Raw genomic sequence first — 72089 nt, forward strand, 5'->3', positions numbered from 1 at the left:
AACTCGTTACTTTTACCGAGTACTGCCGAGCTCTGTTTTAAAACGATAAATATGATGTACACCAGAATTTTGTACTTTAACCACCAAAATTATAACTACAGCTCGTGCGTCGTTGAGAAAAATGCTACACTTTTTGACTTCTAGACAATTTTTCACATACTTTTATAAGTTATATTTCATCAAGCCATAAAAACCTTGTAAATCTCTAATAACTTTTTTTGTAAAGATTTAGAAAGTCTAGTGATTAATCTTGAGTTAATATACGTTATAAACTATTGCAAAATGTAAGTTGCATAAGTTGATATATTACAAATATTTTTATATATCATATCTGTATATTCGGTTTTATGACCCTTTACTGTTTAACAAAGATCATTTGACAATAAATCAAAAACTAATTATTTTAACGAATAACAACATAAATTTTTTTCTCTACATAACAAAACCATAGTTAAAGTAACTATTCAAGACAACAATTTAAAATTATAAAAAGTAATTGAGACAACTAAAACTTAACATGAAGATAAATTAATATAAAAATTTATTTAGTTTTAAAAAAATAATTGGTTAAAAATTTATGTATAGACTAAGCTTATCACACATCGTTATCAATTTATAGTCAGACAAATAAAAAACACCCAATATCTATAAAATGTTTCACAAATGACTCTTAACTGACAAAACGTTTGTTTTGTTAAGTCTTATGTACTACATCAATGTTTTAATTCCTAGTTACAAGCAAGATATAAATTTTCTCTGCACAACTTGATGGTATTTTGAAGCATATCGTTATGAATTAGCATCGGCTGTTCAACTGGATAAAAATCTTCAATTGCATCTTCGTATGCCTGTTGAAACAAAATATTTTTTTACAAATGTATTAGGCTCTTTAGGACAATTACAAACTTTGTTTTAATCAGGAAAGTTTCACACAAGGAAAAGACATCACTCTCGAACAATATTGAAAACTATAAAACTGTTTTGATTCTAAATGAAAATATATAAGCCTTGAATATTTAGATACTATCTTTTTTAACCGAGATTTGTCTTTTATAATAATTTATTACCATGTGACTTTAAAAACAGTTAATATTGATATTTTTATATATATACAAAAGTTGTAAAATAGATTTTGATAAACATTTATCACACTACATTATTATTTTTTTATGTACTTTAACTAATTTATTCATTCATTAAATGACACCTTGATTTATGAACACTTTTTAAAATAAACTTTGAAGCTGTCTATAACTATGCACTTTTGAACCGGGCTAAACGTAGGGTGAATACGTGGCACACTACTGCATACAAAGTTTTAAACATAAAATATTGGTATTTCTACTGTAAAAAAGAGTTGTAAAAAATCATTTAGATAAATTAGCTTACCTAAACCACTAAAAATTTCTGATCAACTGCTAGTTATTAATTATTAATTTAAAATAAGTACTTATAAACACTGGCTATACTCAATGGCATAGCCACTCTGAATCTTTTTTAAATTTGTGCATTAAAAAGTTTAAAATTTCGACTTATATAAAAAAACATCAAAACTTTTGTACACTACATTTTAAGTTTACACTTCATGCCATTTAGCTAATTTTCAATAACTTCAAATATTGAAATAAAATAAAACATTATTTCCTATCTGATCAAATAAGACTCATAAGTTCTGGACACTAGACAAATTAAAACGGTTAACTAACTTTAAAAAGAAAATTATATGTTTTTAAGATTTATAAATAAAATCTTTAATTACAAAAGATTAAAAAATTTGCAGCATAGTGAAGCTCTTATTTTGTAAAGCTATTTTTTACAGAGTCTTGAAAACAAAAACACTTTTTGATTTGTAAAAAGTCTAACTTCAGAGGTAAAGTAACAATAAAAAGTTTTTACAAACAAAAAATTGTTAATGTCGAGAAAAGGATGCATTAAAACTTAAAATTACCTACTTAAGTAGGTTAAATTTAATTTTTAGCAAAATTTGGACAAGATGAATTCTACAAAGAATGTAACAATCGTCTTTCAAGTCCTTCATTTTTAACATAATACGACTGATGATGCTTTGCAAACTCAAACGAAACTAACATAGTCAAAGTTGGTGATTCTGTTTCTCATGTGAAGTTCGGCGATGGAATTCAAGCGATCTGATTGGCTTATTTCGAACTGGCTGTCGCACCGTTCCGTGTTGAAGCAGTTGACTGCGCCCGATTCATCGTACAACATCGTGTCTGGCTTACCTGCAAATTATTTGTTATTAAAATTAAAACATCATCAGCATACAATTTAGTGATAAAATCAAATCAACCACTTTTTTTTAATTTTATAGATAAAAAAAGCTTTTATTCATACTTAAAAAAAAAATCAAGCATTATTAATTTTATATATAATTCTTTTAACCAATATTTTTTTAAATGATCGCATGCAAATTAAACTAATAAAACTAAATTTGCAAACTTAATCAATTTTAACTTCTACGTGTAATAACTAACAATTTTTATAAATATATTTTCGAAGGGGAAGTTAACAAGTTTCATTTATTACTGATGAAACAGTTATTTTTATTTTGTACTTCAAAGAGTTTTTTTCAGTACATTTAATATGAGTGAAAAATTAAAAATTTACGTATGAAATATATGTAAACAACCGTTATCATCGAATCAAAAAACCAATCAACAGAAACATAAACTTACTGAAAATTAAATGGCTTGAATTACTGTTATATGAAAATTACTTGAAAATTTTCCTGAATTTTCAAAATAACTCTTAATTTAAATTTATTGTAAAATACATAATCAAACACTTGAAACTATATAAAGCTTTCAGTCTTATTTTTATACAGCTTAAAACAACATATATTTTGCTGAATTCAATCATTTAATTCCATTACATCACTTGAACCATCTATGTATGATTGATGTATTTTCAATAAGCAGCTCTACCAGCAAAATACTTGTATTTAAGTTATAACAACTTGTCTGGAAAAAGATACAATATTTCCTAACACAAATGTATCTAAATAAACTAAAAGACATATAAGGAACTTTTGAAATTAAAACCTTTAAACAATAACGAAAGTTTACAACTAAAACCTTAAAACAATAACGAACTTTTACAATTAAATCCTTAAAACAATAAAGAACTTTATCAAACACGGTTGTTTTTTTTTTACTATATGTACTATAATTTATTTTCTCCGTTTCTTTATTAGCACTTCAATCTCCTCATCTAATAAAGATATGATTTTCTTCATCTGGTCTGCATACCGCTTAATTTTATTGGCAGTTTAGACCATTTGCCTCGTTTTATTTAAATCGTTCTCATCTGCTACCCCTACACTTGTCGAAGAGAATCTTTTCTCTAAATCTAGCCACAGTTTGTGGGCTTCATTCCTTTTCTTTTTGCACTCATTTTTTTATGTTTTATGTCAATTTTTACTAGATGAAGGCATTAGAAATTAAGTAATTTTGTTAATTTCTAGGAAAACTTTGCAATTTTAGTCTGATTTTAAAGGATTTTGAATTACATTTACTTTTTTACCATTTGAAGGCTTTGGAAAATAAGAAATTTTGTAAATTTGAACTAACAAAATCTGACTTTTTTCAAATTTTGTCAAATTTACTGACTTTTTTTTTTTAAACACAATTTTTTCCTGACTTTTGTTTTTTTTTCCTGACTTTCCTGACCTTGTGGCAACCCTGCAAGTACTTTTTAATAACTACAAACATGCCTATAAATATATGTTTTATTTATTTAAATCTGCACTCAATTTTATGACATTAAAGTAAAGCTAGTCACAATGCAAAAAAAAACCTAATAACTTAAATCAACTGTATAAAGTTACTAAAAATTTAAGTAATCGTAACAAGTTCGCTAAAAAATAACAAAAAAAAAGAACTGAATCGACTAAACCTCATTTAAGCTCTAACCAAAAAAAAAACTGAGCTGAATAGTTTTTAGTATTTAAACTACCTGAATCAGCTAAGTTTGTTAAAATCCTAAAATATTTCAAAAGTAACCAAAATTATCTTGAGTGGCTTGATTGTGTGGCAACTCTGCCTTACTGTTATTTTTAGGTAATAAGAACGTTGTAACAACACCATTTTAAAATGTATACCATATTCTAATATTTTTATCTGCTATTTGTTTGAGATGAACTTGTCTAAACACATTTAAAAAAATGTTTTATTTTAAATACAAAGTACTTGATATAAAATGTTCAACCACAACTACAAGTTGTTTTCAAACAGAAAACAAACCTGTTTCACTTGTTATGCTTTTAATTTTTTCAATCAGTTCGTCTGGCAAAATTCTTGTGGATACTGACATGCTTCTTAAAAGATTGCCTGTTGGAATTCTTTAAATTTTCGACTAATACTTGTTAAACGAAATAAGGTAAAAGACAAAAATCAGTACCTAAAAGCTTTTAAATAGCTTTGTAAAGTAGTTAAAAAATGCTACCTGATATAATTAACATATCATATAAATTTCAGATAAACGTATTAACTTATGACTTTTTCAACTTTGCAGAGAATTAGATTTTCTCCAGGTTTTCAAAATTTCTTTCAGGATAGTTGGTTTTGGGTCTATTTTTAGTTTAAACTTAAGTTTAAGGTAAAAAAAACTGTCTTGATAAGTATAACACATTAAAAAGATACTGTAGAGCTACTTCAAATGTGTTTTTAAATAAAATATTTTGATGATATAAAAAATGTATATTTATATGGTTGATTTTTTGTACCAAATCAACATTTTTCTGCTTAACATGTAAAAAAAATTTAATTCCAGATATTTCTTTTTTTTTTTCAAAATTTCTCAAATTCTAGGTTTTTCCAGGTAAAGTGGCAACCATGTGTATTACATTTCAAAAATTCTATATTTAAAACATTGGAACAATTAAAAAAAAATTTAACAAAAATAAACCAACAGCAAAATTACCGTAAGTATTTTAATGAGTAATACTATAATAAGACAGGTTAAAAATAATTACAAGTTGTACCAATTTGTAAAAAACATAAAAATAAGTTAAAATATCATTATCAATAAACACTTTAATAAAATATACAGAAAGTCTAAAAATAAAATGAAAAACTTTTTATATAGTTTTTTTCAAAGCACTCTTTAAAAAAAATTATTAAAAATAAAAAAAATTAAAACTTTATAACATTGTAAAAGAACACATACAAACAAAAGTTAACTAAAAAATTGTCATTTATATAGAAACATTTCAGATAAATGTAAATACAGCAAAATAAATAATATATTCCGGAATACACAGAAATGACCTATTTATTAATGAACAGTATTAAAAACATAAACTCAATAAAACTTTATAAAATCTAGCTTAATTTACAATCAAAGTTTTAAAAATAAAGGGTTTTTTAATCTAATGTCATATTTTATAGTGAGAAAAACAATACTAAACAAGTAAACTTACATGGTTTGAACTTGTCAAATACTGTCTTTTTCTCTTCAGATTTTTTTATGTCATCTATGTGCTTGGGTTTTTCAGTTTTAATCGTAGACCAATCAGGCTTGCTTGCTGTACAAAAATCAAAAAAATAAAATAAAACAGTTTATGATTTTGCGAATAAAAACTTATATTACTAGTAGTTTTTTAAATGTATTCTGACAAATATCAACTATTTTTTATCAATATTTACACTTTGATTTCCGTCCCACAGAAGTTTTCATAAACGCTTTACATTGAAAAAATCTAAAATTTTTTTTTGCATCTTTAGACTATAAATTTGGACTAACTAAAATATTTGGCATTCTAAAATAATTTTTTTTGTATTAACATTGAATATTATCAAAAATTCTATGAGTACTTTTTATTAAAATTTAACTTTTAAGGTTTTGGTCAGACTCTATTATAAAACTACTACTTATATTATAAGTCACATAGGTTCTACAAAAGAATTATAAAAAAGTTTCCTAAAGTTAAAAACTACTTAAATTTCATACAATTATGTATTTCTGATCAAATTGATGCAATTGATTTAAATTAAATTTAATAGTAAATTAAATAATAGAATTTATTCTTACTTAAGATTTCTCTCGCTGTCTAAACATGCATTTAGGCTACATAAGACTTTTTAGTTTTTTATTTATATAATATTGTACAAATAATTCAGCTTGTGTTCTAAAAATTAGCAAAAGCTTGGACTACCAATTTAATAAATTGAAACTAAACAATTTTTATTTTCTAAATCATCCAAGGCTCAGAAAAAAAATTTGGATTTAATTGCACAATCTTCAATGGATAACATTTGTAATTTATTAAAAGTATAGGTTTACTTTTAACTATTCAAAAATACATAACTCTTAAACAAACTTACAAAAAAATTATCTGTTTAATAAGTATTTCAACGACTAAATCAAAAACTTTATAATATAATAATAGTAAAACTTGTTGATTGGGTTTGTTTAAAAAATTATATACTTGAAATAAATATTATTATACGTTCGAAGATTATATTAAAAAGCGGCTTGTTTAAAGTTTAAAAAAAAAATTTCGAAATACAATCTAGAACTTACAGTTACTGATTGACAAAAATTAAATTGATCTATATAAAATAATAAAACATTCTATAACAATTAAAAAATAAAAAATAATATCTTAGTAAATTAACTAGTCCATTTTACTCTAAAATATTTTTTTGATTAGTTGAGAAAACTTAAAACATTTTAAAGTTAAACAAAAACATAAAACAAAATTACACAATAAAGCAAAAAATATATATCTTAGTGGAATAATTTATATTTAGTTTCTCCATAATAATTACATTTGCATTTTTCACCAAAAAACATATTTTAGAACAAGATTTTCGAAAAATCTTTATATGTGACGCTGACTGTGCTTACTGAAGTTTGATTAGTAATTATAAACATCTGCCAATATGATTTATAAAATCAAAGACTGTGCAACAAAATTTATTGATACAAAACATGTTTATAATAATGAGACTAGCAAAACAATTGAATAAATTGTGTGAGCATAAACTTGATAAAGATATCAAGAATTACTTTCTATAAATAAGTTTGAAAATGCTAAATGATTTTGAGGTAAAAGTTTGATAAAAGCGTACAGAAAACATTAAATAAAAAATAAAAATGAGATAGTTGTTGAAATTTTAAAACTAAAGTACAATAAAAGTCAAATAGTAACAAGTTGAATAAAAATGATCTCAGAATTAAGCAAAAAGTTGCAAGTCGTGTATTAAACGGGGCAGTAATCAATTATTTTTTAACAAATTAAATAGGTCTAAGGCATTCTTCAGTATCTAAATAAACACAATCTACAGCTTCATAATCAAAAGTCCTATTAAAAAATAAATTATTGTTTTCTACACAACAGTTACCTTCTTTCCCAGAATTTCCGTTTTCTTTCTTCAACGAAGCGACTTTCCCGCTAGATGACTTCACCACTTCGTCACGCTTGATCGCTTTTGATGATTTTCCCGCCGAATTTTCTACAATTTGTTTTTCGCGATTACTCCTCGTGCTTTTCTCATCTTTGGGGCGTTTTTCTTGGTGACGTTTCGATGACGTGGTCTCGTTGCCACGCGATGACGAAATTTTCTTGCGACGCATCTGATTGGATGAGGAAGCGTTAGACCTTGCGTCGGAGCCTGCAGATGATTTTTTTTATAAATCACTATAGTTATATACAACTGGTTTTAAAGTATCCATAAGCACTTTTATCAGGAGTTAAAAAAAAAAAAAATTTAAGTATACCTATTTGGCACAAGATCTTAGTTTCAATAGAAAGTCTTTTAAAAATGCACATAAAGTTATTGAGTCTTGTTTTAAATCTAATGAAGTTAATTTTTCTGAAAAATATAAACAAAAATTTCATAGCTAAAAAATTTCACTTTTTTGTTTTTAATTTAAATATATATATATGGCAACTATATATACAATAAACTAATGATACACTAAAAATTACATTATCAGTAATACTTATAACAATGAAGTAATTTTATGGGGTTTTAAATACAAGAACAATGTATGTAAAAATTGTAACTGTCGTAAGTCGAATAAAATAAACTGTCCGTTACATGGTAACTGCTTAATTAAAAATGTTATGTATAAGGTGCATGTTAAATGTAAGCTTAGTGAAGATAATAACAAAAGTAATAATAATGTTAATGATAATAATATGGATAAAGTGTATATTCGTTCGACAGGAGGTCACTTTAAAGATAGGTACACCGGGCATAAGTATACTTTTAAGCATGTAAATAAAAAGAATAGCACAAGATTGTTAGATTTCGTTTGGCAGTATTTTGATAGGTATGGAACCAAGCCAGAAATGGAATGGAGCATCCTTCACCACGCCAACAATAACATTAGTAGCGCGAGCAAAATCTGCCAAATATGCAACCTTGAACGAATGGCAATTTTAGCAGAAGATAGTAAACAATTACTAAATAAAAGACGTGATATTTCAAACAACTGTGTACACAACCGACGGTTCTTCTTCAAATAACACCTTATCGCTTTCTCACCTTTCATATTTTTCATCCACCTTTCACATACAAACACACATTCACTTAACATATATAAATATAATTATATATCCGAAGTTATATATAGTTTTAATCAATTATTATTTATATATCTATTTCGCACAAGTCACTTTCTATTCTCCGACATTTCATATATTCATTTTACCCTCGGTCTATAATTCTTCACACCTTTATGTGTTAAGTTCCAAGTTTAATTAGAAGCCTGTATTCAAATCACAGAAAAACCGTGCTTTTTTACCTACTACGCCCAAGAGAGATAGTAGGTTTTTTACTGCAGGTTTATACTTAGCATATGACCAACTCGTTGTTTTACATTTTAACTTTGATATATAACACAGTTTACTTATATAAATATTTAAAATATATGTATGGGATATTTAATTTAAACACCCGACTGCAACTTTATCAATCGATTATTTTAATAATTATTAAATGCAATATATATGTAATTTAAGTCATTGTGATTTTATGTATGTCGCTGCAACTTAATTATCGGTCAGTATTTTGTAAGATCAATAACAAGTTAGGTTTTTTTTGTGTTTTGTTTTCTAAAATTTTAATTTTTTCAATTTTGACTTTTACATTTGAACTAAAATATTTGTTTTATTTTGTTCAAAATAGATTACAAAAATAAAAACTAAATTAACATACTTTACAATTTTAATTAAATAGTTGAAATAACCTTATTTATATTGTGACGTAATTATTAGATGTAATGAATGTATTTTGTTCATTTATTAACAACAGTAAAACTTGAATCAGTTTTTCTTTCCATTAACGTGAGTTGTTTGTTTATATTATTATTTGTTGTTTTGTTTTGTATTTTAGTTTACTTTACTTATTTTAGACTTAATTATCACAAATATTATATAGTTTTATAACAGTCGGATTTAATATTAAGTATTTTACCTAAAATTAACTATTATCTGTAGAAAATATTTTATTTTAATGAAAACATGTATACACCTACTTTACTCTATGCTTCTATTCATTCATTACAGTAATTATTTTTACAGAACCCAGTTGAAGTGTGTTGATTCGTTAACACACAGAAACGTATGTTGGTACAATAAATGAAGATTACGGTACAATTTGTTTTTATTTATATTCCAGTGAAGTTACTTCACTAGGATCTTTAGTTAGCAAACGATTTAACCTATATTTTTGAACAGTTATATGGCAACTACTTAGTATTAACGAACTACTTGAAAGAAAAACCAACGTTGAGCAGAAGAATTTCTAGATGACAAGTTAGAATCGTATTTTGCAGATTTTCTTGCAGGAGAACTATTTATTTTTGCCGATGAACCACCACTCAAGTCTGGATAACTTCTCTTTGCATCTCTTGTTCTATAAATTAAAATAATAAAGACAATCGTATAAAATTCATAAAAGAGGTTTGTACTTCATAACCATTTTACTTAAAATAATATTTACTTAAACTTTTTCATTTTCTATTAAAGTTTACTACGCTGAAAATATTCTTTTATAAAAACTATTATATAAAAATTAAATAAAAGTAAGTAAACTAGTTAGTTATATTATTATGGTATGACATGTCATGTGGTTATTTAAGAAGTAAATAGATGTCTTCCAGTTTTAAATCAAAAAAGCAACTGACCTGTTTTCGTTGATACTTTTTCTGACAGGCATTCTACCGTCCGCGCGCTTAGCACCAAACCTCAACAGACTCCTTTCTCCCTGTCGAGCGCGGTTTCTTGACTCCTGAAAAACTCCTTTGCGATCTCTGACATTCTGACGTATTCCCGATCGAACTCTGGCTTCTGGACGATTTCCCGACCGCTCCCTGATGTTCTGGCACGTCTGAGTCGAGCCTCTAAAACTTGAGTCTTTTGGCCTCAAATCGCCGCGACCATCTCTCACGTTTCTGCCGGAATCATAATAATCAGAAGTCCTTCTCGCGTTCGAGGACCTTTCGGGGCTGCGTGGCATCCTGCTTCTGACGCCTGAGCTGTTCCTGGCGCTTTCCTGGTATCGCTGCTGCTGCTCCATTTGTTTTTTGAGTCGAAGTGAAGAATTGTTGAGGTTCTTCTTGACCCTCAACGAGGAGTTGTTCAAATTTCTCTTCGGTCTCACTGTTCCTTCCCCGAGTCTAAAGTTTCAATTATGATTTTTTAACACAAAAGTACTTCTTATTATACGGTTCTGGTTTTAAAGTCTTACGCCAACGAACAGAATGCAATATTTTTTATAAATTTAAAACATGTGTCAGAATTTCAAAAAATCTACATTTTAGTAAAAACTTTTTAGCGTCACGTTAAAACTAGCCTGGAGTGTATGGAAGGCTTGTTTGAATTTTGAAGGCGGTTAGAAGTCGATATTGTTCGCACAAGTGGGCTCCTTCTAACTCTATATAATGATGAAACAAATTAATATAGTTAAAACTAACTTAGCTTTACGCTTAGGTTAAAATTATCTAAAAAGCTATAGTTTTGATTTTTTTTTTGTCACCGAAACCTGGAAGTAAAAAAAATATTTAACTTGCACATCTTTATTTAAAATCAAAATTTAATAAATGAATTAAAAATTTCAAAACTAAAATTACATTTTAATAAAACGGACCAAGCAAACTAATAAAAAGTAATGCATATACATACACTTAAGTGTACTATTTTAGAAACGAACTTTAAAATAAATGTAGTAAAAAATAGTGATGTACCGGACCCGGACTTTTTTTTTCAAGTTAGAATCCGGCCGGAACCGGACCCGGACTTTTTTTTTAAATTAGAATCCGGCCGGAACCGGATCCGAACTTTTTTTTCAAATTAGAATCCGGCCGGATCCGGATATCAGACAAAAATGGCAATATCCGGCCGGACCCTGACCCGGATAGTGAGTCCGGTACATCACTAGTATAAACTAGCCTGAGTCAGAATGAGGTTTTTAAAAACTGAAAAAAAAAGAATTTTAATCTAATAATAAGTAAAACAGCTAGCCACAAGGTTTACAAATTTAGGTTTTATTTACAATTGAAAATCTGAAATCAAGTTCTTGAACCAAATACACTAGAAAATTACCAAATATTGAAAACTGGATCAGCTCAAACTCATTCAAAATTTAAAAGAAAACTAGCCTGAGCTTTTATAAAAAACTAAACTAGCCTGAGGCAGTCCAAGATTTTCAAACTAGCAGGGTTGCCACTGTTTAAGTCAATAAAACTAGCTAGAGTGAGTATAAACAAGCCTGAGTCAGAATGAGGTTTTTAAAAACTGAAAAATTACGTTAATCTAATAATCAGTAGAACAACTAGCAAAGGTTGACAATTTGGTAGTAGAGTTGTGGACTGATTGTGGTACACTTAACTTACTAGTACTACCCACCATAATTAAATCCTACCTTGTTTAATTAATATCTAACAAATACTAAATTCTAACTGAGACTACTTTCTATAATCAGACACACAGTTTTGAGTGATGAATCTTTTATATAAAACACAACAAGAAATACTAGCATATACAAAAATTTTAATTACTTTGGTAACACTTTAAAAACTGGAAGCTATTTAAATCTATATCAAAAGACTTAAAACAATAAACTAAAATTAAATAAAACTTTTAGTAAACAAGAAACTGTGAAATTTTTAATAAACTACTAAACTATAAACCTGGCTTAAATATTAAAACAATTAAACACCAGTTGAAATATTCACTTATCACAAAATTTCACAAAAAAGTTCAAGATATTTTGTTGCTTCAAGCTGCACACCAAACTAACTAACTGCTTACATATAAACTGCCTGTCATGTTCTGATGTTTTGTTGCATCAGTATTTAGTTTGAAACACATGTCATATGATTCTCATTGGCTCGTACATTCAACCGTATTAACTCTAAATATTATTATTAACTCCAACGAAGCAGCACAAATCCTAAGTAAACAAATGAGCTTAAAGAACAAAAAAGTTCCAAAATATGAAGTCAATGAAGCATTCCTTTCTATCAAAGACCATAAAGCGAACTTTCCACACGATATCAACTGTAGAATAATTAATTCATCTAAAACCCACTTAGGCAAACTGTCAAGAACCATCCTACAAAAACACATAACAACCATAAGAAAAAAATCCATGCTTAGCCAATGGAAAAACTCTGGAGAAGTGATAGATTGGTTCGAAAAAATCAACAACAAAAACCACAAATGCTTCGTTAATTTTGACATTAAGAACTTCTACCCAACTATTAAAAGAAAGCACTTAATAGATGCAATCAACTTTTCCAACTCTTATTCAAGGTTCACAGAGTTTGAGATAGAGACTATTTTACACACATGCAAATCAGTAATGTTTTACGATAATAATATGTGGAAAAAAACCAACTCCAATGACAACTTCGACGTACCTATGGGATCATTTCACGGCGCCGAAATATGTGACCTTGTAGGTTTATACCTATTACACCATCTGTCTACGATTATAAACATTGAGTCAATTGGACTCTACAGAGATGATGGACTTGCCGTTATCAATCAAACAAATAAGAGTAATATTTGCAAAATAAAAAACAAAATTACAAAAAAACTAGCAGACATAGGATTCGACATTACAATTAGTGCAGGTGAAACCTCCACCAACTTCTTAGACATACATTTAAACCTCCTAACTGATGATTATTGCCCATATGTAAAGCCAAACGCAAAGACCATCTATATTGACAAAGATTCTAACCATCCTAGAACAATTAAGAAAAATATACCAAAAATGATCGAAAATAGAATTTCAAAACTAACAAAAAGCAAAGAATCATTTGATAACGCGAAACAAATCTACCAAAACGCTTTAAGCAAAAGCAACTTCCATCATAAGCTCGAATATAACCCAACAACTAATAACAACAAAGCAAAAAACAGAAAAAGAAAATGTATATTTTACAACCCACCTTTCTGTGAATCAGTGAAAACCAAATTCGGAAACCTCTTTTTAAAACTGCTTGACAAGCACTTCCCACAATCAACAGAATTACACAAAATCTTCAATAGAAGTTCCACCAAGATATCATACTGCTGTTCCCCAAACATTAAAGCACTAATAAGTGGACATAATAAGAAACTGCTAGAAAAACCACAAATAGAACCGAAGCTATGCAACTGCAGAAACAGAGAGCAATGTCCAGTAATGAATAAATGTAAATTAGAAAATGTAATATACGAAGCAATCGTCTCATCTGAGAAAAATAAGAGAATGTCATATATTGGATCCACCCGAAGAGCATTCAAAAACAGATTGTACGAACATAGAGTATCATTTCCAAAACCAAACAAGAAGAAACCCGCCAACTGTACACAACTCGCCAACTACATGTGGAAATTATATGAAAAAGGCGAGAAACCCACTATTGAATGGAAAATTCTCCGACAAACAAAAAGCAGATTTAAACCAAACTTCATGTGCTCGATATGTAACCTTGAAAGACTGTTTATAGCAAATGCTAACCAGAGAAAAATACTTAATAAAAGAAATGAACTAGTCACGCAATGCCCTCATTACCCTAAGGAATACTTTTAGTTTATTTTTTATCGCATTAACTTAGTTTATTTAGTTTATTTCATTCTATTTAATTATATTGTTACTTTGTATTTATGTTTGTATTGTGTAAAGATTTTGTTTTAAAGTTACAACATTCCCGTAAAAAGACCATTTCTGTTTTCTAAAAATCCCCTACAAATCTTAGTATTTACATTTTTTCAAAATCCTAATATATTAAATGCTTAGTAAATAAATAAATTTTCTAAATATATAAAATCTATAGTTAATAAATTATTTAAACTAAACTTACCTATATTTCATTTTAATTTAACTTAACTTTAAAATTTAACTTTTGTAAACCACATATTATTTAAAACTCATATTTCAAATGTAAATATTATTTTCATTTATATATTATGTGTGTATTTTTATTTTCCAATTCATCGCCCTGTATACTTTTGTTTTCAGCTTTTTTTAGCGTCTGATGAACTGCTCTGCAGGGAAACGGCGTAACGCAATAAAAGTTTAACAATAAGTTTATATAACTCTAAATATTCTCTGAGCTCAACTTTAAACAATAAATAATGCAAGTATTCATTTTAAAGTTTTCAATTTTACAACAAATGTAAAAAGTTGCATTTCTGAAATGTTTATTTCATAGTTTAAATTTAAACAAATGTAAATTATTCACATGTACAAAATGAGCCAATCACGGTAGGTGTTTAATTTTAACTGACGAAAATGACTCTTATTAATTTACACAGGGTTTGTTTTTGAAAAAATATTTTTTAGTATGCTCTTTTCTACTAACTAGATCCGGGTCCGGACTTTTTTTCAAATTAGAATCCGGCCGGAACCGGACCCGGACTTTTTTTTCAAATTAGAATCCGGTCGGAACCGGATCCGGACTTTTTTTTTCAAATTAGTGTCCGGCCGGATCCGGATATCAGACAAAAATGGCAATATCCGGCCGGACCCGGACCCGGATAGTGAGTCGGTACATCACTAGTAAAAAATATACGCAACCTTATTGCCGGAAATTCGAGGAAACATACAACTTGAGATAAGTATGTCTTTTGTAAATATATTATTTATATTATTTAGCATATTGCATTATCATTTATCATTTAAAAACATGAAATAACTGTTTAAATAATTTTTCGAAATACCATTTTTTCTATCGAAAACTAAAAATTTGTACCTGTTTCTCTGCATATTATCTTCTCTTCTCAAGGCCCGACTGGAAGTTGCTGAAACATCTGAGATGTCGCTTCTTTTCACTGTTATCTTGAAATTTTCTATCTTTCGCATATTCAGATTGTTTCGCAGGTCACCATCGTCACGCCTGTTTCTATCAGACAAAATACGCGTCAACTTTTACTTATAGCGTTTTTTATATAAGGAAAGTTAAAAACAAGTTAATGTAGTTATTTTCAGCTCTGTAATAAATTTTTATGGATTTTTTTTCAATAGCTATTAAATATGCTCTTACAGTATGTATAATTTTTAAATAACAATTTTTTAGCAATTTTATATTTTATTATCAAAAAAACCTAAAGTTGAATTTACAACGAGTCTCTTATGAATACTTTGTTGCTTTATATAAAAAAGGTCTTCTTGCAGCCTATGCAAATTTTCTACTATTTTATTTTTATCAACTTTACAAGTTCGTCACTAATATAATGTTAAGATATTTAATAATTATTATTCTCCTAAAATCGTTCAAAACCTATTTCAATTATAATGTATCAGTGCTTAAATATACTAAACTAAACTTGACAAATTGCTTTTTGACAACCCTTATTCAAACTAAGCTTGCTGAAAACTTATCTAAAATAGTAAATACAAAACACTAAAACTTGAAAACATAAACAACCATTAGTTAGCATTCATTTCAGGTCATAAACCATTTATACTTAAACTTATGTGGTCAAAAATGTTTTGTCGTAACACATTTAGTGTTAAAACATTTTTTTTTGTAACAGTCAACGTACCTTGTGAAAATTGTAGTAAGAAGTACAAAAAGAGTATCGGTTCAAGTTATACTATCATAACTACAAACCTGCTGTCATCTCTTTTGTTAGCGCTATTTTCTCTTCTCTGATGCGAAAAACTTTCACCACTTTTTCTCTGTTTTATGCTTCTGTTTTCATGACGATCAGGATATCCTGCTTCTCTTTGCTGATCCTGGGGATAACCAACTTGATGTCTCCGAGAATCTCCGTTGCCATGACTTCGCCTCAACTCCTCTTTGAACTCGCTTCTCTGCTTGTCTCCATGGTAACCAGCTTGTTGCCGGGACGGGTCACCATCTGCAGAGTATTTTGATCGTGCTGATGTCATCGCGTCTCTTTTGTACTTTTCTGAGTTTCTAGATGAAGGGTTGCGGTTGAACATGTCTTCTTGGTAAGCTGGAAACAAATAAAGTTTAGTTCAAAAGTCGTTACAATTAAAAAATTTTGCTCACTATTCATTAACAATTACTGTTTTTACATGAAAACTTTTAGAGAAACTTAATTTATTGTTAGTATGAAAAAAACAAAACTTAAACTTGGTTTATCCCTTCTGGCAGTGGTGTAACTGCCGTTTTCTTTTGCTCTTTTTTCCCTGTCTTCTCGGTAACTTCTCTGGTCTCTGTGGTAAGCAGCACCCCTTCTAGCGATGTCATCTTCTCTTTTGTAGTTGTCTCTGTTAGCTGGTGACATCATATTTCGCGAATACTTCGTCTTTGAAGTCGTAGTTCTGTGTGTCGTCATTGTTTGAAAAATATTTGTTGTTAAATTAATAGAATTTTGAAAAAAATCCAAATTAATTTTTATTTAGTTTCAAAACAACAACAAAAAAAAGTTCTGTTGTATTTTTCATGTGAAGTACAAATATATCAAAAAATAGTAAAAATGTTTATTCTTACTTCTCAAGAAATACAATGTAAAAATACAAAGGACATACTTATTATAAAATTTAAAAACTAAAAAGTTTTATTTAAATTTAAAGATAATTTATTGTAAACATTTCATACTCACAGTATAAGTTTGCTATAGCTTAGTTAAACAGTCATTATATACAATGTACGTTTATAAATTGTTATAGATTTTTTACTGAAAAATATAAATGTTACAACAGGATTAAAACTTTTGGAGCAAATTAAAAATCTAAATGACAAAAAACTAGCCTGAGTTAAACAAAAAAATCGTAGTTGAGCTTATAATAAAATTGTTTAATAAGTAGTATAGAAAGAGCCAAAGACTGAAATAACTGTTAGTAAAGCTTGAACAACTAATAATATCATAATAATAACAAAACGACTAATGACTAGAATACAAATTAAGTCATAAAGTCTACCCTGATATTGTGTGAAATTAATCTAAAGTAATCTGGGTTTTACAAAAATTTAAAAGATTTTAAAAGAGATTTTAAGAAAAACTACACACATTCAACTTATATCCCAAACTAAAATTTTATAAATTTTTATTCTTTAAGTTTTTGAAATTAAATCAAAAATTCAAATGGTAAAATTAGTGATTATAACTAAAGATGTCAATAATTTTTTTTATATGACTCTGTTTATTTTATTTCTAACGAGTGGTTTATATAGAAAAATTTAAATAGCAAAGCAATAATGTAATTAGAAAAATGATAATAAAAATAGAATTTATAACAGGGTTGCCAATCGTTTTTTCAAAAATTTTTCCAGGTTTTTTAAAAGTACACGTTTTTGGGTCTATTTTTAGTTTAAAGTTAAGTTTAAGGTAAGAAACTCTTTTAAATAGTGTAAAAACGAAAAGATACTGTAAAGCTACTTAAAATGAGTTTTTCAATAAAAAAAAATTATGATAACAAAATTTTTATCTATATGATAGATTTTTTGGGTCAAATCTAAATTTTACTACTGAACATGTTAAAATTATTAAAAATTTCAGGTTTTTTCAGGTTTCCAGGTAAAATGGCAACCCTGTCATAAATATTAGTACCGTTCGCTAAACTCATCTCAACAAAATATTCAAATTCATTAGAACTGCGTATTTAGAAAATTTAACTATGTTTTATTTTATTCTAAATCAGTTTTACAGTCTAATATATCTATCTTTTAAAGCTAAAACATACCCTATTTTTACCATCTTCTAAAATACAGTTTCCAAAATATACTTTATCAAAATTCATATTTACTTCCAATTAATGATAAATTAAAACTTTTATAACTTGACAATGCTATTTATCATATTTCATTGAGTTGCCACTCTTTAAAGAATAAAAAAAAGTTTACCAGTTTAGAAGGAATCAAGTATAATGAATATTTTCAATTAAAATATGTTTTTTTTTTTTAATTATTTTCAACTTAAATATCCCAATAAACGTTTATGTATTTAAATTCAAAAAGAAAATTGTATACGTATTGGCTTAGCTATGTATGTAACAGGATTACCACTGTTCGAAGCAAAAAGCCAGCCTGAGCTACCAAAAGCTATCTTGAGGTGCATCAAACTTATAGTTAAACCCCTTTACAGGCATTCTTTGAGGCTTGAATGAAAAAACATTTGTTTCAAAATATGAACTCATTTAGTATAACTAAATTGGGGAAAAAGTATTGCTTTCAATGTTGTGATTAAACTTGAAAATTAAAAACAAAAGCTTCTTTAACTAACTTATTAAACTATAATTAAATTCACCAACAAATACTAATTACTTAAAAGAGTGGTTACCTTTCATCTTGATATCTGTTTGAAGCATGTAGTTCTTGTTGCATTCTCTTGTTATGCTGTTCAGATAAGCTTCTTCTCAGATCTTCCTTGTCCTGATTCCTCCTGCCCTCATCATGCCGATTCTTTTTTTGTGTGAAGTCACTGTGAGTTTTGTCGTGATGTTCTTGATTGGCGTTCATCGACTGGATTTTAGTAGAAGATTTTTTCTTGCTAAATAAATTGGTGTTATTTTTTGAAAAGTAACTTAAAAAAAACTTAAGATGTTTTTAATCGCAAGAAAAACAATGATGATATAATGCTTAAGTAAATCAACAAATGCCCAAAAAATTTTCTTCCATTTGCTCACATTTCCATTCCATTTACTGAAATTTATAAACATCGTTGTAGACTAACACAGGCGACAAAAGTTTCTTATGAGGTTTGGGAGGTCTGTCGTCATAATTTGAAGAATTTCCAGTGGAAGTAGCAAGAGGTGATGGCTGACGTTTGTTTTTCTTCTTTTTGTGTTTTACTTCGGCAGATTCAGACTAAAAATCAGTAATATGGTCGAAACATAGTTAAAAAATAATTAAAGCAGCTTATTTAGTATTACACATTATCTTTTCAATTTAATTTTTTACTTTACAATTATTTTTTGTTTTCATATAATTTAAAATCTGTTTAATTATAACATAAAATTATTTTCTATTGCATCTGTTCTTTTTAATTAATTAACATACAAAAAAAGTTAGATATATTTATATGGTTAGAATTAATTAATTTATAGCCTTTTGATCGTGCATTATCGTACTTAAAAAACATTAATTGTGTTTTTTTACTATGTTATAACATAAATAAGTCAGTGAGATATTAAAGCATTTGTATGACAACCTATATAACCAAAATGGTTAGTACAAACTTTTCAACCTAAAACAGAGGTTTAACGTAAAATCTTGAAACCTTAGAACACAAAGCAAAAAACAACTTTAATAAATATTAGTTATTGTAACAAAAAGCAATTCAACTCGTTAAATTGTTGGAATTAACACGTTTCGCTGCACCAACTTATTAATACATTTCTATATGGATTTTGAAACTAGTACCCACTTAAACAACATTTTGATTATTTATTGACACAGAAAAAACGAATTTGTATCGTTCATAGTTACATACATATAAATACCTTTTACAACCAACATTTTAAATTTAAATTATTATTTTTAGTATAAAAACATTTTTTATATAAAAAATATACCTTTACTACAGTTTTTTTGCTTTTTTTAGAGGACTTAACTATTTTCTCATCAGAGAGATCCAATTTTTTTCTATTTTTCTTTTTGCTCTTTTTCTTTTTCAACTCAACACTTGAGTCACTACTAGACTCACTGAAAAGTCATAAATAACTTTAGATAACTACAGACTGAATACAGAAATTTTATAGTAGTTAAAATATTGGGTATAGTCTAGGAATTGAAAGTAAGTTCATAAGTTTGTAAATAGACTTGTTAATTGTGCTAGGAAATATAAAACTTTAATTAAACCCTGAATAAGTCTTTGCATATTTATACTTTAGTTTTTAACCTTGAAGGGCTTCTTCGTGACTTTTTCAATTTTTTCTTCATTTTATCTTGCTCCCTGTACAAAAACAATGTAATTAAGAAAAAAAATCTACATTATTAAACAAACAAACAACTTATCAAAATTTGTACAATCAAAATAATAATAAAACATTTTGTTTTACGAGACAATTTACTTCATATTTTTTCAATTTGTTAGTTTTATGCTTATCGAATTATAAAACCAACATAAAAATAGCCATATAATATGTTAAACTCGGCTTAGTAGGAAAATCATCTACACAATATAGAGTACAAATTAAGTCTGAATATCCAGATTTATAATGTTTTAAAATATACCTCAACTTTTTTCAATTTCTATCAATTTAATAATACCTGAATTTATTCAATGTATTGTTTTCTTTATATAAATATATTTTTATAGTTATCATATTCAAGGTTTTTGAGTTAGAAAATTTACTATATTAATTATATGGTGCTTAAATAATTAATTATTGTTTTATATCATTGTATTTTACTCTACTTAAATATTTATATTTTATTATTCTTACTTTTTGTGTTTTCTACCTCGAGACTTTGTATCTGTTTCCTCAAAATGATACTTTAAATCTTTTGCTGTGACAAAAATTAAGTTTAAAAGCACAATAAAAACAGTGTAAAACAAAAACTGAAAGTTGTGTTTTAATTTATTATTTATGGGGTAATAACCATTTTAAAATAAATATTAAACTGAATTAATGTTAATACAATCAATGTTTATTTTTGATAAATGCTTAAGAACGTCTTGTAAAAGATTAAACTCTAAATATAAAATGCTTTAGCTACATAAAATTACAATAATTTTATTTATCACATCAAAAAATGCTAAAAGTTATTAAAATTTTACATGTTTATTTAAACCGTCGGATTATTTTTAGTGCAACAGTTACTTAATTAGTGCAAGTTAAAAATATTTCCACATAGATATTTATTGACTAATATTATATATTAAACTAACTCTTTTTTGTGTTTGAAGAACTTTTTTCTACTTTATGTGGAATATCGTCAGCTCCCACTATGGTAAAAAATTAAAAATACATATCAACAAAAAATACTCTTTACTTGACTTATTTAAAATTTTTATAACATATACAGTAAACTAATATGCAGAAAAAACTAAGGATAGCAATCAAAAAAATCAGAGATAAACATAATGTGATCAAACTAACATTGAAAAATGATAAATTTAGAACAATGTGTTTAATCTTTAAAAATTTTCTTGAATGATTTAAAATAATAGTTTCACGCGTTTTGTGAAACTTTACGTTATATTAATCATAATTTTACTATTCATACGTAGTAAATTTTGTTACACTTAAGAAATTTTTAGATTTTAATTGCAGATTTGTATGAAATTTTGACTTCATTGTTATAAAATATTTTGAGTTTAAATTTAGTGGGTGATTTGTTTAGTCTTCCTAAAAAAAACTTGCATATATATAATTCCATAACTGCATTATTGCCCAAAGTTTAAAGGTTTATAAAAGATAGATTACTAAGGTTGTAAAAATTTATAGTAACTTACAATGGATTTATTTACAATTTCTAAATCAAAAACGATTTAGACTCATAACACACTAAATATTTTTATTCTGTAGCAAACTTTTTACATCAATATTACAATAAAAACTAAGCACCAAGCTGAATTAAAGTATTGAAATAAAACTTACAATGGTACTCCACTTCTTCTTCAATAATGCTAAAAAATATACACATTATAAAGCATAAGATAGCTATAAAACTATTTTTTTAATATCTAATCATATTGCATTTCAAACCATTGACAAATTACCTTAATACCTTTGTACGAAAAATTTAAGATTTTCAAACTTTTTAAATAAATATATAGTTAATTAAAAAACTCACTCATCTTCTTCTTCGTAGCTTACTACAGAAGATTGTGTATACTGTGCAGTTTCTGTTTGATTAAAAATAAGGTTACTTAGTTTTAATTTTTTAATCACACATACAAGTTAAGACTATATCAGCGTATCTCAAAGTGTGCAGAAATTTCGTATAAGTATATATTCCATCTAATTATAAGTTCTTTAAAGCAATTTTTGAAAAAATATCAGTAATAATATATTTTTGAAGACATTTACAAAACAATTTGTAAAAAACTATGTGTATGATAAGTTTCATTGACTTTCTAGTTCACAGATTTCAAAAATTTTGAGAAACAGAGGTTCACAGTGCTTTTAAATTCAGTTCAAAACAAGGTAGCACTTTTTATAACAAAATAAACCAGTCTAAATCACCAAAAACTATCTGAAGTTTATAGTAAAAGATTTTTCTCTTAACAGTTTACTTGTAGAAACTTTTTTTATACAAAATATAACATTTCAAACTAGCACAGTATAAAATTTTCATTGTGATTTAAGCTCTTATTATAAAGTATAGATGTTTAAAACATCAACTTTTTAACAACAGTAAAAAAAAGTTGAAGTATTGAAAAGAAAATAAAAATACAAAATATTTACTATGCGTTAATAATTACAAAATATATTCTGATTTAGACATGAAAACATGTTATGCTTCAAATGTATTATATCTAATAAAACGTGTTCTAGTAAACACTGTTTAACTTAAAAGTCATCTAAAATTATAAACTGTTTTAAAACATCAAAATTGAATCAAATGCTTTTGGCAGTTCTAAAAGCTTTATGGTAAACTTCAATGCTTCATGAGGCTCGTTTAAGCTTTTACATACTAAAGACAAGTTATTCTACTGTATCTTTTAAATTCTATCTGCAGACTTAGCTCTTACACAAGGTAAAACTTTTCTGTCTTTTATCCAAAATCATCAGTGATTACACTTACATTTTTGTAAATGTTAGCCACCTTCAGAATTTTAATGATAAATAGATTGAATATCTATATAAATCTTTTTTCATCACAACTGATAGCAGTACCGAAACGTATTTTCAAAATATTACATGTATAGCAGTTTAGATGGAATACTAGTAATTTTATTTTGTAACGTGAAGCCAAAATTTGATATGACAGCCATAATCTATGTTTAACAATGATTACCTTTCTAAACAATTTATTAAAAATTTAATATTTTAGAACAATATTTTAAGCAAATATATTTCAATGAATAAGATTCAACTAGTAAGCAGATACCGAGCTAAAATTGATACTTTTCAAACAAATTAAATCTACATCTAAATCTGTTTTCAAATAAATCATCTACATTTAAAAATATTAAACAATAAAAAAAAAAAAAAAGTTTTCTACTAAATTATAAAAATTTCATAAATAAAAAAAAATTTATTAACTTATTTTTCATTTTGTTTGTATATTAAAATTTTCAAAAAAAAAAGTATTTAAAACATTACTAAACTTGTTTAAAAATATCTAGTACGTAAAAATTATCAGTAGTTACTGTTTATTTTGTATCAAATTATAAACATATAAGACTTCTTTTTCAAAAAATTATAATTAGAAATTCGCTAAAAAGTTATAACATATTAGTAACTACAAAACTTAATCAAACTACAATTCCATTTAAAATGGTTAATTGTTCGATTTTTTTTTATTTATAAATCTATTTAACTAAAAAAGTAGTTTAAAAGAAAAGAATAAGATTTAAATGACAACAAATCCAAATAAAAAAATTTGTTTTATATTTTTCAGCAGTAAAACAGAATAATAAACAAATGACCTACAAATATTTATAAATAAATATTCAAAATTAAGTTTTTGTTATTCAATATTATTTTAATACTAAAAGAGTTAAAAACAATTATAGTATTTATGTCATAGGTAAAATAAATTAACAACATATATAGATAACGAAAATAAAGACATATAAGGTAATAATAAAATTACATAAAAAAAATATTCAAAGTAGCTTATACATAACTACGATAATAAAATTACAGCTTTTGTTGATAAAATTTACAAATCTCATATAACTTAGTTGAACAGAGTCTAAAAAAGGTGAAATTAAAAATAAATTCAATACATACAACTAATTTTCAAATATCATCAAATATATTGAACTTCAATTTCGTAACAATTAAAGTCTACATATGTTGAACTTTGTTTTACTCCAAGAAGTTCATTTTTATGTGAGTGTCCACAAATTATCAAAGAACAAATTCAAGTTGGTGTAACCAAGAACTCTATATCAAACAAAGTTTAGCTTTTTTCATAAAAAATAGATAAATACTCTGTATAGATTTTCGATTATTTTGCAGCGAACCATTTTTCGACCATTCTTTTAAAGAACTAAGAAAAAAACAAATCCATGGTTATGATTAATTAAGAAACAGCTGGAAGTTTTTTTAAACTTAATGTTTTCAAAATAAGAAAATAATGTTTAAGAAGTGCACTCTCCTGTGGTTAAGTTTCTTGGAAATAAATAGTAAAAATTATTCCCAAGCTCATTCATTATTCAGACTCTTAACTAGTTATCTAGGTATCATGTGTACCAACTAGTAGATGAGAATTCGAATTATAGTCAGTTGGAGCACTTAAAATTTTATTTTTAAAACTTTTTTCCCATGAGTTGTTTAAAAAGATTGCTATTATCAAATACCTATATGAAGTTCAAATAGAATATTTTGTTGACAAGAATGCAATCTTTTTTAGTTAGCTAATCAATTGTATTGCAAGGTTAATGGATTTAAGTATCTTCAGAAAAACTTTTAATATGGAGTTCTTTCTAGATTCTACACTTCAGCTTTAACCAACAACTAGATTCGTGTTCATATTTGTTAATAACTATGACAATTATAAATTTCATGCTGAAACAAAATACAAACCACTTAATTTACTTTATACTAAAGATAAAAGTAAGCTAACTTTTAAATTATAGACTGTATAGATAGTTTATAGTTTTTGTATTATTTTATAGAATAACAAGCACAAGAAAAACATGATTTTGAACTTTGAATAACTCCTACCTAGCTTTATACACTGAATTATTTATATAACAAGTGTCTTTTAAGTAAGCTTTACATCATTATTATAAATTTTTTAGACACATTAAACTGTTGGTAAAGTATTGACAATCTAGGTAAAACTACTATAACATAAGAAAACATAACACAAAATTTTGCACAATAAGTTTAATATTAACTCTAGCAAAAATGAACAAAAAATTAAATATGAAACTATTAACCTTTAGATGATTGGTGTTTACTTTTCTTTTTATGGTCTTTGCTGGAAGAAACATCTCTGTTACGATGTTTTTTATTTTGAGAATGATCTCTTTGATGATCAATTTTCCGCTTCCTTGTGCTACTCATTTTTATGTTTAACTTAGTTCTAAAAAGATTATAACTGCTAAGCTTTAACGTCTAAAAGTTCACTTAAAAATATCTACTTTTTTATTTGTTAAGCTAGAGACCTTAAACTTTAAGGAAACATTTCTTACATAGTTAAAAAGAAATGAAAAGTTGCAATTAATAAATTTATAACAAATATTCTAGGTTAACTTTTTTTTTCTAAATTAAAAAGAGTTTCTAGTTGCATTATCTTAATTTGTGATCTACAAGGAGTCATTTTATCAAAATCAGGCCGGATCAGAACTCTTCAGTTTTTTTCAACTGTTCAGGAATATTCAGTGTAAATATCAATAATTTACCAAAATATCTAGTTAAGCTTCTTAACTCCCTGCAAAATGCATAAGACCTTTTTTTTATTAGACCTCTTTAGAATGTCTGGTGTAAATTTTTTTTTAATTTGTTTGCTAAAAACTGTGATCTACTAGTTCTAAACCCATATTACTTTTAAAACTAGGATTTGGTAAATCATTAACTTTAATACTAGTCACAGACTAGATGTAAAATGTTGAAGGTTAAAAAGTTAAGGTGAAGATAGACTTTTAGTGGAATAGGTTTTTGTGGTTTTTTACCATTTATTGACCTCATCAACTTATGTTGTTAGATTACAGGTCGTAATCTTATCAAAAACTGAAGGGACAACCATTTCAAAAAATACTTAAAATTTGAAAAATCAAAAAAAAAAAAAGGATATGTAGGTATAATTAATAAAACTTTTGTTGTAGTTTAAAAAATCAATATAGAAAAATATAAAATTCATAATTTTCAAAAATAGTCATATTTTAGTAAATTAAAAAACTTCTTTCAGTCATATGACAAAATAATTTTAATCAAAAATAATCATGTAGGTTTAATAAATAAGATTATGATTGTAAGAAAATTTGAAAAAATGGCTTTTTAAAAAAAATTTTTGCAGTAAGTTTGAGTTATAATAATTTAAAATGTCGGAATTTGGGTTTATAGATTTTGAATTGTTGTACACCCACGTTGATTGCTTATATCTCAAAAGTTGTTTCAAACTTTTTTTATATAGCTTAGATAAATAAACTTGTAAAAAACATGGTAGAACCTTCCGTCTTTTTCCAATTAATTGTAAGTTTACATAAAATGTATTCAACTCTAAATAATGATTTTACTTTATATCTATTTAATGTATGATGAACACCTAGTTATAACATGTTAATTCAATTGTTATCTTTCTAAATAGCTACTAAATTATTGAAACAGCTTAGAAAGTTCCAACTATATTTTTAAATCTTTGTTTTCTTGACTGAGAGCATAACTATTAATGGGAGGTGCAAACTATAATATAAAAACACCATTATAATTATTGCTTATAAAATCTTTTACTTTACTAAATATTTTACTTGCTTGCTGACTTCAAGCAATAACAAAGAGTTGAGAATAAAAACTTTATTGGTTATTTCTAACTTAATAAATGTCCGAATATTGTAATAAATATTTTTCAGTATGAAAATCTTCAGCTAGAATTGATTCCTTTGTTAAACATGTTTTTGCTGCATAAGTATAGTAGAAAATAAATTAACTTTTATATCTATGAGAACAACTCAAGTGATATGTTTTAATCATTTTAAAAACATTACCAATTTTGTCAAAAAAACTGCTTTCAAATTCTTATATTGTCAACAACCATAGTTGAATGCAAGCTTATGCACTTTTTATATTATTAAAAAACAAAACAAATGGTTTCTAATGCTTTAAACTCAACAAAAAGTTTAATTCTTTAGAAATTTGTTTTATATTAAAAATAAAATCAAGTTATCTTTAGTCTAATATTGGTCAGTTTTGATATCAATTTGGTTATTACCTTTTATCTATCATTTTTTTATTGTAAGTGTTACAGAAAATTTTATTTCAGAAAAAAATGTTACAGAAAAAAATGTTAGTTTTTAAAACAATATCACTGATTTAAACAAAAAAGTCTTAATCTTCAAAACAAATTATCTAAATCAATAGAAAACAAAAAATTGACCATCAAGCAAAATTAGAATTACATACTACTAGTAATACTAGTATTAGACTACAGTTCTTTACGATTACTTAGTAATCCAGATTGGTATTTTATTGGGGTTAATTTTTCAAGACCTACTGTTGTAGACTACTTAACAAAATTCAAAAATACATAAAAAGAACCCTTATAAAGTCATTTTATAAGTTTTATATTATATACATGTCTGAAAATACTGAGTGATTTCATAATTAGTTGTATGTATAAAAAATTCATAAGTGTTAATATATTTTAAAATTCAAATTAACTTTTTAAAAGTTAAGACTAATACTAAACAACATGCTTACAAAGTTTTAGTTTTTTATAATAAAAATTAGGGTTGCCAAAGGTTTAAAAAAAAAAAATTAGGATTTTTAAATAAAAAGTTTTTTGATCCAGCTTCAGTAATAAAATAAATTTAAGTTAAGAAACTGTCTTTATCGGTAAAACAACATTGAAAATAAACTACAGAGCTACTTTAAATGTGTTTTTTAATGAAAACTTTTTTTATGATAACTTTTTTAGTGATAACTTTTTTTCTGTATGAGACTATGGAAATCTTATTGAAATTTCATACCTTTACATCAGAGTTTTTTCATAAGGCCTCTTTTTGAAGAAATTAAATAAGCTGAGGCCCCTCTCTCAAAAATCAAAAATTTTGTTAAAAATGCCTAAAAATTTTTTTCTCACTATTCACCGTCAACTCTAGAATATCTAGTCTAAGTTTCAAATGATAGACTCATGGTCCCCTAAATTTTTGAAACTGCCCGTAAGTAGTTTTCCAGATTTTTTTACCAAAATTGTCAAATTTCCAGGTTTTTCAATAATTTCAGGTTTTTTGGCAAACCTGAAAAATTGTAGGTAGAAAAACATAACAGTAGCCTAAAGAGACACCAATAGTAATGCAGTAATGAAATTTATTTTCAGTAAATGTAGTTAAAAATGTCAATTAGATAGAAGAATATCACAGGTTTTTTATGGTTAATGTTATGTTAAATAAAAATAAAGCCATTACTTACTAAGCAAAACTTACATGTCAACAAAAAAGTACAAGATTAGGACTTCCTAAATTCTATTGAAAAGGATGTTTTAAGCAATTATAAAAACTTGATAAAAATAAAGGTTTCATAACAATGAGTGCAATGTAAAGGCCAAAAATATAAATAAAAATAGTTAACCTTAAGTATAATACTGAAATTTAAAGAAAACTGAACAATTACTGGTAACTAAAACATAAACAACTTATGTTAATTATAAAATAAATAATTCATAACTAAACAACTCAAGAACTAAACATATTATATTTTTGACAATTTTTTTAGATAGAAATTCAAAGAACAAATTAAAATAAACATAAACTAAATGTATCATTATGTTTTCTTTTCTATAATAATAGTCTTTTTTAAATACCAAACTTATTATTGCATGTGACTCTCTCTAGTTTTCTAAGAGAATCATCAAACTAGTTGTGAAAGCGTACAACAATATAGTTTGACATAAAAATGCATGGTTTAAAATTTTCAACAAGTTACATTTGCTTTCAAAAAAAAGCTTAAAATAGTTTTTATAATAATCTATTTCACAGGAACATTAAGGAAGTTTAATTATTTGTTTAATTTCAAATACAACCAAGTACAAAGTATTTACTGTATTATCTTTAAAAATAATTAGTAACAACTTAGCCTTTACAACTGTAAAACTTATTGAATTTTTTAGTTTACATAAAAAACAAGACTGAATTATTGTTATATATTATTGTTACTGAACAATATTTATCTAAGCTTTAAAAAGCTCACAATTTTATCATTAATGCAAGAAGTTTTTCATATAAGGGAAAGCCATAAATCTTGAATGGATTCAAAAATGGTTTATTATCCAAGAAATACAAAAAAATAAATGAATGAAAATTATAAGAAAGGGAAGTATGAATATATATCAACTATTTATTTTTTATTGTATGTCCAATGTCTATCCTTTTTAATGGAAGTAATAATAATAATTCTCAAAAGTGATTTAGGCTTTTCTCTCAGAAGAAATTTTTACAATATATCAACACTAAATGAACAATAAAAAAGCCCTTTGGTTATAACTAAGACCACACCAAAAAATGTTTATATTTCACAACAATAATTGGAAATACAGGAGGCCACATATGCTTACTCATAAATCTCTACAGAAATGAAGTTTTTACTAGTTTGAGTTTATTTTAAGGTTTTAGATCAGTAATTCTAAAAGCTAGGGGGCAATATTGGCCCCTTTAGGGAACTATTCATTTTGTACGAGAAATTGCTTCTGCATCAATGATTATTGCTCAAAAAGGGTTGTAGTCACTGACTTTGACCAGCTATATTAAGAAAACTATTTTGATTATGAAAAATCTGTAAAAAGGAACTTGTAGCTTAGTTAAAACTAAATAAAATAAGACTAAATTGTAAAAAAAGTGATTAACCCTCCTACCCCTATGCCCTTAAACTTTATTAAAGTTTGTAGAGTTATCATTATACATAAAGTTTTTTTATAACAAATGTATTTACCAAACAAACTGATTTGCATTAAGATATTTTTCCTTTGATGATCTTTGCACAGATTTTAAGTATTAGAGAGCAACTGACTTTAGCTACTGTTCATGTTCATTATTCACTTACATTTAATAGCAGTTTTTAGTTGATACAATTAACTGTTATTCATCAAAGTTTTCAAGTTTACTTTTTTATATGTGGTTTACCTTTAAATTTTTTGGTGAACATTTTAGTATCTATTGAAAAGCAACTACTATAAACACTACTAAACCAAGTGCAGGAGAAAAATTTAAGTAGATCAATATAATAAAGAAGAATACAGTATAATAGACCTCCTAAAAATATTTAAAGGGTTTTACCTTTTTCAAAACCATTCAAAAAATTTGAAATAATTCATAAACAATTGTAAATATATATGAAAATTTGTCAAGCCCAAGGCAAAAAAAGTAACAATACAAAGATAGGAGAAATATAAGTTTAATGAATTAATGAATTTAATCTTTTATTTATAATGCAACTATCAACAGGAAATCCCAGAAAAGTTTTTGATAAAAACCTATAAATAAAAAATAAATCTTACTAGTATTCTAATAGACAAAAAAAAAATTGAAGTCTACCTTTTTTTGTTAGTTTTAATGATATATGTTTCAAGCTTTAAGTATTTATTAAAAACAATAAATTTTAATAATAATTAGTCTTGTTGAAAAGAGTTTTTTAACAGCTCTAAAGTTATAAAAATTAATTATTGAATTGAGATAGAAAAATACAACATTAACAATGTGCATGATGTAAATTATATAGAACATTTTTTGACATTTTTTACCTGGCTATGCTGTAACTCTATAATAAATAACTATGGTGTGTAATTAGATGACAAACAAATTTTGGTAATTACCTAGGATGATGTTGCACCAATATCAAGCTGAAATTATGTTATCTTCTATTTCTTTTTTAACCACAATTTTAGGCTAAAAATTTATACTTTAAAAATAATAAAATAATATTTTACTTAGTTAAAATGAACTAAAAAAACTTAAGTGTTTAATCGCTTTTGTTTAACAATATAAAGCAATTATATCAATACAATAGTTTATATTGATTACAATATTGTAAAATATAGTTAATTAAATATTTAAGTTTTGAAAAAAAAACTTAGTTCTTAAAATATATTTATAAAGCTTGTTTAAAACAAAGTATCTTTTAAGATTAAACATATTATGCCTAAAAATTGATTTTTAGCCTAAAATTGTGGTTAAAAAAAATATTGAATACAAAGTAATTTCAGCTTGATACTAGTGCAACATCATCCTAGGTTATTATCAGATTTTTCTCCATACTAAATCTATTGACCATAGTTTAAATAATTTACATTTTTATTTCCTTTAGGAATATTAAAACTAATAAATAAAGTTATGCTTAATTTTTAGTTTTTCAAGATTGTGTTCAACATTGTCTTGTATCAAAAAGTGTGAAATAACCTAAACAAGGCTCAATGTTCACAAAGAGTTTTATAAATATCAACTTATAGTATATTCCAGTACATAAAACAAATAATTGTTTGTTCATAAATATTTTATTAACTCTTTTTTTTTATAAAAAGCTTTCTAAGATTAAATTTTATAGTTTTATCGGAGATTTATTTAATAAATTCAGTTTAATTAATAAAATTTTGCTACATAAAAAATATTTAATATGTTCATTTAGATTAAGCCTAAAACTTTTTCTTCTTTTTCGGATTAGTTAAGTAAGAATTTTAACTTTTAAAATATATACACATTAAAATATTTAACAAAGCAAGAGAAAATCATAAAAATGTTGCAGACCAAAATAGACGATTAAGAAAACTACAAAAAAATTGTACTAATCATAAAAGTGTTTGTTTGGAATACTTAATAATTTTTTTTTTAAAGTGTTTAAAACTTTTTTGTTCTTTATTTTTAAACTAAAATTTGACTTACTTAAATTAATGTTTTTTTAAATACCTACAAATCGTTTTTAAATAAGAAAAGTATACATTTTTTTTTCTGTTAAGATATGCAGTTTTATTTACATACACTAAAACTAAATATATCTGTTTATAAAAAAATAAATGTATTTGTTACAAAGTAAATACTATTTATTATACAGTACTTCCTTACTTATCCGGCCTTGTTGGGCAACCATTTTTGATAATTAAGCCCGAATAAACCTTTTGACGGATAAGAACAAAATAAACTCTTTTTTTTTTAATATAAGTTTTTTAAATTGATAAATCTATCTCATAAATATAAAACAATGTATACAATATAACGTAAATTTATTAATGTTTTAACTTTCTTAAACGAAGAAAAGAACTAAAACTAACAAAAACAACCGAAAAAATCTTTATAAAGTTTAAATTCAACAAAAACAGCTACATCGTAAACAGTTAACCTAATATTGGCATCTCGTGTAGAATGCAAATTAATGGAAGAAAGCCACTATGAATATATTAACATGAGCATTTGATCGGCACTCTTTCTTGAAAAAGGAAGAATAAAGGTTTGTTTAACATAACCTTTTTTTTGTCTTTTAGCATAAAACTCACGAAATCGGAGAAGTTGTGAAACACTTTTTAGTGTGATTTCTGATTTTTTGTTATATTCAGCCGGTTTTGTAGCAATGCTAGTATGTATCCAGAAACATTATCAAATACAACACGGTTTCATCGCAATCAAAAATTTGATGTTTTGAGTAGCCCTCGGCACAGTTACCATAAGTAGCTATAAAGCTATAAATCTTAGTAAAAAAATTGCTTTTTTGGAAGGTGGTAATAAATTAGCTTTTAGCCCTTAAATAATTGCGATAAGTGATTTTACACTATAAGCTTATGGAAAAAAATATTGCCGTTTTGATAAAAAAATTGCTTTTAGAATAAATAAAACCCCCTTTTTTAAAAGCTTTAAAATTTTTAGTTTCTGATTACTCTAACATTTAGCTCACCTAGTAATAGCTTTTTGCTCTAAAGTAACCTTCTATAAAGAGTAAAACAGCACAAATAATTAGTAAACTGAAATTAATGTATGATAATGAAATTTTTTGTCAAAATAAAATTTAAATTAACTTAAATTTTAGCTTTAAGCTTGTTGAATGATAAAAGTAAAATTATTACAATCAGTTCTTTCCTTAAAAAATTTTTAGAAATCTTATTATAAACTGTCATTAAAATGGTTAAGTTGATAATAATCTTGTTTGTTAGTTTAAGATAATTAAAATAATTTCATTGTTTGAATAAAATAAGGAGTAGAGTTTGAGACTGATGTTTATTCACCATAATAGAAAAATCAAACAGCTCAATTCATAGTATGTTAGTTTAAAAAATGTCTATTCCTTTTGATAGAGAGTATTTTATCATTTAATACATATTATATCTTAAAAATTAACTTTATAAACTTCAAACTAAAATTTACAGAATATTGTTCTATAAGTAAACATAGCAATGTGAAAAAGCAAATTTTGTAACTCTTTTTTGCACTTAGACATTTTTTTACGTTTTTTATTTAATTTACTTAAAACTTTATGCTGGTTGGACATGTTAATTGTTTTATTCAATAAAACAAGTTTACAAATCAATAAAACAATTAAGCAAATATTTAAAATTTTTACCTACATACATATACAAAATTTTTCTAGACAATATTTGAAATACATGGTGCTCTTAAGTATTATGATTATACTAAATACTTTATTGTAGTGAATTTACTAATTCTTTCCTTTTATTTATTTTTGAGTTATTTATTGCATTTTTTTGGTTGCTCTTGTAGAAAGGGAAAAGTAAAGTTTAAATGATGTAAAAATCAAAATCTAGGGTAGGAGACAGTGTGGGCGGAGCCCATGGTAGACTATAGTTTCCATGGTCAATATTGGCAGTAATGGGTTAGAAAAAGTGCTTTCCATTTTTTTTATTGTATGTATAAATAGTTGTTAAGTTCTTTGGTTATTTTTTACTTATTATTGTTTTTAAATTTAGCTCAAAGTATTATTCACAAGCAAATGGTGCTCAGCCCATGTCTGAAAGGTCCTTCTGCACACCAATCCATTGACCTTAGTTGTGAGCCTCACATGTTTTCTTTTTTTAATAAATTTTAAGTTATAAATTGAAAATGTGCTTTTTCTCTGGTTGCTAATGGACTTATATTTAAGACAAAATTTGTCGAAGTTTGTGAAGTTGAATTTTGGTAGATATATTAGTTTAAGATTATAAATACTAACTGTTTCAAAAAGATAATCTTTAAAGGATATTTTTATAAAAAAAATAGAAAGGATCTGTTTTGATACAGAAGTGGTAAATTTGTTTGTTAAATTCTACCTGTAGATACAATACTGCACATTTTAGTTTTTATAATCAAAGTTAAATGTGTTTAGTGTATACAAGGTTCTCTCTGGCCCAGACTTTTAAAATACCTAATCTCAAAAAACGGAGGAGAAGATAAATTTTTAGTGAAATAGTTTATTTTTGCAGTTTTAGTCTGCAACTCCTGTAAGGAACCTATTTTTGCCTCTTACTTTGACTGGCTATATCTCAAAAATTATTTTGAATTTTTAAAAGCTGTAAAAAGCATTTTGTAGCTTAGTAAAAATATATAAAATAAGATCAAATTGTGAAAAAAAGTGTTTTATGATTATATGCCCCATGCCCTTAAATTGTTTTCAAAATAATTACAAAAATCACTTCTTGATTTTTTAATGTCATTTTGAAACATTTGAAACTGTTTTGTTCGGTTTGTTGTTCTATGTGGTGATTGGAAAATATTGATTAAAACAATAGATTTAATTTTGCATAGTGTTGGACTGGTTGTTATATTTTTATATATACAATTTACTTTGATGATTTTTTAAATAGTTCTAGACTAAAAATAAGTTTGATCTGTTTTAGGAGGCTACTAACACTTTGTCATATTATATTGATTTTCTATATTTGTGCTCCTGCACTTAATTTTACACTGTATTTTGAAATACTTTTGAATTTGATTATAAACAGGGTTGCCACTTTACCTGGAAACCTGGAATTGGACAATTTAGGCAAAAATAACCTGGAATTTGAGAAATTTTGAAATAAAACCTGGAAAAACCTGGAATTTTGATCAAAAAACCTGGAAAAACCTAGAATTCTTCATAATTTTGATATATTCAGTAGTAAAATTTCAGTTTGACACAAAAAATCTATCATATAAGTAAATTTTTTTTGTCATCATCAAAATTTTTTTTATTAAAATACACATTTAGAGTAACTTTACAGTTTTTTTTTCAAAGTTTTTATACTATTTAACACAGTTTCTTATATAAAAATTAACTTAAAACTAAAAGTGTGTAATTTTAAAAACCTGGAAGAAATTTGGAAAACCTGGGAAAAAAAATTTAAAAACAAGTGGCAACCCTGTATAAAGGTACAACACACTTTATAAAATTTTCTCAAAAATTTTTAAAAGAAAACTTATTCAGTTCCCCATTTTACCTTGAATTTTAAACTAAAAATTTAAACAAGTTCTTTATAAAATGAACTATTATATACTGATAATATGTTTAAATATTTTTCATATTTTTGTTTAATAAAAAACCCATTATATCAAGTAGCTGTATAGTATCTTTTCATTATTTTTTACCTTTAGTTTAATTTTATACTTAAAAAAATAACTAAACTTGTACTTAAAAACTAAAATGTAGAACGAAATCAGATAACCAGGAACAATTTTTTTTTTTAAATCACTGGCTACCCTGTTTATTAAAAATATTTTAACAAGTAGTATGGAATGTAAAACAAACCCAACTAATGAATTATTATAGAAATTATGTAAAACATAAAGATAAACTTTTGACAGAGTGGTAAAAAAAATCTAGAATCCTGGAAAAACCTTGAATATTCAAAACAAATTACTAGAAAACCTGTAATTGTTAACAATTTTTACATATTAAGTAGTAAAATTTTGGTTTGACATGAAGAATCTCTCATAATTTTTTTTTAACACATTTGAAGTAGCTTAACTATATCTTTTTAATGTTGTTATACTACTTAACACAGTTTTTAACCTTAACTTTAGTCTAAAAATAGACTGTGTACTTTCAATATCTGTACTCAGAACGGATATCAAATATGTCAATATTCAGCTTCCCTGTTAAAGTTGTTTATGAATTACATGTTGTTTTTTGTTGTTCTACTTGTTTAAATTCTTAAAAAAAAAAAACTAAATTTTTTTAAAGAAAAAATAATTGATACATTAAAAGCAAGCAGGTTGATTTGAAACAAATGTTATGCTATGAAATGTTACAATTTTTTTTAAATTCTTAAAATATTTTTTTTTATCTTGATTGTTACATCAAAAGCAAGCAGGTTTATATGAAATAAATGTTGATAAAAGAGAAATGCATGAGCATGAATGTTTTGTTTAATTTTTATAACTGCATGCATATTTTTCAGCAGATATTTGTATAGTTTGATAAATTTCTAGATGCTTTTTAGTTTGTTCACTTATTTTTCTAAGTAAAAGTTATAGAATATAATAAACATAACAATAAACTGTACAGACATAAACAAAACCTATAACTAGTATGGACAGATTATATATGTAATTTTTTTATTTTTACAAAATAATTGATGGGTTTTAAATATTACCGAAATACTAAAAGTTTTACTCTAATGCACCATGCTATAAGTAGCCAGCATTTAACAAATGGTAGTTTTAATTAATTTGAGCTAAAAGCATTTCATAAAAATATAGCTATTATTTAAAGTTATTTTTTGTACATTTGTAAAACTGCGTTAGTTGAATGCGCCTTCTGTAATATGGTGTTATTAACTATGAGTGTTCATTCGACATATATAAATTTTTATTTATTAAAAGTTTATTAAATTTGAATCAAACCTCACCCTACAGAAACTTTGAAGTACTCTAAAAATATTTTTGTAACTTAATTATGTAACAGTGTTGTAATTGTTGCTTAATTTGTAAACACAAAATTAATTAAACTTAGAATATAAAAACTTAATTCAAAAAAGTAAGTTAAATTTAAATTAACTAAATTATAAGTATACTTAGAAAAAGAGCAAAGATCATTTTTTAAACTTACTGATTTTTTTTTGGCCTCTAAGACTTTTTCACAAAAGTTATTGTAGTATGACTTTTTTAAATTTTAATAAAGAGAATTTAAGTAGATTTTTGAAATTATAATTACTATTAAGTTACAATCAATTATTTGTAGTGGAGGCTTAAAAACAAATCTACTTCAGGCTCCCTCATCATTCACAATAGCTGTCATACATGTTAAAACTCGATCTAAGATGCTTGAGGCAATACTGGGCATAAGCAGCTGCTTGCTTAAATGTTTGATGATAAAGTACGAGCTGCTCGTTTGAGGCGTACCGAGTGCACAGCTGTAATAAAACATGACCTTTGGCCCATGTGCAAGGATTACTCAAAAAGAAAATTGGAGATGACTTATAATTCCCTTTTTGTTGACAAGGCTACTGTTAAGGCTGGCGAAATCAGCTATTTTGGTAAGCATCCAAAAGTTGTAACTATTTTTTATATACCAAATTTATTAACATTATGTAATATTGGTTCTGCTTGTAAAGAGTTATTTTTTTTAGAATTTAATTAAGTTCTTCTAGTTATTTAGTAGAAAGGTTTTAATTTCACATTTAATTTTTCAGTTTTTAATTTCTAAATTTGTAATAATATTATATATAATTACTATTTATTTCAAACATTATCAGCTAATTCATATTTAATGCAAAAAATGAATTGTCTTGTGTAATATGAATGGGTTTAACCAAGTAACAGTTTTTTTTTACAAAAAACGCTTGTTATTATAAATTGTAAATTTACCCTAAATTAAAAATCAGTAAAAGAAGTTTAAAGCAAATTAAGTAAAACAAGCTACAAAAATTATACATATAAATTGTAACGCTTTTCTTATGAAATAATTTTAGAAAATAGTCAATTCTAGTTCTGTTGATCATCTCGAACATTTAAACATTATTATCAAAATCTCTTTAATCACAAGTTCAAAAATTATATGAATAAATTGTATATAGCTTGACTTTTGTTTTTGACTTTGGTTGGTCTACTTGAATGCCCTTGTTCATGCACTTTTCATAACCAGTATATATATATTAAAGGGAGCATAATTACTTTTTATATTCTGTAGGTTGATATGGAAAATACTATCAATGAAAGTGGTTGGATAGAAACCTCATATTAGCTTCTTTGTCCGAAATTAAAAAGTTCAATTCAAAAAACAGCAGACCCACATTAGATGCTTCAACTACCCAATAATATAATTCAAGAGGTTTGAAACTTGTTTTTTTAGAATATGTTTTAATGCTAAAAGCATTTTTAAATGGTTAAGCTGAAATTTTAAACTCTGTAAAAAATTTTAAATTACCTTTATACATTTCTTGTAATTTAAGATAACAGTATGTATTATTATGAACAAGTTGTTGTGTTTCCTAGAGGTTTTGCAATCTTTATTAAGATTTAAGTCTAAAATCACAAACTTCACAGCTAGGTATGCTTGATATATTGAAATAGTTTGTTCTTAATGTTTTATTTTGTCTGAGTTTTTAAGAAATGAAAGCTTTTTAGAGATGTTTTTTATTAATTAGTTTAGTACATATTTGTAGTTTTATCACTCACAGTTTTTTTCTAAAAAGTTAAACTTAATTTATTTTTAAATAAAGAACATGTTCCTCTATTGTTTTATCATTTTATTAGAATTATAGTTATATCAATCACTGATTTGTGTAAAAGTCTTAACAACTAGATAAAGTATTGTTTTTTAACTTAAAATGTGCTTAAAATCTCCTGTTTAATTCTATTTTTTTGTTGTATTAAACTATAAGATTGTGTTAATCTACTTTAAATTGAACAAAAAGATATATTTTTGCTGTTTTTGTTTTCTACATGTTAATAACAAATCAAACATATAACATTTTAACGAGTTTTATGTTGAAAAGGTAAAATTTTCAAAAGAAAGTTCCTTCTTGTGTGAATTTTCTTTTAACTTTTATGCTACTTTAAGCTTTTTTAAAGAAGTAGGTGACTCTAAAAAAAAGTAACTGTTTAAAGCAATTTAGTTTTTGATTGCATTAAAAGTTTCTTTACTTTTTAAGTCAACTTTAATATCGACAAAAAGGTTATTATTTAGTGTTTTTTTATACTTATTTTTATTAAACTACATTTAACTAAGTTTATGTTTAAAAATTTATTTCAAAATGTTTTGTTTTAATTGATTTTCATATTTATGTAGAACAAACAAAATTACTCAAGCTTGCAATATAAAATGCATTTTAAAGCTTAGTTATTTAAAACTTATTTAAAAGTTGAATTGTAGTAAGTTATTTGAAACACGTAGTTTAATTTTTTTAATATCAGAAAAAAAAATTCTAAAACAAAATTCATATATACTATATGATCAAAAATGTTGTGTAGTAAATTTTAAATTAATTAGATTAAAGGAACATAGCTTATTGTTAATTATTGTATATAAGTAAGCTCATGTAATGTTTTAAAACATTTAATATTAAATTTGTTTTTTTTTTAATTTCTGTTTTTTTTATATCATTGGTAATATATGAATGCTTTGAACTAATTATTTTTTTTACCTTGTACATTGGAGGTTAAGTGTGTAATCTTTCAATTAATGTTGTAGTTTTTGATATTCAATTTTATATGAGTGTAAAAAGTATTTTAAGCCATATCTTCCCATCGATTTTATATATTTTTAAAAGTATGGATAAAAGTTAGTTTTTTTATTACAATATGAAAGTTTTTAATTCAATTTTTAAAACTATAATTTTAAGCTCTACATTTTGATTAAAATTTAACTATTATGAATACCAGTGTAGATACTATTCTTAATCAACTTTTTTACATTTCAAAGTATATTTACTGATGTTGTTTGATCTTTTTTCATTTTCACTTAGCTAATGACATAAAACTATTAGAACAAGAATGTAAATAACATATGTTTTTTTAAATAATTTTAATAAATACCAATGTAAGTAACTTTTAAAATAGCTTTAATCCATATGTTTTCTCATTTTTATGATGAACATAAAGGATTATAAGACCAGCTTCAAATTAAAAATAAAGCTTATATGTATCTTTCATTAATAAATAGATTTTACTGTTTTTAGGGTGTATTCACACTTTTAGTTTTGCTAAGTTACAAATAATAAACTGTTTCTTAACTTTTTCAGTTTATATATTGACATTTACTTTTTCTTTGATTTTTATTTGTAAAATAGCTTTAGTTTTTATTAGTCTTTTTAAAGCGTTTTTTGTAGATTAACTTATACCATTTCAATTTTTTTTTCAAATCTAAAAAATAATCAATAAAAAATAACCGTTAATCGGAAATTCTATTTTCTATGATTCAGTTTTAATAAGTACCAATAAAAGTATCTATTTTCTTTTTCAATAGCTTTAATCCTTATATTTTTCATTGTTATGATGAACAAAAAATATTATAAGACCAACTTAACTTTAAATAAAAATTCTTCTATGTATTGTTGTTGTTAAATATATTTTACTGTCTATAGGGTTAATTTACAATTTTTTTAAAAGTTAACCATTTAAAACTTTTACATGACTTTCGCATGTTATAAAAATGTTAACTATGAAAAAGCCTTATTTTTTTTTATTGAGAGCTTATAAATGTTAAAGGTAATGTAAAATAGTTTAGGTATTGATAAAAATGTAAACATTGAATGCAATATTTTTTACAAATAAGTCAAGTTTTTAATAAAGAAACAAAAGTATTTAGGGAATTTTTTGTTTTTAAAAGCATAAGTATTGATTACTTATATGAATTTAGTTTTAAAATATCGCTAAAACTGCAAACTAGCGAATGGTTTTTGTTGATTAGACCATTTAATGTTAATGTAGTTTTTGCATAGTATCATAATATTTTTTAATATATTTCGTTCAAGTATATTAAATAGAAGTTAATGAATTAAAAATAACTACATTTAAAAAAAGTTTTCAAGTTTAATTTACTTAGCAAAAAATAAAAAAAAAACTATTAACACAATTTCTTAAAATGCAAACTTAAGCAGCAGTGCAAACTCATAACTTGCACATTTAACCGAATGTGCGAACTCACAAAATTCTCCATTTAGAAATAATTATTAGTTTTATAAACAAAAAATTATAATGTTTGAAAGTAGCTTTTCAATCACCTAAAAAACAGTATAGGAATTTGCTCGGCTCTGATGCAAAGGCTTTAGTTTAAGTATTTAGTCATGAAAAAGTTTACTTTCATAAACTTTAAATTTGTGAGAAAAGCACTATACTATAACTTTTTAATAGTAAGCTAAGCATTCATTGATATTCAAAGTAAGTCAAACTTAGCTCTTGTGAGATACCAAACGGTTAAAATATTTTGTATGTCAAGTTTTCATTGAAAATTATATAAGGGCAAAAATAGCTATAAAATTCTGGCAACTGTGGCCCTCGGATTAATTTTTTTAACTTTGTATAGCGCAAAAAATTTTATTTATAACGTTTAGTTTAACTTTTCTAAAGAAAACTATAAATATAAATTACTATAAACTGTTTGCTAAGTTATTGATCAGATCAGACATACATTTTAAGTACAGCATTGATTTTAGCTTAATTAAATAAATCTACATATCAACTAAAACCGACCGGATAAGCGGGGAACCGGATAAGAGAGGACCGGTTAGGTTAGGAAGCACTGTATTTATTTATATAAACTTTACTCTTTTTATCATTGCAAGATCAAAACCAACTAGTCATTTAAATATACATACAAAAAAAACAAAGACATTAAATCAATTTCAAAATGAAAGCTAAATATATACATTTACACTAAACCAACATATTTGCAGTCGATTATGTTAGTTTTAATCTATCTTTAATAAAGGTCTCTTTTTTTTATGTTTGGGCATACCGTTTGTTACTATTCTAAATATTATTTATAGAATTAATATACTAATGAATTTAAAACATTTTAATAATGAAAAGCGATTTAAAAAGTTTTTAGTGGAAACTGGAAAGTGTTTTTAATACTATTATATTTTTTTTTAAAAACATTTTTTGTAAATTTTTGTAAAGTGTTAAAAAATAATTATAACAATAAAAATTATGCTCTAATTTAAAAACAAGCTGTTTAATAAAAATGCGTTTCAGCTGATTTAGGTTTAAATAATATTAACTACACTGCTCGTTAATTTTGTTAGTTTTAATTCAATTTTATAATATGTTAAAAGTATAAACTGTAAAATGAGAACACAGTTTTACAAACAGTATCGTTTAATTTACATTAAAGTTGTACATTTATTGTTTCTTAATTTTTGTACTACTTTTTTTAATTTTTGTAAAAAAGTAATAAGTATAACCACTTAGGTTTAAAATAGTAGCTATTATTAAAATTTGTTTTTTAAACTAGACGATAAAACATAGGTTTTATTTTAAATACAACAGTTTTGATTGAAAACTGCAAACACATCAGTAATGCGAACTTTAGAAGTACAAAGTAAAACAAACCTAACCAGGTTAATATTATATTTAGAAAGTTAAAGTTTTTTATGAACAAAAAGAAACTCTTTTGAAGCTAAAAAATAATATTGAAACTGGTAATTACTTAGTAAAAGAGTAATTCTATGACTTTTTTGCTAAATTAAAGACTAACTTGCCATCAAAGAGCGAATATATAATCAAAGAAACATGAACGAGTCGCATAGTTTACTCCACAATGACAAATCTTGTAAACTCTCAGTATAAAAACTAAAGCTTTACTTCTACAATATTTAATTATTTTTTAAGTTAAAAGCTGTCGCAAGTCAGATATCTATGATTTGTGTCCGAAAACATTGCTTAACCTTGACAAAACTGACAAGTAGATAAAAATAGCTGAGAAGTTATGTCAATTTTTATTTTCATTAACTTTTTTGCGTAAAGGATTTTTTCTATATCAGCTTTTTATAGTTTTTTGAACATATATCAGTAAGAAAAAAACTATATATACTTTGATGAATAATAATTCAATGTAAACAAAATTAACCTCCTGACAGAATTTATCTTTAAGATTAAAATTTATAATATATTAATAAAAAAATTATTATATGCAAATTTTACTAAATCTATTTAGCTATTATAATAAAATAGTTAACACCAAAAGCGAAGAGTATTATTTATATACTCTATAAAAAAACTAAAGAATGTTTTGAAAGTTATAAAAAAATTACTAATTTTTTTTTTATTGTTAACCAGAAAAAGAAGCTCTACAATTTTATATATTCATAGTTTTACTTTACTTTTTTTTGACAGTTTATTAGTTTAGTTTTGTTAGTATCTTATTAATACTATATTTTAGCTATATATCCTAAACTTAATGAATGCCTTTTCCCTCATCACATCACGATTATTTTAAGTAATGATTGTTAAGTGTTCTATAGTTCAAAAAATATTAACTTATTTTTAAAAAGTTACAAAGTCATAATTATGTCTATTAATACTATAGTCACTACAATCTTCAGCTTAAACAGTTAAAATACAGCTATCGCTATGTTTTTTTTTTTTAATAACTGATTAAATATGTGAAAACAGAAATTGTCTGTCCATGAACAGCTTTTACTTTATCTTAAGTAAAATCAACTCAATGTAGATTATAAAAGATTTTAAATTTGAAAATAAATACACATCTAAAGAAATATTCACATTCACAAAAATATTGGCAAAAATGTACAAAGCCTAAGCCTAGACTTTCGTATGCCATAAGACAATCTCAAGTTTAACATAAGGTTTGATCATACGAATTCGATCATCAGACCACACGCCTTCGGTAGACTTAGACCCGAATTCGTCCTTATTAGGGCTCATCAGGCAGCCACAGACGAAAAACCTGATTGGTAAGTCCTAATAACGACGAACTCGGATCTCAGTCTACCGAAGGCTTGTGATCTGATGATCAAACCTTATATCTAAAGAAAGATTTCAGAAACTATGTTAACTTTAAAAATTATTTATACTTTAGGTGTCTTACATATGTTTTATGTAAAACAACTTTATCGGAAAACTCTGTGAAAATTTTTTTTTGCGAACTGAAATGTATCATACATTATTATATATTTTCCTCATAAAAAACTTAAAAAACTTTGTAAAAAAATAGCAAGTGTTTTAGTAACAGTCAAATAATACTTTAATTCTTAATTTTCAAAATGATTTGATATTGCTTAAAATTTTTACTGATTACTTAAATAAAGTAAAATTTTAATAATTTTTGGTTTGTACAAAACATTTCAGTAAAAAGACGTCCATAATTAAAATTCAAATTGTTAAAAAAGTCTAAAATTGACTACAGAGGTCGGCAGGCTTTTATAAGTCACAGGCAAATTTTCTTAGAAAAAGTCTTCGCGGCCCGTATTTTTTTAAAAATATAAATATGCTAATCAATATAAAGTTATTATCGTAAACCAGAAATATCATAAAAAAAGCAATAAAAGTTTACTAGTAAATAGTTATTATTAAATTAAAGACCAACAAGGTAAGTTCTTGTCACAAAAAACTTTAAATTTTTTTAAAGTACGTTTTCAGCTAAAAAGTACCTCACGGACCGCAAATTTTTGGTTTAAGGGCGGCAAGACCTGTTTTTATTTTAACTTTAAAATTTATAATTTTTTTTATTCTACTTCTTATAGTTTTAAAAAACAATTAAACTTCACTTAATTTTTAGAATGTAAATTATTTTTATGTTTTAATTCCAAAACTACTGAACAAGATGCTATAAGAAAAAGATAGTTGATTTTTTTTTAGTACACTTATTATTAACCCTCAATATTTTGTGTAATAATAATGACATTTTGTTTAGTCAAAACCAATTATATTTTTGATCAACAACACTTTGTTAAAGAAAAATAGTAAAGAAACTATTATCTGATTATCAAAGTCTTTTACATATTTCTATAAAGTTGTAATTTTATTTTGTGTTGTAGTTTAGACTGTTTGCTTATCATAATAACTAATTTTAAAGTCCAAATATAAAATTACACTGAACAAAATATATTAACTGTATGGTTAGAACATATTTAACACAGGAATCAGTTCAAATTGGAGATTCATATACTGAAATATTACAAAAATCAGGTTACTCAGTTTCTTCAGTAACTTGTTTTTACGTTTTGCGGTGAAACTGAGTAACTGTAAATTTTGTAAAAATATATTTTAAATAATACACTAACTTAAAATTTTCGCTTTTCTTATCTTAAAAAAAGGAATTTTGTACAAGTTATAGAACTTTTTTCAGAACTTACATTTAAAAAAGCAAGTTATCTTATAACTTATAAGTAAACAGTTTACTTAATTTAATTTAGAACAAACGATTAATTAATCCATTTCAGTTATAAGTAATAAAAACTTGATACACTAAGTGCCTAATTACAATAAATGAAAACGCGAATTAGTAAAGATTTCTTGTAATTGTTTTTAATGAGTGCCTAATAAGATAAAAATTTTGATAACTTAATTACAAGATTAAAGCACAAAAGCTAGACAAACTTTATTAAATAACTTCATTCTAAAATATTTTTGGTTGAATAACAAAGTTTGTAGTTTAGTGTTTTACTTTTTTTTTCAAGAGTAGTATCATATCCTTGCAAAAAAAAAGCTTTTTTTTCTAATATTTTTGTTTTTTACTTTTGAATAAATTTTCATGCAGAAAAAAGTGAAAAAAAATAATATAACTTATAAAGTAACAATAAATTGAGCATGTTAGGTTATTTTAACTTAAAACATTACTTGTTTATTGAGCAATAAATTAATTTACTCATTTTAGACATCTGTTTGTTAATTAGAATATTATTTTGAAGTCCATACTTAAATAGCTAAGCTGTTTTAGTTTTTAAAAATCTTGTTAAAAATACTTTGAATTATTAGAAAATTTTCATCTGTTTACAAAATCAAAAAAATAAACTTATGTATCAAAAACTAGTTGCTTAAGTACACGCTCGCTTTCTGTTTTTTAGTCACTCAAGCATATATTATATATACTATATGCTGTTTTTTAGACACTCATAAGGTATACTTTACTTTAATTTCTAATATGACCAATAAAGTATTGATAAAGCTAAAAGACCTTCAGTATCTAAAAGGTAAGTCGAGTCGATTTTAAATACAAATGTAAATTTTGAACAAAAAGAGCAAAAAAAAAACTTCATGTTTTTAGGAAAAAAAACAAAAGTTGGAAAAGCAAATTCTCTACCAAGAATTACTATTATTGGAAAAATCAAAAGTAATCAACAACAGTTAAAGAATGATAGTGGTAAATATCAATTTAACAATTTAATATATATTTTATATAAATTTTCAAAATTGATGTATGTTTACCTAAATTTACAGTAAGTTTATGCTATTTTTGTAATAAAGTCCTCTTTAACTTTTAGAACTAGCTCAAAAAAAATATTATATATACTTGCCTGAATGAACTATTTTTTATACGTTCTGACACTTTCTTTTAATATTTTTAAAGCAGAGCCATTATAAATGAGGCCTCTTTAAATATTACTGTTTTAACTTGTTTTTTCTTTACCATGAAGTTTTAATACTAGTTTCTTGACGATCTAAGTTTAAAAAACTATGGAACTTACAAGTGCTAAATTTCAAAATAGTCAAAGTCTGGTAAAAATGTTGTACATATGTTTATTTAGAACAAAAATTGTTTAAATTTTCTGTTTAATTATTAAAAGCAAGTCATATGCTAACTGAATTAATAATCAAAAACCATAAAACTTAAAGTAAGAAGCTATTAACAAAATCTTTTTCAGGCAAAACTTACAAGTGTTCTATCTGCTTTATGCAGTTGAAATGTCAAGAAAGTTTGAAAAGCCACGAAAACATGCATCATTGTCGCACACCTTACTCCTGCTGGTACTGCAAAACTGTCTGTTGCGACCACCTTGACTTTAGAAACCACATTTCAAATTGCCGTCTCAAACCGGAGCACATTACAGCCCCTAAATTTATTGTTGTAAGTTGCTTTAAAAATTAAACGGTTTTTAGCAAGTAAAGCTGTGTTAAATATTTTGTACTTACTGTATCAAGATTTTTTTTTAAACATATTTAAATTTCACTAAAAAACTTATAAAGTGTAATTAAGAAAGCTCAAAAAAACTTTGCTACAAAGGTTTTATAATACTTTGATGAAATTTAAAAAAATGGCTAAATTTCTTCATCTAACTAATAAGCGCTTTTTTTGTTGTTAAATAAACATTTATCTTATTAAAGACTTGCTATTGTACTACCTAGTTAATATAATGAAAAATCATTCAACCAATTTTGATAAATTTGCAGCAAAGTGCTATGTCATCACATAACCAACTGCGACAAGACAGTAGCGTTTGCCAACTGGTCAAACTAAAACGGGCAGACTACGACAAAACATTTGTGAGCATGAACCAGTTGAAAGCAATTTTGATGACGTTGTACGAATCAATGCTGGGCTACGTCACAATAGCAGACAAAAGATACGATTACAAGTTCGTTGAAAAACTGTCGCTCGTCGAAGGCATACGACTTTTCCAGTCAGATCATTTAGATGTCATTTCGGATGAACACAAGGTGGAGCTGTTCCGAACCATCATGGATATTGACGAGTGGTTCTTTAGCTTGGCTTTCCCGAAATTTCATCCGGTTGAAAGTGAACAGTTTGACCAGGTAGTTTCTATTTACCTAAACAACAATTTTAAATAAATTTTTTTATAGTAAAAATATCACAACTACAAGCTATTGTAATTTTTTTTACCAAAGAAATACAAATTAAATAAAAATAATTTTGAAAAAAATAAATAAGCATTTTTAAAGCTACATATTTAAACATTTTAAAAACAGTTTTACTGCTATGTTAAATAATATTTAGATTAAAAAAACAGTTTTCTTAAAGTGTTATATAGTTGACATATTAGTTTGAGGCAACAATACCGACACTAAGTTTAACTACTTGAAAAAGTTTAAATAAGTAATTGACCATTTTGAAATGTTTAGTTCCAGATAACGAAAAAAGACAACTTTGGAGCCATTGTAGCACTCGACACAGATATAGAAAGTAAGTGTTTATAACAAAGCTTAAAAAATTGTCTTTGCAAAAAATCTCCATACAATTCTAAATGTAGGCAATTTTTATTGCTAGTCAAACATAAATTTATGCAGTAGAACATTGGTCATTTATGTTTTTTAAGATTAAAACACTTATATAACAGTATTAAATTAGAATACAATAAAAACTGTGTACCTTTTTTAGCGCACTGCAAAGGTATAAAACTTTTTAATAAAACTAATTTCTTGTTTACCAAAAACGAACCAAGAAAAAAAAAACTTTTTTTTTTATCTTGAAAATTGGTAGCAAAATATTTAGCAGAAGATGTGTTTTAAAAATAAACACTTTTGAGTTTAAACGTGTTAAGGAAATTGTATTATTTTTAGTTTTAAAGTTTGTTATCTCTAAATAAGCAATGTTAATTTAATTCTTAATCAAATACAAAATAATGATCATTAAAAAAAAAATTTTAAACTTGTGATCATATACATATATATTTTTAAGTATTTTATAAATTGAGAAAACACAAAATATATATTCAAAAAAGATTTTTTTTATTAATAAATTTTTTATATATGTTTAAAAGTTTATACAGTTTTTTTTTTTCTTATTATATTTAAATAAGCATGGCTAAGTTTATTCTTAATCAAAAAAAATGAATTGTCATTTAAAACCTTTTTATTTTAAACTTATGAGCATAAGTATTTTTGCTTTATTATCATTTCAAGAAAAATATATAGTATATTAAAAGGATTTTTTTTTAAAACTTCTATACACATATGCTACAAATATATCTTTTCTGTTAAAACTATTATATAAGTTTTTTATTCCTATATTGGGATAAAGGAAATCATCAGTTCTTATAAAAAAAATTTATTCAAACAGATTGATCTCCTATATCCCAATATAGGAGTTAAACATTGTTTTGTTGATAATAAACTGTAAAAAAAAGTCAAGAACTTTGAATTGTTTGATTTAAAACAAATAAAATTTTTATAATTATTTAATGAAATTTTGTAGAACTGTTTAGTAGTCAAAACAATGAAGCATAATTATTCAATGTATATATTATAGTCATATAAAATTTTAGACGAAAAATATGTTCGATTTTCGAATAAATTAAATGATCTCATCCATCAAGCAGGACTTATAAAGACCAACACATGTTAGTTACATAACAACTTACGCAATTAGGTTTCAATGTAAAGATAAAAATTTTAATTTCATGCATTTTATTATTCAAGTTTAATTAAACTGATTAGTTGGTATAAAACAAAAAAAATACTATAATCTAGAAAAAGATATATATATATATATATATATATGTATATATTTTGATAAGTTTTTATCTGCTTCTTTTACCTAAACTACTAATTGCTACCTTATTAGTAAGTATACTTAATATTTAAATTTTTACTTTTAGCTTCGAAAAATAGAAACGCTGGAGTCATTATACGTGTGTACATATAGAAAACTTTGATAATTTGAATTAATGTTGATATAGTAGAGTTTTATTTTTGTTTATTTTAAAAATTATAAATTTTATTTAATAAATTTTTTTCGAAAAAGTCTATACTGTTATTTAAAATTAAACTAGAATTGCTGTTGTAAAACTACTAATTGTTAGCACTAGTGTTGTAGTAATCATAAAAAGGTTAAGTTTATATTTCGAAAATAAATGCATTCTTAACTTAAGTTTCCCAGTTAAACAAAAACAAACTAGAAATATTTTATTGTACTACAACTATTTAACTTATATTTTTTGTCGTTTAATTACTCATCTTATAATTTATGTGTTGAAAGACAAATTATATTTTAAGTAGGTTTCTTACTTTTTTATATTTGTCTTTGTTTTTGACTGATAAATAAATTAAAACAATGACACAGATGTTTTTTTATTTTATAAAGTTCTTTTTATTATTAAGGTATAAAGTATATTTTGAAATCTGAAATTTTTTGAAATAATGCAATATATTTATTAATGTAATGCTATCAAAACTATTAGCTTTTTACATATATAAAAACAATAAATTTTTACGACATTTAAGGATTCATTAAAATATGTGTAGATATATTTTTGATTATCAGTAACTTGAAAACGGAAAAACTTAAGTAAATTATATTCATCATTTAGTTTATAAATTATGTGGAAAATTAAAAGAAGGCTAAAAAAAGTACATTGTTTCTGAACTATGTTAGTTTTACTTAACTGAAACTTTTTTTTTTACAGAACTAAAATAAGTTTATCTAAATACCAATTAATTTTGATAGCTATGTAGTTTCATTACGAATAAAGTTTTAATCTGAACTAAAATAAGATTACTTTTTAAGTGATAAAAAATTTATATAAATATTGTTCTAACAAACTTTCTTCACGATTTTATTTATAAAACAATGTTTCACTAATTATAATAATAAATATATTATTATAATAAATAAGATCATCAGTAATAAAAACATCTAAAAATCAAAATAAATATTTATAGAGACATGGCATAACTTATGTTTACAAACTATATTTAAACACATAACAAAAGCTAATAAAAACTAGTAAAAAGCTTAAGGCTTTTATAAATAAAACTCTTAGGAAGTTCATTATCAAATTATATTAAAGGTGAGTAAAACTTACTAGTAGACATAAATGAACTATCAACTGAATAAAATTGTGAATATTATTAAGTTAGTCAAAGAAATCAATCTTATTTTAATAAAAATCCAGATTCTATAATTCAAATTTTGCATTTTTAACTTAGTAAAGCTTAAATAAAATGTAAAGAAGTTTTTTTTTGCCGTACCGCTTATTAAAACTTAACTTTCCTTGAAAAATAACACCGACTACTTTTTATAACTAAAAGCGATTAATTATTATATACAGCCGTAAAAAAACTTCAATGAATTTTTCATTAGTGTTTAATTGAAATAGTCTACAACAGTGATCGGCAAACTCCGGCCAGTAAACAGTTTAAGTGCGGCCCGCGAGCATTTTTATTTTAAATGGGATGCGCCCCTTGAAAGGTATAACTTGCGGCCCGCGAGCATAAAATTTTGGTCCGCTAAAGAATATTACTAAAACTTACTTAAGATATTTGAGGTTTCAAGTAAAAAGAATAAAAAATCTTAGGTAGAACTTACTGAAAATACAAAAGTCATACTAGATATTTTGGAAGAAAGTCAAATGAAACTGCAAATGCAGCTTTGAAGTGTTTTTATATATTTTGCCCGCGATCATTAAATGCCTGTCATCTTTTGTGTAGAATAAGTTCAAATCACTAAAGTTTAGTTTTAGCGTTTAAAAACTAAGAAAAACTTGTTAGATAAGTTTGTTGCTAATAACAATATTGATTGGCAGCTAAAAATAATTTTTTTGCATAATTTATACGTTTTAATTTTTTTTTTATACACTATATACATCAGCCTATTTTACTTAATAATAAATAACCTATCTAGTATAAACACAACTAGTTTTAGTTTTAACTGCAGTGTTTGTAAAATCTAAAAGTAAAGTTAATTAATTTCAATTAGATAAAATGTAAAAAAATCAAGTTTTAATTTAAACAGTCTAATAATCAAAAAACAAAGTTTAAAAAATTTACTATACCCAGGAAAAAAAAAACGGCATTAATAATTTATAGAAAAAGAAAAAATTAAATATGATATGATAAAAATCTACTAACTATCAAAAAAAATCGATTTGTAGAAACAATTTTATAATCAACGATATTTTCAAAGTTTTAGTATTAAGTTTCTGAAGTCATTCTTTACATCAAGCTTGTTCATAACCGATATCTTCATGTGGTATATAACCAAAATACATCTTAATTTAATTGAATCATAATCACATATTATATAATATGAAAAGGTTATAACAAATTATACTTGAAATTATTTTTTGTTTAGTTATTACAAGGTAACACTGTTCAACAATAATTAAAAACGTTTATAAACGAAGTGTAAACAAGTAAAACTGTTGGACATCGACGTGAAAATTTTATTATTTTCGCTTCCATAGTCCAAAAGTCGAGTTTATAAGTAATTTCATATTTAAACCCTTTTCTTTTACTAATAATTCTTAAATTGATAAAACACTTTGGTTTTTAAAAAACATTGTTTCGAAAAATAATAACAACCGTTAGTTGACGCATTTTTGCCATGTAGAATTAACTACCGATCACGCCGGGTTTCATGCTTAATTCAGCATGTTACATCATGCTACCATGTCTTGACCAGGCGATTGTTATGTAAGAAAAACGTATAAAAACAGCCGAGCGAACTAGAAGATAGATCATTTGGATTTCGACGTTAGCAAGAAGCACCACTACGCCAGTTTCCAGTCCGAAGCGTAAGCCGCCATCTTGGAGAAGCTAGCTGAACTCCCGGAAAACCTTCTCTTGGCGCTATAGTTTAAGTCGACATCTTGGAAAAGCTGATGATCTCTGGCGAAACATACTTATTCAAGTATTTGTTTGTTTTCTGAAACATCTACTTTGTACTTAACTTCATAAATTCGTAGTTTTTATATCTTGTTCTATATACATTTTGTATACCTACTTAAGCAACGTCGACGGGGCGTACAACTTGATCTGAAGTGTTAACGTGCCATACTCATAAGCCTACGCATACTGCAGCAGACAAGCAGCAACAACTTCCAGTTTGGATCAATTTGAACATTGAACTTGACCCATAAGCCCACGCATTCGGTGGCATAAATTTATTACTCTTATCTTTCGTTTTCTTTATTTAAGTATTGTATCTTTTTATCTCGCGCGCTCCTATCCAGTGTCAACAAGGAAGTATAATTTCCAAATTTCTGAACCAGTAAACTATACAAGCAACCATTTGTTACAGCCCAACTAGAATTGTGAACTGCAAGAAGCCTTCTCAAGTAATAAAAAGTCTTGTCTTTGATTGTATTGTATAATAAAGCATATATATACTTGTTAGTCTATATTTAAACTTAATTTATAAGTAAAATGAATAGGATATTAGCTCTTACATCTTGACTCTTATATTAGTCTTTTTATTTAAATAATAAATAGTTTCATTTGGCCAGTAAAACTTCATGCATTTATTTAAAACCTGATTATTAAAACTGCTATACATTCTAAAACACAGAAACCAAAAAATAACAAAGCTTATATTTTACCTAAAGTGCTTAAGTGTTTCCATTTTTAAAGTTTAAACAGTCTCGTATATATCATAATAGTGGCAATTACTATACTTACTTTGTATTTATCAAAATCTTATTAGAACACAAACACTATTGTCACAAAAAAATATCACAAATAAAAAAGAACATATGTTTGAGCTACTTGCTTTAAAATCTGCTCTTTGTAAAAAAGGAGTAGTAGTATATTACTTAAATATAATATGCAATGCAGTAGTTTAGTTTATATTTATTTATATTTAAATTTTTTATTCCTTTGCCACGATCCATGTCTTTTTGCAGCTTTAAAAAGCTATGAAAATTTAGTTTTTACCTGTTTTTAGTTGTAATAACTATTTGATTGTCTTTGTGTCAAACTTTATTACCATAAAACTTATAAAAGGTTATACTTTTTCTGAATCTAAATTTTATATATGCAATAACTTAAACTTATACTGAAATTAGTAAAAAAAGCATGCGGTATATATAATTTTTATTGAACGAAAAAAACGCCAATAAGTATGGTCCAAGACCTGGTGTACGAAAAAACCTTTCGGTTATCGCGTCATACACAATGGATTCGGTTTAATGTCTTGTCCAGGACAGTATAACAAAAACATCATTAAAAAACGAGTCAAAGTAATAAAGTTATTAAAAAAACAGCCAAATATACATTTTAAATCAAATTTCGTTCCTTTTAACTAAGTTTATAAGAAGTTTAATTAGGTAATATTATATAAAACTATCTTTAAATTATAGATATTGGTTTTAGTTTTATTAAAACTATAAAAGAGCTAAGGTTCGTTCAAGGTTTTTTGTCTTAAAATAAAAAAGCTTAAAAATATGTACTGGATAGATTTATTATAGCTGTTAATATGATACTAATGTCATACTCCATTATATTAATTAATGTTTTATATTATTTTTCCTTGTAAAACAAAAATTAAATAAAAGTTTAAAACAATTGATCTAGTAGAAAAGTTATTAATACTATTATATACCTTGTTTAAAGCGATATCAGTTTTTATACTTGTGTTTTATGTACAAACCTACAGTTAGAAGAACTATCGTTAGTTCAAAAACTAAGAAGAGTATAAGCTAGTATATTTATTAGCAAGAATTAAGCTTTCCTTACTACTTTTATCTGCATGCCATCATTCCATCGTTCATCTGTCCTGGTCAGAGGTGTACTACTCGACAACAGAAAAGTTTTTCGAACACGAGGTCATAGTATTTTGAGCGTTTTTTTTTCGTTCAATAAACAATGTATGTATGTATGGTTTAAAATTGGAATTTTCACTTTTTTATGATAGCAGTTTTAAATAAATCATTGTTCCTTTTTTACCTATCTTTTTGTTTTATATAAAGAAAGTCGTGAATTTTAAAACCTAAAGTAGTTTTAAATATAGTTTGATCAAAAATAAATAGTATATTACATTAAAATGAGTTTATTAGAGCAAGTTAAATAATGTAAAGGAAATGATTTTAGATATCCTTATAGTTAACGATTAATTTATAAATTACAAAATGTTTCAGCAAAGATCAAAATACTTAAATAAAGTCTTTAATACATGCTAAAACAACATCAAACTAACTATAACATTTGAGAAGAGATCATCTTCAATTAAAAAAATGTAAGTAGCCCTGGTAGAATAAATTATTTGAATATAAAACTAAAATAATACACAACTAAGAAAACTTTTCCATAGCCCTATTGAAACTGGGTGTCTTGCCAAATAGGTGTACTATTTCTGCAAAAACAGACATGTTTTTTATGGCTCACTGAGCATGAAATAACAATGTTTTAGAATTGCACTAAGAACAACCAAAGCAAGCTAAGTTGTAAACCAACTTAAAATTTGATATGAAAAATGAAGAAAATAAATTAGATTTTTCCAATTAAAAAAAAAATGGTCATTTTACCTGGAAACATAGAAACAAGAAAATATGGAATTTAAATTTCAAATCATAAATTCAAAATTCAGTCAAAAAACCTTCAATTTTTTATTAAAACCATATAAAACATGGAAGTTCAAAATATTTGTTTTTAGTTTTATGAAATTTGAATTAAATACAAAATAATATGATATGTATTATTTCAGAAAAAAATATATATACAATTTATACAATATGGTTATCAGTTTATTAATACCTCAAATTTTCAGATAAAAAACTTGAAAACAGGCAAAGTGACAAATGTATAAATATTGAAAAAAATATGTCAGGTAGCTAAGATAAAACAAAAAAAGGATTTAGTCAAAAACAGGATAGGACCCCCTTTGACTGAAAAACATGTGTGTTAATACTGTGAAGTTGTTTACAAAAAGAGTTATTTTAAGAACAGTTGCTTAGTACACTAGATAGTTTAGTTTTTTTGGGGAACTTTTTAGGAACAAAAGTTTGTTTGCAATTTTGCAGAATATTTACATATAATATTAATACTTGTGTAAATTTTAAACCAAAGTGCACTTATGTTAATAAAGATAAATTTTTATTTGCAATAAGTTTTTTTTATAAATACAATAGTATATTTTTTTATAATTCAAGCAACTTCTTGTAAAAAATTGAAGTCAAAAGCTTAAAAATAAAGGAAAATGTAGATATTTTATTAATTTAGATTGACAGTGAAATAATTGCAGTTCATATGTTTGTACAGGAAACTTTTTACAAAAAATACTATATCTTCAAAGTTAATACAACATTACAACAACCCTACAAAATTATATTAATTAATAAGTTTCAAAGTCTATCCTCTTATGTCTGTACATTTGTAAAAAAAATAACCTTTACCTTGCTAAGCCCTTAACTCTTGATGTTTTTCCTAACTTTTTAAATTTCCATTGTATTGTGGTTGTAACTATTTGATTTGTTGTAAATAGTTTTTTAAATAAATCAAAAAAAAAAAATTTCAACGGTCATACAGTTACAAACACACAACCAACAATATTTTGTATCCAAAAGTAGAAAAAAGTTGCTTATTTCTTTTGAGAAAAAGTATTTTTTACTTAAAATGATAAGCAAATTTTACCAGAGAAAAGATTAGTATTAAGTTCACATTGAACTCAGAAAATTTTAAATTCTGGAGGACAAAAAAGATAAAAATAAAAAGTTTTTGAATTTTTTTGTATGGTCCTACCCTATATAGAACCTATTGGACTGTTTTTCTTTGTACATACCTTAATATCAAAAGGGAATTGAGAATTTTAAAAAATGTGAAAAGCAACTGCTAGCTAAGTCAAAGATCAACTTGAAAAAATAAGGCACACCAACTCTTACCCCCTATGCCATTAAAAGTAGCATTTACTTTTTTTGTTGGTATTAGTTTCAGTGTAGTTTGAAGTATATTTCACTTTAATGATTGCATAATAATAAAATTTATTTAATTATTTTGTACAATTTATAATCAATTGTTCTATGTTATAAGAGCTTATTTAAAAACTTTAAGGGAGAGGGGGTAAACCACCTTTCAGGAAATGTTCCTTTAAATATTTAGAAAATTTTGATAGAACAAAATTCTAAAAAGTTTAAAAATAAAAATTTTCTAACAAAAAACTCTTGAGCAATTAATCTGGTATATTTTATCTTATTATTTTTAAATAAGTTGAGAACTATTTTTGTTTAATTTAGAACTTCAAATTTGTTTTGCTTTATAGTATCTTCTATGTTCTGTTTAACTCTTATTTTTCAAATTTAAATTGTAACTAAAGGTCCCTTAAAAAAATAAACTTAGTTTTGCAAATAAAAATCTTGAATAATTAATCTTGTATATTTGTCTCCTTATATTTAAAAAAGTTGAGAACTATTTTTGTTCAATTTAGAACCACAAATATAAATCTATTACAGAAGTACAAGTATTATATGCCTCAAAAAATTTTTAATATATTTGAAAGTTATAAATTGTTTTGGTTTTATTTAAGATGACCTATAAATATATTTAAATTAGTATTTAATAAACCTGTAAAATAATATGACTATATAATATAAAGATAAAAAAATTATTTTGATAAATACAAAATAAGTTTACTTTCAATCTAAAAAAATTAGTTAACAATTAATGCTTTTTAATTTATATTCTTATGATTATAAATAACTAATTTTTTTTAATTAAATAATAGTCCATTATAACTTCAAATAAAAATGTTCCCTAGGGAGGCTTTGAACTCGGATCTGAAGTTTTGAAAGTTTAAGAAATTGACGACTTTAGCCCTTCGGCTATCAAGTTTTACTAATTAGACCGATTCAGGGTTTATATATTTCACATATTTCACTTTTAACCAAAAATTAGTTATTGTTATTGCATACACAACTATTGATTTAATAATTTATAACTTACAAAACATTAAATAGTTTTTTGCAACACTACAATATATGTACATTATTGAAACTGATTAGTAAACAAAAAAAAATTGTGATACACCATAAAAATAATACGAGAAACAAACAATATAACTAGCAGTAAATTTCACGAACCTTGTATAAGTATTAATTTCTTTGACTTAAGGTGTCATGAAGAAATATAAAGTTAATATTATAACTTAAACTTACAAAAAGTTAAAATCTGCCACTTACAAGCTCTATATCTGTTTATAAGTTTTGAGTACAAATAAATTACTCCATTCTTAGTTTCAATTATTTATTTTTACATTTACTTTTTAATCATAAACTTAAAGAGTTTTTCTTTCCACTCAGCTTAAATTTATAATTTATTCTTTAAAAACACCGTAAATACTATTACTCTTTTTGGTTAGTAATCTAATTTTATGTAAAAAAATAATATACACTTACTAGATTTCATTTATCAAAACTAACTCATGTAAAGTATTTTACCGTAGGCATTGCGTGTTTAATGATATTACTGTTCTCAAAAACTTTAATGAGTTGTAACTACATTTCGACAGTCTTATTAATTGAATAGAAACAATTAATAAAAGATTGAGTTGAAGGAAATCGATTCAGGATTTAAATTCGTTTTTATTTAATGATAGCTTGTTTTTAGCTTTAATTGATTAAGTTTTCAAAATCATAGTTTAGATACGGATTCTAATAATATCAATAATCAGTCAATAAAACACAATTTTAACAAAAACTAGAAAAGTCTACTCAGATCATATGTATTTAGCCTTTTTAGATACTTTAACAATTTATTAAATGAAATACTGTTATGTATAAAAGTTTCATTATTTAATTTTTTATAATAAAGTGTGTAGTCTTATAAAAATTTTTAGTCATAGTTCAAATTAAATTAAAAGTTTATTTGTATTATTATGAGCTTTATTTCGCACGATTATTTAAAAAATAAATCTTAATGACAAAAATGTGTTATACAGTTAAAAATAATACATTTTTTACAAAACTAATATATTTAAAGTTATTCAAGAAAGTATTAAGAAAAAAAATATCTACGATAAATTAGCCATTTATATTAATATTATAAATAATTTATTAGTGTATTAGTCATAAATTGTTTTAGTTTTTAATGAGAAAAATTAAAGTGTAAATTATATTAATAAATGTTAGGTAAAAAGGATGAAAATAATTTTTTTTTTTCATGATTCAATGTATTTTCTTCTAGAAATAAAACAACGCTAAAGAATATATACATTTTTAGTACATTAAATATAACGAAAAACTAGCAATAAACTGTAATTATAGTGAAAAAATAAAAAAAATCATGTTATAATTTTGGACATACTTAAAAATAGTTAATTTCAAATTAGTTCCTTATTTAATTTATTGGCTAATATACCTTTGTAAGTTTGAAATTTAACGATCTTTTATTATTGACTTTCTTTTTTGTGTTGCTTAATTTACTTGTTAGCTTACATATTGTCTTTGATTATTTTTGTTGAACTTTGAAAGTTAGTATTTTATAGTCTTTTTTATACTCAGTGAGCCATAAAAAACAGGTCCGTTTTTGCAGAAATAGTACACCTATTTGGCAAGACACCCATTGAAACTAAGTAATACTTGATTAAAATTTAATGTGGTGTTCTATTTTCAACTTTTATATTTTTGAAATAGGGGTCAGTAGCCTTCTATAAGTAAGAGACTTAAGGTTAAAGTCTTCCATTGAACACATTTATTCAAAATAAGTGTAGTATTTATCTAAAAAATGTTCTAAACCACACATGATGAAAAATATCAATCAAACATGATTATGCAACATACATCCACATGTAAAACAAATTACATATTCAAAGCATTCTAAATACACTCAGTATACTGGCTCAACCACAAATTTTGTAACTGTATACAGACTGATCCTTTTTAAAACTTTTGGAACACAAGTCTGCAACTTAAAACCCAAATACCTGAAGGAGTTTTGGCCAAGCTTATATTGCCAAGATAACTTTATTGTTCCAAAGTGATGATTTTTACTACAAAAAAGCAATAAATAACTAGCAATTTCTATTATCCACTTAAAAGCTAAGCTATAGGTTTTTGCTACAACTTATTTTTCTTTAAAAGTGTAGTTTTTATTTTTTATTTTTTTTATAATATTTTTTTTTGGTTAAAACAGATCAGTCTCAAACTCAAGTTAAAAATGAAATCAAGGGTCAAATTTTTCTAACCCCTGTATTAAAGTTTAACCAAAACATATTTGCATAAGGGTTTTCATCTAAGGCTGTTTAAAAATGTTTGACATTAATCTTGCGTTTTGGTAAACCTAAGCTAGTTTTACAATTTTTTTTATAAAAAAAAAAACTGTTTATAGTTATGATTACTTATAGTAATCAATCTAATTAGCATAAAATATTCCAGTTTTTAAAGTTGTAAAAAAAAAACAGTTATACGCAGAATCAATAACAGGAAACCACGTTTCTATAGTTAGCTTAATATATGCATCCTTATATTCATATTTATATCCTAGGGCACCAAACCTTAAATTGAGGTTGTATAGTTTTAATACTTTATATATGTGTTCTTGTAAGTCGTCTGAACCTTAACTTGAAATTAAAAATTAAATAAAAGCATTTCTGACGTTATAATCGACACTTGAAGATGAAAAACTCGTATTAACCGTCTAGTTACGTATACCCTAGGGCACCAAACCTTAAATTGAGGTTGTATAGTTTTAATACTTCATATATGTGTTCTTGTAAGTTGTCTGAACCTTAAGTTGAAATTAAAATTAAAAAAAAAAACATTTCTGACGTCATAATTGACACTCGAAGACAAAAAACCTGTAAAAACCGTCTAGTTACGTATACCCTAGAACACATATATGAAGTATTAAATCTATACAACCTCAATTTAAGGTTTGGTGCCCTAGGGTATACTTAAATAGACGGTTAATACGGGTTTTTTGTCTTCAAGTGTCGATTATGGCGTCAGAAATATTTTTTTTTAATTTTTAATTTCAAGTTAAGGTTCAGACGACTTACAAGAACACATATATAAAGTATTAAATCTATACAACCTCAATTTAAGGTTTGGTGCCCTAGGATATAAATATGAATATAAGGATGCAAATATTAAGCTAACTATAGAAACGTCAGGAAATCCAGATGTAAAGCCTGTACAAAAAGAAACTTTTTATTATAACTACCTAAATAAAACTATTCAAAGAATCCGTTAGCTAGTATGTAATTTTTAGCTTAAAAGTTGATTAAATATATATTCCTTTTAAAATATTTGATAGTAAATCTAGTTCTTAGAAATAGTTAGTTTTATTAAAAAACATGTAACTTATTAAAGTGCAAACTATAAAAACTATCTAATATTTACATCTAATTAAAGGGGCAGTTAATTTAAAATTTCTACAGAATTGTTGATTATGAAACAGAGTTTAAAAAACCTTAGTTTTTTCTGATAATCTTATCCTGATAAGCTGAAAAAAGTATAGTAATATGTAATAGAGATTATTTTAAAATATTTTGAAGTAAGGTAGCTTTTTTTATATACCATTTGCAGCTTAATATCAATAGATCACTCATTTTGTTTTATGTTTTATTACACAAAGCTTTTCAAAACTATACAAGTTTCATTCTCAAGTGATAAATTTTAAATGAAATTTGAAATTTTTTTTTTAAGTGAACAGCTTAAAAAATAACTTTAAATTATGATGTATGAATAAATTCAAATAAATACAAAGTTTAGAGATTTAGCAAATAAAACTAAAGTAAAGGTATGTTTATTAATAGATTGTTAATAATTTTGTTTTTAATTTAATGCTACTTGGGTATTTAAATTAGGTCGCTCTTCCTCAATCAATATTGATTCCAGGCTGTAGAGTTCGCTTTGCTTAGTTTTGAACTATGTCAGAGTTTTAACAGGGTGTGCAATAAAAAAGATGTTCAAATATTGCGCTGTTTTTATCTGTTCCGCAGTGGTCTGTAATTTGTCAGAATATTTGCCGTGATGTTTCTCCAATGTAAGTAAGAGATGCTCTGATCTGCAGAGCAGGTGTATTTATAAATAACATTTGCCTCAATTACTTCTAAGCATTTACTGTTGTTGCTGAAGTAGTCAGAAACTTTTTTGCTGGTGTAGGCCGGTTTAATATTAATGTTGTATTTTTTAAATATGGATGCTATTGGTTTTTGGAATCTAATTGAACAACTACCTATGTAAACTGTTGTGAAATAAGCCTTTTTTACAGAGTGCTTGTTGTAATATGGCTGAGTTTGAAAAATATTTATCAGAAAAGTTGACTATCCTTAATGTAGATTGTGACACCTATTTGGACTACATTCAAGAAATTCTTAAAGATGAAGACCAAAGTGAAGACGAAATTCTTGAGATGATCCAAGAAACATTAGAGGCTTCTTCAGTAAGTTTTAAGATATGAAAAGCTTATTTTGATGAATTGAAAAAGTTGTATTGTTAATTTTTCTTTTTTGAACTTAAACTATCAAGAGTTAAGTTTATTATTTTGACATATTATTTTTCATAATTATTGTTTATTTAAAATTGTTTAACTATCAATGTTATTTTTACAGTGAACTAGCTGCAAACAAATGCTGGCAAACTTGTTTTTTGGGTTGATTACTAATTTCTTTGAAGTTTTTTTTTGTTTTTTTATTTTATTTATGTTATCTAATAAAACTAAGAATCAATATGGTTTACACATTTATAAATTAACTATGTTGTAAGACCAATCACCATGTTTTTATAGTACTACAAGCTTTTTGATTTAAGTTAAAAAGTTAAGTGTTGTCTTAAGTTGTAAAAGTTTACAAAACATTTTCACGTATGTTTTAGTGGTTATTAAATACTATTTAACATTTTGATAATTTACTATGTCTAGTTTATATATTTTTTAATTCAAATATATTGATAACAGGACCAACCTTTAGAAAATGTCAGTAATGAAATTGTGCAAATGTGGAAAAAACTCAGCAACTCTGAAAAAGTAGATTCTTTACCAAATGAAAAAGGCAAGTTATAATTGAAAATACATACTGTGTGTTAAACAATATTATTTTTTTTTCAAATTTCAACAGGTGAATCAAACTTGAATGAAATATTTAACAAGCAAATAAATATTGCACAAAAACAAACAATTGAGAAAAAGGGAAAAAGTAAGAACATTTATATATTCTATTTTGCAATTTAGAATAACTTAATTTATTTAGTAAATTTTGAAAAAGACAAAGAGGTGATTAAAAAAAGAACTTAAAGTTTTAATATGTTAAATTATAATATTTGAAATTTTACATATGGTATAGTTTTTAAAGTTAGTGTAAAAAACTCCACCTGTCCTATTCAAGCATAAAGTTTTAATTATTAAGATAGTAATTTTTTTGGAACTGCTCATTTCCAATCCGTGATTATATTTCCCACCTGGTCAAATCCAAGAACCGCTTACCGACAAAGAGTAAGGGTTGGGGTAACAGTGATAGTAAAAAGTGGATAAATAAAAATAATAAAAAATAAAGCAAAAAAAAAATGGGTGGTAATTTTGCGCGGGTGGGAAATGATCACGGTTGGGAATTGTCAGTATATTGTAATATATACACTATTTTTATAGAAATATATAAAAAACTATTATCTAACAACTAATTTATTTTTATGTCTAAGAAACTAGTACCATTTTTTATCAATTTATTAGATACTTAATAAGAAGGTTTTATGATGATTTGCATTTAAACTTAAGTATTAATAAGCTGAGTATTGAAATTAAGAGCATTGATGCAAAAGTTATGTATATTTTTAAAATAATTTCAATTTGCAAACTTATGAATTTTAGAGTTTATAAGTTTTTTTTAATGCATTTATACTTGACAGAAATAATATTTAAAGTAGTTTATTTTTGTTTACAAATTCTAATGGTGTTTTACTACTTTCACTTTCTAATTTTTTTTTCCATACCTATTCTTGTTAATTTCTGTATCAATATGAAAAGTTAAAATTTATCTATTAAGGGCATAGGGGGGTGAAACACTCTTTTTTTTTGAAATTTGACCTTATTTTATATAGTTTTTACTAAGCTAAAAAAATTATTTTACAGATAAAAAAAAATCAAAATTATTTTTGAGATATAGCCGGTCAAAGTTGGAGGCAACAATAGGTTCCTTATGAGAGGCGCAAACTAAAACAGCAAAAATAGACTATTTCACTAAAAATCTATCTTCTCCTATGTTTTTTGACATAACTACCTCAAAATTTCAGGAAGTGTTTCTTGATAAATTTAGAAAATTCTGTCGGAAGGAATTTCAAAAAAATAAAAAGTTAAAATTTTATATATAAAATAATAAAAAAAAAACAGTTTTTTTTGTTTATTTTTTATATAAAATTTAAGTTTTTTAGTTTTTTAAAAATTTATTGCGACAGAATTTTCTAAATATATCAAGAAACACTTCCAGAAATTTTGAGGTAGTTTTGTCAAAAAACAAAAGAGAAGATAGATTTTTAGTGATTTCTAGTTATTTGCCTTTTTAGTTTGCACCTCCCGTAAGGATCCTATTGTTGCCTCCAACGACCAGCTATATCTCAAAAACTATTTTGAATTTTAAATGTTTATAAAAAGCGTCTTGTAGCTTAGTAAAATCTATATAAAATGAGATCAAATTTCAAAAAAAGGTATTTCACCCCCTATGCCCTTAGACTGAATCAATTTTATTTTATAAATTCAAAAATTAGTTAGTATAATTTTATATACTTCTCCATTTGTTGTCTTGGGTTTTCATAAAGGTTGAACTAAATTTAGTAAGACAAAAAATTCTTGAATGACTTTGAGTTTAGTTACATTTCAAGGAATCTATAATAAAGTTTTTTATATATTAATTTACTTTTTTGGCAGAAACATTAGTATTTTATTTCAAGGATTAAAAATATAATAGCTGGAAGTTAAAAAAAAAGTTTTAGTTCAGATAGTTTTCAATTTCAAAAATAGTTTATGTACTGTGACTTATAAAACTGAATTTTTAGGAAGTGGAATAAAAAATAACAGTTTATGTTAAAACAAAAACCAATGTTTGTAATTACAGTGTATAAAGAAAAGAGAGTCCACTTAAATTTTACTTCTTGATCTTGTTTTGTAGGTTATAATATTACCTACATAGACACTTTTTAGACCTTGAAAAAATTAAAATTTATTTTTTTGAATGATAATATGGTTCTTAATGGAAATTAAACTGAAATACTAACTAAGTAGGTTTAACACTACTTAACACTTAAATAATTGTTAAAAACACGTTTTTAAGACTTTTTAAGTTAAATACTAATAAGTATCAAAATTATTTAATATAAGACTGTTTCTAAGACAAACTGTTAAAATTTAAAATGAATATTTTTTTGTAATTTAGTTTATAAAAATATAGCCTTTAAAATAATAAAGTATTGAAGCAAAAGTTAAGTTCTTTTTAAAAAAAGCAAATGAGATGTTAGTATATTTTAAATTAATCAGAATATGGATGATAAAATAATTTATTTTTCTACAATATAAAAATTAAGATAGTTATTAAAGTATACAGGTCATCTAAAAGCTTTTGTTAAATTAAAACAATTTGAACCCCTTTTTATATACCTCAAGTTCAAGTTAAAAAAAAAACTTTAGTTCTTCCTTAAAAAAGTTTAAGTTACATAACAAAGTCTTAAAAATGTCTTTAAAAAATTTATATATTTTGGTTCTGTTACTAACTTTTATTATAAAACAATGCTGGGCAAAATAAAACAGTACAGTTTTAAAAGATAGTTAACACTTATACTTCATACTTCAAGTTGGTATTACGAATATGGCAGAAAATTGTTTTAAAGTAATTAATAAATTCAGATTAACCTATAAGCTCTTAAACTAGACCACCTGTATAAAACTGATCATTATCTATTCAAAAGCTGCATATATAATGTTACTTAATTTTTCATAAGGTCTTTCAAAAGAAGAAGATCTGATAAAACAATCGCTGATGATGAGGTACTCACAAATATCTGATGAAGAAATTGATGATTCAGATGAAGGTTTTTGAAATTAATAAGTATATTTATGCAAGCAAGTAAAGTTTAAAAATAGTAATAAATGTGTTTTATAATGTAAATTGGTAACTGTACTTTTCATTTAACACTGATCAAACTTTATCAAAGAGTTACAAATAAGTAGTGCATATTTTAATAGTTAAAGATTTAAAACAAAAAAGTTAAGCTTTATTATAGTAGTTAACATTTTATCCCTAAATCGTTAAACAAATTTTACTCTTTCCCTTATATGTTTAATTTCAACTGCTATATAATAAATTTATATGTTAGTTTAATGAATAAGATAAATACAAGTACAGTAACCTTTGCAAATTTACGCACATTGTGTCAACAGCAAAAATGCGTAACTAAACAAGAGGTAGCAAACTATTATTAGGTACCATATTGGTTACTTTCTTATAATGAACGTGATAAAATACAGTTTGGACACTTTTTTACTTTTTTATTTACAAAAATAGTTTCTATTCAAGTTGTACATATATGCAAAAATTTTTATGATTTTTTATGATTGTTAATGTCTATACGAAATACTTTTTTTCTACGTTTTTCCTTACCCATCTGTTTTGTATTGTATAGAGTAAGATTTTTATCTATAACCGTGCAAGGCAAGTTTGATTGTAGGTGGGCAAGGAATAAATTAACTAAAAATAAGAGATTTATTGAGTTTAAATGAAACTAAATGTCATAGATATTGGGGAACGTGTCAAATATGCTCAAAGACACTTTTGCACAAAAGATCAAATAGGCACAAAGGGTCAATCTTGCACGAGAGTAAAAATTAAAAAAAGAAAAACATTATAAAAAAATAAAAATAAAAAAAGCAGAAAAAATAATTTACCGACCGAGGATAAGGGGCAACAGTGATAGTAAAAATAAGGATGAAAAAATAACTAATAACAATTATTATTAAGAAAAAACAAGAAAAATAAATAAATAACAATTAAAAATTTTCCACGGAGAGTAAGGGTTAGGGGTAACAGTGATAGTAAAAATAAAAAAATAAATAATAACTAATAAAAAAAAAGATAATAACAAGAAAAAAAGATTACTGACCGAGGGTAAGGGTTAGGGGTAACAGTGATAGTAAAAATAAAAAAATAAATTATAACTAATAAAAAAAAATGATAACAATAAGAAAAAAGATTACTGACCGAGGGTAAGGGTTAGGGGTAACAGTGTTAGTTAAATTAATATTTAAAAATATTAGATAACTTAAAAAAAAGATAGATTTAAAAAAATTCAAAATTGAACCCATGTGCAAAAGTGTCTTTGTTCAAAAGTGACCCTTTGTGCAAAAGTGTCTCTTCGTGCATATCTGACTCCTACCCTAAATATTGTGAGGAATTGAACATTGTACCTTGTTTGATTTAAAGGTAATAAAGGGGCTAAGACGCCTAAAACACAAAGAGCAAAACCATAGAGATCGTTAGGTTTCTTATGGAAGGCACTAATTATTTTTTATAATTTATGAGTTTTCTAAAATGAGTAACTAAACGAAAGCGTAGATTCGCGAGAGGTGACTTAATGTAATTAAAAACCCCATATTAAAAAGTCATGCTATTTTTGACTTATTATTTTTTTATTATAAAAGTTATAGAGTTATAAGCAATACCTTTATCACTCACTTGTTTTTTAATAATAAATCTTTGCATAGAAGTAATTTATTAAAATTTTATTTTTATTGAGTGTTTTAACAGGGTTCGTGCGCGTCAGGCTAAGTCAGGCTAAATCAGTTTTTTTATTAAAAAATTTGAGAATCTCAGTTTTTCTCATTTAAAATGCTTGAAAATTTTTGATTAAAAAAAATTGAGAAATCTTTTTAAGATCAAATAAAATGTGAATTTGTTTCTAAATAAAGATTTAGTTATTTAAGACAAAATCAGTCAGTATTTGTAAAAGTAAATGCTTAAGACCTTTTGTTTAATCTGTAAAAAACTTTTAAGAATTTTCATTATTTTGCTTTGAGTAGATTATATACGTCATAATTATGAAAATTCATTAGTAAAATACAGTTTAAACATTACAGTTTAGTTCAACAACTTAGCTGTTAGTTTGAATTTCTTTACATCTGCTATGTTTTTCAGAGCTTAGCTGGTTGAACTGTTTTAATTTCTAATTTAAAGGCTATATACCAAATACTTTTTAGATTGAAACTCTTAGCAGTTTGTTCATATATTTTACTGTTTTGTTATTAGAGATATTCACAAGACTAAAACTTAGCTTTAATATATAAGTACTAAGTTTTGTGGGAGTACAAATTTTAGTTACAATTCTTTTTTCTTTACAATAACAAAACATTAAAGGTATTTTTTTTATTTAAGTGTAAGCTTTTTAAATCTGAAACGACGTCAACAATCACTATATTTATTTAGAGTTTAGGAATTAAAATTATGTATCAATTTTAAGAATTAGTCAGAATACTATAATAAACATTTTTTACTTATTTTAATACTCATGTAAGCGTTTCATTTTAAATTTTAATAAAACACAACAATGCACGTTGTTTTATTATAAATTTTCTGGTTATAATGTTTTTACTTAGTGCTTAATTAAATTGAAAAATTGTGATTAATAATGTGTATTAAATTTTTACACTAGTGATAGATTATATATAACACTTATTTTGAAAATATCACTGAATTTGTTATGTTAAGGGCATAGAGGGGTCAATCACTTTTTACACAACTTAGTCTTATTTTATTGAATTGTAACTAAGCTATGAGTTGCTTTTTCCAGATTTTTAAAGCTCAAAATATTTTTGAGATAAAGCTGGTTGAAGTCGGAGACTACAATATTACTAATCAAAACCAATTAATACTTAAAATGACTTCTAAAGGGGATTTTCCTTACTTTAAAAAAAATGTCAGGCTAAATTTTTCTCAGTCAGGCTAAATGAAAAAAAATTCGCGCACGAACCCTGTTTAAAAGACGCATAACAATTTCTAATGATCGCCAAAGCTTTTTATGTGCAAATTAAATATTGCAATTAAGTACACAATTAAAACTATTAGTTTGTAAATTATAATGAAATTTAATATTGTTATTTCAGTATTTATTAAAATTATATTTACAGTTTTCAAGTTTTATAAATAACAAAGTTTAATAATTTAAGCATAAATACAGAAAGCAGTGGAAAGTTTGGTAGGAATGAAAACGTGCAAAATGTTGCCAATCAGCAGAAACTTCAGCGGGAAAAAAGAAAGGAAGAAGCTATGATGAAGAAGGAAAAAGATAAGGTTTCATAATGTTAAAGTTTTTATATCATGAAGTTGTCTAAAATAAGTTTTTTAACTTTGAAATTTTAATCAAGATTTAAACAGTGGTTTAGCAATGTTAGTAGCAGTATAATTTTTTTTGGGTTATTAGTATTACAAACATGTTATAATGAAATATTACAAAAAAAATGATAGTTAAGAGGTTTAAACTCTTTAAAAGACTTCTTTTACAAAATTTTGATGAAACCTAATTCACTTATGGTAAATATTATAATTTAAAAATCTTATATCCCTAAACTTTGAATAAATAAAACTTCAATATAGCTTTTTATTGCATAGTTTGTTTTTAGATTACAGTTTAAGTTCGTACCTGAGTTACATTTCTGAGCTATTGATTTTAAATTGTTTACATTTAAATTTATTGATATTAGAACTTTTTCAACCAAAATAAAGTATATCTTTTTGTGTAATAGATTTAGACAAAATAAAATTTACGGTTTTTAAATATACAAGAAGAATATATAAGTTTTACACTTTTTGTTGCTTTATTTTTTCACTTTACGTAGCAGTGAAACAATTCTCGCTATTTTAAAATGTATTCAGTACAAATCGAAAAAGTTAAAAGCTTTTTTTATCAAATGTATATCAATCATATTTTGAATAGTTGTTTAAACTAAACACTTATATATCATTATTTTTTGTAATGATATTAGACTAACTACAATCGATCTGTAGAAAAACAAGTTTTGAATCTAAAAAAAAAAGGTGTCGAGATTTTTTAAACTGAAAGAAAACTATTATAAATAGAAATCACTACCTAGGTAAATGTTTTTTTACTAACAAAAATTAATTTATATTTATTTTTGTTATCTAATCATTTAAAAGCTTTAAATTATTTTACTGATCTACAAATGTTAGTTGCAAGTAAGCTAGACATTTATTTTCATAAAATTGAATTCTAAATAACCTTAAAAACTACAAATAAAAGATTTAGCTAAAGTTTATTTTTTAATATTTTCATTGTAGATGGATTTGGAGGTTCAAAAATTAAAAAAGATAGAAAGAAAAGAAAATGAAAAGAAAAGAACACAAAAGAAGGAAAGGAGTGGAAAATAATTTAGTTCACTTTTTCATAGGAAATTTATTTAATATTTCAAGTATTTTTACAGTGCTGTGTATTTGCCTTGAATCTCTAAAGAAGTTTTATTTCAAATTTAAACGCCTCCTTTACCTAGAAAACACATTTTAGTCTTCTTGCTAATTATTTCAAAGTCTGTGCCTTTAATAGCACTTAGTTTTTATGGACTTAGTCTAATTTACAAGTTGCATTTAAGAAAGTTGACATGTTTATATTAAAAACGTGCTAAAATAATCGAACTTGATGAACAGTAATATTTATACTAATAATTTGCTTTAAGCGATTAGTTGTTGTATTTAATAAATTCCAAAGTGTTTAAACAAAAGAATAATTTAAGTTTACTACTTTGTAAACTAATTTATTAACAGACTAAAAAAGTAATTATTAGGTAGGTTTGATTTTACTATTACCTTCTTTTTGATTATATAAATGTGTAATGTGAAAATTAAAAGTATTCTTTCACTATCTTATCTTGCCGGCATTTTTAATGTAATTGACAAAACAAAATATTAAAAAATTAATACCGTTTTAACTAGTGTTTTTTCAAACAAAAACTTAATGAATTCTCACTAGTTTGTCAAGTTATGGTATGAGAACAATATAATTTTTAAAAATATCATTTATTATTGTTATTATTTTTAGTTATGATCAGGGCAGTTTAATAAATTAACAAAATTACAAAAAATAAAGAGCTGTATAGAAAAAATAAGTATTTGAAAGTTAGTTCACTCAATTATATTTTCAACGAGTATTACATGTGCCCTTATTTTCTATTAGATAAATAGTTAAGTTTCTTTTTTGGCATTTCCTCTTTAAATACTTCTATAAAAATTTTTATTAGTCAAGCATAGAGTTATATGGCTAGTATATTTTTAGCTTAAAATTTTAAGTTACTGAGTTATTTCGTTGTAGTAAAATATAGTTAATTAAATACATTGTAGTTAATGAAATACATGTAAATGATAAAATACATTGTAGTTGATAAAATACATGATGTTAAAAAAATTAAACATTGAAAAGAAGAATTAAATTAAGATTTATTTTGTTCAAGTTTAATAATTTTTTATGTTCTACAGGATCCCATGTATTTAGATCTTTAATTGATACATTTTCAATTTTGTTTTAAAACTTAAAGAATATCATTATAACTTAGTTTTCACATCACAAGACCCGAATATAATCTATTTGCGATGTTTACAACTTGAATCTTAGTATTAAAGTTTTTAATATTTTTGTTAGATTGATGTATTTTTGATCCTTTGCTGCTTGCTTATTTATATATATATATATATATTGTGTGAGATTCCTGCACGTTTTTATCTTTGTCACACTTATTATTGATGACTACAAGAAAAATTTTTCTAGGCTCTGAAATAAAAAGTATAGTTTTAATCATAATAGATAAATAATAGAAGTATTAAAGTTTCCAATTTAATAGTACAGGGGTCTGCTAATGCGTAAAAACTAGTTACTTTACAAAAAATATAAACTAACAATTAAAACTAGTACAAATGCATCTTTACTATTTAGGAACTTTTCAATTTTGTCGAATTTTTTTTTTGGTGCTATCCAATTTATTACAAGACAGTCCAATCAAATTTACATTGGCGTTTCACCACAGCTTACAGATTTATTTACCAGAGAATTTTTTACCAAAGGTAAAATATTTATACAGAAAAGAATAGTAAAAAAAAACTTAGCAAAAATATATAAACAAGCTGTAACAAACTTTTACGTTTTTGAAGCTTGAGCAAATTGATAACTGTCAGAACAAAGTACTAACCTTTATAAACAATTACGCCTTTTCAAATACTTTATATTTAAATTTGAAACAAAGTGTTTGAGTAAATTTGTTTTGTATACACAGTTTAGGTTTGACGCTTAATATGCTAATTAAAACTGCTTTCAAATATTTTTTATACTAATCAGTTCTACCATATGAAAAAAAAGTCAATCCAAATCGCAACGACCCGAGT

General features: G+C 25.0%; 2 protein-coding genes across 4 annotated transcripts; one reads left to right on the forward strand and one right to left on the reverse strand.

Annotated features, from left to right (window-relative positions):
* Nucleotides 1-430: 430 nt before the first annotated feature.
* Nucleotides 431-25579, reverse strand: LOC145835546 (uncharacterized). Of its 2 annotated transcripts, none has more exons than XM_082943192.1 (20): nt 25442-25579; nt 22177-22228; nt 21981-22009; nt 21269-21325; nt 20823-20886; nt 20276-20329; nt 19950-20079; nt 19109-19242; nt 18716-18925; nt 16567-16757; nt 16078-16426; nt 15217-15366; nt 10824-10904; nt 10156-10647; nt 9757-9884; nt 7365-7634; nt 5438-5542; nt 4260-4346; nt 2089-2240; nt 431-848 (listed from the first exon to the last, which is right to left on the reverse strand). In XM_082943192.1, exons 1-20 carry the CDS (start codon nt 25566-25568, stop codon nt 729-731), a joined length of 2982 nt encoding a protein of 993 aa, XP_082799318.1. In that variant the 5' UTR covers nt 25569-25579; the 3' UTR covers nt 431-728. The 2 variants fall into 2 exon arrangements, with proteins under 2 accessions (XP_082799318.1, XP_082799317.1); XM_082943191.1 differs by having other exon boundaries at nt 16561-16757.
* A 35799-nt stretch (nt 25580-61378) lies between these two features.
* Nucleotides 61379-70414, forward strand: LOC145836098 (coiled-coil domain-containing protein 43-like). Of its 2 annotated transcripts, XM_082943901.1 has the most exons (8): nt 61379-61471; nt 61539-61717; nt 61946-62116; nt 62630-62723; nt 62790-62867; nt 65656-65745; nt 68884-68996; nt 70002-70414. In XM_082943901.1, exons 3-8 carry the CDS (start codon nt 61961-61963, stop codon nt 70089-70091), a joined length of 621 nt encoding a protein of 206 aa, XP_082800027.1. In that variant the 5' UTR covers nt 61379-61471; nt 61539-61717; nt 61946-61960; the 3' UTR covers nt 70092-70414. The 2 variants fall into 2 exon arrangements, with proteins under 2 accessions (XP_082800027.1, XP_082800026.1); XM_082943900.1 differs by having other exon boundaries at nt 61390-61717.
* The last annotated feature ends 1675 nt before the right edge of the window (nt 70415-72089 follow it).

This window comes from Thalia democratica, chromosome 5 (genome assembly GCF_965202585.1).
Source record: "Thalia democratica chromosome 5, ktThaDemo2.hap1.1, whole genome shotgun sequence".
In the NCBI taxonomy this organism is placed as follows: domain Eukaryota; kingdom Metazoa; phylum Chordata; class Thaliacea; order Salpida; family Salpidae; genus Thalia; species Thalia democratica.

Bases quoted from the DNA above. Each gene is read 5' to 3' on its own strand.
- LOC145835546 (XM_082943191.1), bottom strand. From the start codon at position 25,568: ATGAGTAGCACAAGGAAGCGGAAAATTGATCATCAAAGAGATCATTCT. The intron at 19,243-19,949 runs GTATATTTTTTA...ACTGATTTTTAG, and splicing joins GCAAAAAAACTGTAGTAAAG to TCTGAATCTGCCGAAGTAAA. The intron at 4,347-5,437 runs GTAAGTTTACTT...GAATTCCAACAG, and splicing joins ATTTGACAAGTTCAAACCAT to GCAATCTTTTAAGAAGCATG.
- LOC145836098 (XM_082943901.1), top strand. From the start codon at position 61,961: ATGGCTGAGTTTGAAAAATATTTATCAGAAAAGTTGACTATCCTTAAT. The intron at 62,868-65,655 runs GTAAGAACATTT...ATTTTTCATAAG, and splicing joins AATTGAGAAAAAGGGAAAAA to GTCTTTCAAAAGAAGAAGAT. The intron at 65,746-68,883 runs GTTTTTGAAATT...GCATAAATACAG, and splicing joins AATTGATGATTCAGATGAAG to AAAGCAGTGGAAAGTTTGGT.